At 41.5% G+C, this 72089-nt stretch overlaps 1 long non-coding RNA gene across 1 annotated transcript; it reads left to right on the top strand.

The window, feature by feature from the left end:
- Nucleotides 1–30858: 30858 nt before the first annotated feature.
- On the top strand, nt 30859–55226 carry LOC147625801 (uncharacterized). The gene is made up of 3 exons (XR_015268731.1): nt 30859–31014; nt 31713–32003; nt 54941–55226. It is a non-coding gene; the product is annotated as an uncharacterized LOC147625801 (long non-coding RNA).
- The last annotated feature ends 16863 nt before the right edge of the window (nt 55227–72089 follow it).

The following is a 72089-nucleotide window of genomic DNA, read 5'->3' as shown; positions in this document are numbered from 1 at the left end:
GGACTCTTATCTTGTGATTTCATTAAGTAATGGCATTTACTTAGGCACTTATTTTTTCATTAAGTAATGGCATTTACTTAGGCACTTATTTTTTCATAAACCAATCAAGTAAGTGTACCATTGATTAGCGTTGGTGCTAAACAAGGATTAGTGAGAAGACCTCATAGTAGAACAGGATAAGGGGCTATATTAACATTCTTATTTTCTTGGAACTGGCATTAAGAGAACATTCTTATTAACTTGGAACTGGCATTAAGAGAACATTCTTATTAACTTGGAACTGGCATTAAGAGCACATGGATTGAGGAAAAAATCATTTTAGCAAAGTGATTACATTTGAGTGACAAGTTACACGAATTCCAATTAATGCATAGCCATGCATGATGGTAAGTAGGATAATTATGCCATGTAGTTTATGCCATACATTGGTTTAAGTAGGACAACATGGCATGCATGGTTGGGTTAGCGTCGTGCAATGATGGGTAGCTTGTAACATGTGACAAAAGAATACCCCATGGTGGGAAAGCAAAGTTGCAATCAATTATCATGCCACTAGTTACATAGTTTAACTCTTGATCACAAGAGAAAGCTAATGCACTTTGCAGAATATTTGCTCTTTTTTGCATTGCTAGCTTCTCAAGGCCGTACATTGATATTCTCATATCTAAGTATCTCATTAGAGGTTGACATCCTCTATAAAAATGGAATTAACCCTAGCTTTGAAGAAGCTGGTAAATAAGAAATTGCTGCAATTACACAAGGTAGCCTTCCCGTCTTTTCTATTCATGGAGAAGACGATGTGTTCTGCAATAGCATGATAAATTCGGATATGTTTTTGGAAGAGATCACAGTAGTGATTGTTACTTGAATATGAGGTATTTGAGCATGCTACTGTGTGAGGAGCACATGGATCCTCAAATGCAAGACTTTATTAAAACCATGTTCTTGCATCCCCAAGTGTGTAATCTCACTATATTTACTCTGCATGGTAGATATCATGTTCTTTACTTGTAGAGTAAATTAAAGACATTGTGTCACATTCTTTTCCAAAGGTGACTCTGCCTCTGTTTAAGTTTGGTCCCCTTGACGAATAGGTTGAGGACATCAACAAGGTATCGAAATATTATCTCTCATTTGACGAGTGTAGGCAAGGGTCATGAGTATATCACACAACTTATCTTTTTAGTGGTCATGGGCTTTTGTTTCCTCCATAAATTGTAATTATTGAGTCACTGTGCATACTCAAGAGGGAGGGCTTTGCCATGTGGCAATTCCCCGAGCTCCCCCTCCCCCTGAAGCATGAGGGGGGAATGGCTATGTGCAAGTTGTTTATTTGGTTTTGTTTTTTTGTTGTGTTATGATATCTTTTGATAATAATTAATTGGCATTTTTCAGATGTCTTTATGGTCGGTGAGAAAGAGAAAGAGAAAGAGAAAGAGAAAGAGTTCATTTTCTCAAGGTAATATTACAAAAAAGTTGCCCTATTGGAAAGATCAATTAGCTTTGTTTGACAAGAAATCGCTTTAGAAATTGCAAAACAATTTGCGGGCTAACAAGTGGTCTTCACCGTGTCATGCCCGTTTATGGACTGCCCACTAGAGTAGTACAGTGGTGTTCCTGCCCATCAAATAGTTGTTCCTTTTGGGTGCCCATCTTCCTTTTCATACCTCTAAGGGCCCCCAACAATGGAGAGCACAATAACACCTTACGTAATGAAAGAAGATTCATCCCAAGACAACTCATACCCAAACAAAATGTAAGCCTCAACCAAAGCTTCAGTTGAGCAGCCCCTAAGAGCCCCTAAGAGCCCCTAAGAGCCTGTTTTTCCAAAACCTCACCCTTCACCTCCCGTTTCTGAAACCGGATTTTGATTGTTGGTCTAGTCCCCACTGGGTTCTCAATAAAGGCCACAAAGATGTAACTTGCTTGCTTGACCTTCTTATACCATCTATTTGTTCTAGGTCCATATCTGGTTGGGTTAGTCGTCACCCTCTACCTTCTTATACCATCTATTTGTTCTAGGTCCATATCTGGTTGGGTTAGTCATCACCCTCTACTTTCTAAGACCCTGCAAATCATTACACCAAATCATTAGGCATAGCCCAGTATGTCTGCAAGTGACCCCATAGGAAGAAGGATCAGATGATAATAGACTACAAGGCTGAATCAACTGAAACAATTCAGGCCCACTCAATTTATTAACCAAGCATATAGACCAGCACATACATATACATTTATGCATCAATCCACTAACATCAACTTGTCCACCATTAGTTGTCTATCTGCCAATCAGCCAGTCCCCCCACTGACCTTGCACCCCTAAACAGCTCTGGGCCCATTTCCAGCTTAACCCAGGCTCCTCTAATAGCAGGGCAATCCCAAAATGTATGCCTCCCATCTTCCAAGGTAAGCCTACATATAGGGCAGCATCCACTTGTGAAGTTCATGTGAACCAATTTAGAGCCAATGGGCAAAGCTCCCTGTGCACTCTTGCCACACGTGTCGGAGCTGGGGACTTGCCAGGCACCGTATGCGAGCCACTAAAAACATTAGCATTTTTGCTGCTAAGACAAATTTGTGAAACATCTGTTGCTAAGACAAATCGGTAAAAGATAAGGCAAATTATTGAACGATGCTTAACCCGAATCACGCAGCACGATCACGCATTGGCAAGCAGATGACCGAGTTCATATTTGCGTGGCCTTGCAAACAAGAGACGAGCACAGCAAACAGGAAAATTTGGAAAATTAAGCCAGACTTAATGTAATTAAACACTTTTTCTAGCATTTGGGTGGAGATTAGGGCTTTAGAGGGCAACGATGGCAAGAGCATTGGCTACTACCTCAGATGGTACGGACAAACACTGGCTCATCACAAGCCCCCATTCCTGATGAAGAACAAAGGTGAAGCTCTTACAGACAAAGGTGAAGCTCTTACAGAGACAAAGGTGAAGCTCTTACCTGATGAGAAGCTCTTACAGAGACAAAGGTGAAGCTCTTACCTGATGAGAACAAAGGTGAAGCTCTTACATACAACGAGCTACAAGCTAGATTTGAACAAGTGTACATCAAACCCTAGTTCACACTTCACCGTGTCGTCACGCTCGTTTATGGACCGCCCACTAGAGTAGTACAGTGGTGTTCATGCCCATCAAATAGTTGTTCCTTTTGGGCGCCCATCTTCCTTTTCATACCTCTAAGGGCCCCCAACAACGGAGAGCGCAATAACACCTTACGGAATGAAAGAAGATTCATCCCAAGACAACTCATACCCATGAACAATGCAAGCCTCGACCAAAGCTTCACTTGAGCAGCCCCTAAGAGCCCGTTTTTCCAGAACCTCACCCTTCACCTCTCCTTTCTGAAACCAGATTTTGACAGTTGGTCTAGTCCCCACTGGGTTCTCAATAAAGGCCACAAAGATGTAACTTGCTTGCATACCATCTCTTTTCTAGGTCCATGTTTGGCTGGCTTAGTCTTCATCCTTTACTTTCTGAGACCTTGGAAATCATTAAACCAGATCATTAGGCACAACCCAGTATGTTTGCAAGGGACCCCAAAGGGAGAAGGATTAGGCAACGAGTCAGCATCTTGTGGTCTTCTCACCTTAAAGAGGACTCCATGGCAACCGCTTCGTCATCCCGAACCGAGGCCATTGTCTCTTACCTTTTCTATTTTGAAGTAGACCTTGAGCTCCTCACTGTAACAGTCCCCTCCTTGGAGGCCTCCACTCTAGTTTTGCAAGATTGTGGGTAGTTGCTCGTCGGCACCATGTGGATAGCTCAGGGATCTTTTGCAAGCTATCCTCATTGGCGAACCTAGAAGATTATTGATATCCATCCTCCTTTGCAGCATGGATACTAGCATGTTAAGTTTGATTCACTTGTAGCATCGAATAGAGTCATGCAACAACTGAGCTGAGCTATATATAGCCCATACCTTCTTTATGAGTTGGCAACATGGCTTTGACCCAACACATGTTAAGTTTGATTCACTTGTAGCATCGAATACAGTCATGCAACAACTGAGCTATATATAGCCCATACCTTCTTTATGAGTTGGCAACATGGCTTTGACCCAACACATGCAACCCTCTATAATTGGCATCTCATGCTTTCTCAAGAGATCTTTCCTAACCTCAGGAAGGATCTTGGTAATAGGTGGTGTTATTGTGCAAGAGTGATGGAACCCCCTCCGCCACCTACCACCTCGATTCTAGCTCAGACATGAGGGATTCTCTCTAAAGACAGTTCCACATGCCATAACACTTATGTGCCTCTATGGAGCTCCTATTTTGTAAAAAGTTAAGTACTCTCTCTCTAGAGATAGTTCCACATGCCATATCGCTTTGCGAAGAGTTGAGTACTCTAGTCTTCACTAAGTAGTGCTTCATTTGCCTCATCTCAGCATGGAACACCTTGCTAGAACTTGTCGCGCCACCGTAGAGCAGTCCAAGAAAGCTATTAGCATAGCCTTGCCAACATGGGGAACACACATGCTCCTACACACGTAGCCATGGAGTACACATGTACACATGAGCATGGAGTAGGAGGCATGGATCAAGAACAAGATAAAAGATACAACATAAACATACAAGCATAACAACATAACATCATAGTGTGTTCCATATCCATGTATCACATATTGTGTGTCCAAGAATCATGTACATACCATAGTCATAGTCATGTCCAAGAATCATGTGTAAGAATCATGTACATACCATAGTCATAAGCATGTGCAATTTGCATACAAGAGGGGCTTTATATAGCCATCCAACCATGTGACTATCAGGCTACCCATGTGACTATTGGGTTGCCCATGTAACTATTGGGCTCCCATAACCTCCACAAGATCCTAACTCCTCACTAGCCTTCTTGTAACCACTTCTTGATATGACATCTTGTAACAACCGAATCCCACAACTCATTAGCCTAAGCTAATGCTACTAATGCTAGGGGGTGTTCACACCCATCAACACCTCTCTTCCCCTTTGTTTAGTTGGGAGTGTACTATCTCCAATCAATGCCAAGTACATCACGAAAATCTGTGAATAAGTGGTTGCTAGAGGTATAATGCCATTTCAAGTTATACAATATATTATGTGGAACCACAAAAACTGATGGTAGACCAAGGAGATGGTGGGAAGATGATTCCCACCAATCTAATGAAGAGTCCACAAGTATATGTTGATGAAGAATCTCATCCATGGGCACTCAAGTGTGCTACCGTCTGTGTCGATGTAACCACCTACTTTTGCTCCATGTGTCCCGGAAGTAAGCTTTATCTTCGGAAGTCCACAAAGTGAGTCCTCCCTTGGGTCCTGAAATAACAACATCCAACAAGTAACTTGTTAAAATCCTAAAATCTCTCTAGATAATTGTCATGCAGCATAAACATGCATAAACCAAGCATAAACTCATCCACTCAACCACCCCCGAGCCCAAGGGATGCACACATGAATTACAATGAAGTACTTCATACCTTAACCTTGATGTCCCATACCATCAAGAGATATGACTTCATTCTAGTAGCATATAGCTCTAGTGTGAAATGGTAGGTGTGAGTAGATACAATCCTCTACACAAGAGAACATAACATAACCTCCCTTGAGTGTGCCCCATGCCCCTATTATATAGGAGGGCCCTCAAGTGGCTCTTGACTCTCCATTTCGCGTGTGTGACCCTTGGATGCCAGACACTAACCTCAACCCTTATGGTTAGCCCTAACCCATGCTCCCCCCCACTAGAGCTTGTTCCTATGCTCCCATGCTCACAAGCCTAATGTGGGTTAGCCTCCTAGTATATGCACATATAATGTGCATATAACATGCTTCCCTCTCTCAAAACATTGCACTCTTGCAATGAAACGAAGGAAATCTGCACATTTTTAGTTCATACGCAACCGTGCTAATCTGACGTATAACTCAAAATGGACCACAATATCTAGGAGAATATTTTGAGCATTTTCTTATTGACAAAGTTTGAGAGTATTTAGGAACTTTTAAATAAGCCAATGCTCCTGGTTCAAAAGAGCAAGGTGAGCATCCTCTATCAATATAAAACCGTGCCCTATCTTGAGCACTCCTGATAGAATCCCGAGCTTCGATCAGCATTTCCTGCATATTACACAAGAAATCCCTCGATGCATCAAGCTCAATGTCCTTAGGACCAACATCAATAGGTGCCATGGGTTGATACCCATACATAAGCATGAACGGACTAAAACTAGTAACTGTATATTTAGAACTGTTATAGGTAAATTCCATCATTGGAAGATACTTTTCCCAACAACTTCAAGTGAATTCAAAAAATGAGATTGTCTTTAAATGTTGGGGTCAACATGCCAAGTGATATAAGCAAGACAACAATCCTGAGCCCAAATTATCCAATAAGATAATATATACGAGGAATCACTAGCGTCCCATACCACCATGATACCACCCATACATTCCTTACCAATTTAGAATACCCTAGTATGCCATCTAGGAAATATGAATAAAATCCTACATAAAAGGAATGAGATGGCCTTATCCCAGACCTTCACATACTAAACCTTGTCTCTATATACCCGAGACCACATCAAGGAATAACTCTTTCCGAGTACATCATTGGAAAACTATTTGAATTATTGGCGCCTTTCTAATGATAACTACCCCCAATAAACACAATAAAGTTAGGAGGATAGAAAAATAACAATTCACCTAGATACATAAGCAACTAGGTATCTAAGTTGGAATATGTACAAGAGTACAAAGAACATACTTCAAAATTACGTGCAAAAATGAAGGCAAATGCTACCTTCAAAGCACATGATATTATCCAAAAGATCAAAATATCCTTATAAAACCATGGATAAAGCATAGAAGCACCTCGAATCCATGAAAACCATAGTTGATCATAAAAATCAATGCATGCCATGTAATGGTCATTAATTATGCCAAAAGAAGCATTAAAATTGGTGGCCAACTCATCATATATGAACATGGTGTTATTCAAGCAAAACTCCAAAGTAAGAAAGTGAAACATATGTGTGTAGCACTCATTAAAAACCCCTAGACACAAGTGATCTAGGCAGAATCTCATGAGTCCAAATAAAACTTGGAAACCATCCCAATAAATCTACCAAAACAACTAGATCAACTAACCCATGATAGAATTTATCTTAGGCTTAGGAAATTAAGCATAGACCACACTTACACAAGTGTAAAATAAATTATCATGGAAAAGTGTCAAAGGCGGGACACTCTTGGAACACAGATTCTAGCCATCATTGAAGAAAGTAAGGAACATGTCCAATAAGAATGGCTAAACAATGGTAAAAAATCATGAAAACATCATTTAGAATTAATCCAAATAGAAATAACTACTAATACGAGAGGTACAATTGCATTAATAATATGCGAATAACCCGCATCTATCTAATGTCAGCACGTAAAAACGTACTTCAACACTAAATAACCCTCGAAAATATTAAATTCTCAAGAAAAAAAGATTTATCATGATTTTTTTATTTTTTCCTAATTTTCTAGGCCTCAAAATATACTAATTTTGAATTCCATCAAACCTATCTTATGGCATTCCAACCTATATTTTTTCCAGAAAATCTTTAGCAATTAGGTTTGCTAAAATGCCATTGATATTTAAAAAAATACCAATTTCTAGGATTTTTAAAAATAATTTCTAGAATATTTCTAATTTCTCCTAAGAATCCCATCGTTCACGAAATTTCCAATTTCGCCCTACCAATTCTCAAATCCAATTAAAATTTATAATTTTAATGGATTTCCTAATTTTCTCGATAAGAAATACATTTTTAAAGGAATTTAAATGGTCACGAGTGCCCAAATGGACACACCACATGCCAATCACCAATCCCACATTTTCCAAAAATTTAAAATAACCTTTGTCTAATTTTCCACTAATTTTCAAGAATTTTAAAAAAATAATTTACCCCGAATGCATTACAATACGAACAAAAATTTCGAAATCCCAATGGTCATCCTCGAACAACCCCCCTGGCACGCGTTGCATTTTTGTGAGAGAGAGAGGACCTTCTCCTCTCTCCTCCCCTTCTTCTCCAATCCATGTTTCTCTCTCTCCACCCCCCCTTAACAGAGAGGAGGATTAAGATTTAATTAACATTGTAATCATAATTAAAACTTAATTATGATTAAGACGAATCAAAATATGCCTTTTAAGAGATGTTCACACATGCGGGAGAGAAAAATAGAAGAAATTTTCAGTTTTGAGAGGAGAAAAGAATCCCACGCACACAGGAGAAAACTCAATGCATCAATTGGTTGCCCCAAAGTGCATTTCAGCATAAATTTGGCAAAAAATTGATAGCATCTTCGCAAACCCGCCAAAATGCATTAAAAATATATTTTTTTCCATAAAAATGCTCTAAACTTTTCTAAATAATTAGGAAAAATTTCCCAAAATTATAGAAATTTAGGAAATTCATCCTACCAAAAATATCGATAATAAAATATGCGGTATTTTGGTAAAATTTCCATAAATGCTTATTTTAAACCCTTTTTTTGAAAAAATAGTATTGAACTCATGAAATTTTCCCGCAACGTCGATTCATCCATTGAATAGAAGAAACACATGTTCCAACCACCATATCGATGATCCACGTGCGTAATCACCAAAATGAACCAACAAAATAACATTTTTATTTAGTAAATATTAAAATTTACTTTAAAAATACTAAAAATTAGAATAAGAAAGAAAAAACAACAACAATTAACTAGTGATTACTTTGATACCACTGTTAAAACCCTAAGATCTCTCTAGATAATTGTCATGCATAAACCAGGCATAAACTCATCCACCCAACCACCCCCGAGCCCAAGGAATGCACACATGAATTACAATGAAGTATCTCATACCTTAGCCTTGATGTCCCATACCATCAAGAGATATGACTTCATTCCATCAGCATATAGCTCTAGTGTGAAATGGTAGGTGAGTAGATACAATCCTCTACATAAGAGAACATAACATAACCTCCTTTGAGTGTTCCCCATGTCCCTATTATGTGTGACCCTTGGATGCCTGACCCTAACCTCAACCCTTATGGTTAGCCCTAACCCATGCTCCACTAGAGCTTGTTCCCATGCTCACAAGCCTAATGTGGGTTAGCCTCCTAGTATATGTACATATAATGTGCACGTAACATAACTGCATTCTAGAAATCATTACATCATTTTCTTATGCTTTTGATATTTTCATTTTGGTTTTTGTTTGTTCCTTTTCCTTACAAGCAACTCAGTAGGGACCTCAATGAACATTTTATCTAGACCTCACGCCTTCTCACTGGGTCTTACAGGTGTCTCGGTAGGTATCTCATTGAGCTTTGCCCACCAGCTTTCATGCCTCATTATCCAAGACTTATAGGCGACTCGGTAGGGATCTTCAGTTGGGCTTCCTTCGGACCTCATGCCTTCTCCACGGGTCTTATAGGCATCTTGGTAGCATTAGGAAAAATTTGGACTCACAAACTGACCCTCTCTAAGGGCTTTCTCTCTCTTCTATGAATCTATGAAAAGTGTAAAAACAATGTTATAATATTGCTCCTCTCTCTTCTCTTTTTGAATCTTGTACATCTCAAAATATTAGGTTTATAATAGATTCACTTATTATTTTATTGTGACTGTCCAAGAACTGTACCAGACTTGCTCAGAACTCGAGTCTCTCAAAAATATTTTTTTTATTTGAGCTGGTTTTGAATATCTCAAAAGATATGACATTCTCAAATGCCCATATTCATTTATGGACTGAAGAAACAATCATTTCGTGATTCTAGAAGGATTTTATCTTAAAAATAGAATATCTTGATTTGTACTTTGTATTCATAATTTCTTTTTACAAGTATGTAGATCCGTGCTTTATCTACATTCTGGTGCTTTTTTATGTTTTTTTATAGAGATTTGAAGAGAATAGACATTTTTTAAGTTTTTAAGAATGTGTTTAGATTTATTATTTTAGAGAATAGTACATTACAAATTTACCTTTTTTTGTGATAGAGATTCTTCTTCTCTTTAGGTCATTTCTTCTTTCCATAGCTCATTTCTTCTTCTACTTTCAAATTTGCATCTCCAAACAGCTTGTATTTCCCTCCATCTCCAAATAGTTTGTATTTCCCTCCTGTTCTATTGTTCACTACAAAGCTAGAGAATGAACAATGATTTGATTTTTTGGTGCCATTTTCTTGGAGCCAACAAACCATTTCCCTCTTCATTAATCTTGCTATCAAGGAAAGAAGCAACAAAGAGACAACATAGAGCCAATACAGAGAAGCAACAGAGAATAAAAATGGAGGTTAGTAATGTTTTGATGTTGGTTATGTTCAATTGAGTTCTATAAGTTATGTTTTCCTGTTAGTTATGTGCATTAATATTCGTAAATAATAAAGTTAATAGTAAGATATATTTTACAGTTGGTTTATATTGATAATATGTGCATTACTGTTGGGGTTAATAATAATAATATGTGTTAAAGTTGGTGTTAAGTTACACAATTTTATGTTAGTTTTCTTGTAGACATTGATTGTACTCAATGGAGATAGTGGTGTATCTAAGTGTTTCCGTGAGGTTATCAAAGGCCAGAAGTTAGAATGTTCTAACTCTCATGAATAGAGCACTGGATCCTAACATCTTGCCTGGTCATCCTGATTACTTTAATGTACAGTCTGAGAATGAAATTTGGTAGCTTACTGCATTTGAAGTAACAAAGGAAGATCATGAGATTTTGAAGATTTTCTTTAACTTGACAGAGATACCTAATACAGTGCAACGTCAAAATCATGGTGAAAGTTTGCACGTGGAAGATTATGGTGAGTATCAAGTGGAATGGTACCTTACTGGAGATCTCAAAACTTTGAAGTGCATGTTTGGTGTGTCAAATGCAGCAAATGCAAAGTTTCCTTGCATATATTGTATGCGGTCTAGAAAGAAAGGAAAGACTGGGAAGAAACAATGGGAAGAAATAGGCAAAGAAGGGTGTCCTACACATGATCAATTTGTTTGCCATGGGGGCTAAATGGTAAGAGTAGATCCTAAGTGGGATACTATTCTTGACATCCCCTTGACAAGAGTACACTTTTGCACTTTGCATGCACTAGTGAGGATTATAGACAAATTGGTTTATGAATATGTGTGTTTTGCTTATAAAATGCAGCCAGCTTTTGATGCCCAAAGGGTGGAAGAAGTATTATCTGGGATGGGTTTACATTGAGGCCAGGTAGAAATACAGAAGGATGAAAAAAAGTCCAGAACAAGTGGCAATGTACCATGCAAGCCTTGCTTTGGCGGCTCAAGCAAGGAAATTCCTCTCTGCACCACGAAATGAAAATGGAGAACTACTAGTACAACAAGCAGAGAAATATGAAGCATGGAAAAAGTTACATATGGCCGTTCCTGATTGAAGAAATGGAGGAAAGACTAGAGTAGCAAAAGCAAATGTGTGGATTGCTCTTGACAAATTGACAGTGCTTTTGCAGAAGATGACATTTGGACTAGATGATTCCAAGGAGTTTAAGGAGGTGATTGGTATATTCTATGCATCAGTCGTTGAAGTGTGGACTTCAAGTAGTATAACACATTACATGGTAAGTGTGACATTATAATGGTTTTAGAGACTAACTATGATTACGTTGTTTATTGATGTAGCATATATTGCATGCTCATGGTCCTTAATTTGCAAATGAAGGAAGTTTAGTGATATGGTCTACATAGGGCATGGAGTGATCTCATTGGCAAAAGCACGATGTGCTTTCCAAAAGACATCTGCTCATGGAGGTGGAATCTATGATGTCAATCCAATGAAACAATTACTTCTATTGTGGTATAGAAAGATAGTAATAAGGTTAGAGGAGAAGAAACCTATGTCCAATGGATTACAGGCAATACACAGAGTCATATGTGAGGTTAGAAAGGCACGATTTGAGAATTCATTAGGTAGAGAGAAACATGATGAATGGTTGAGAACTCAAGAAAGAGAGGGAAGCAAGTGGAAAACCCGAGAGTCAAGTGTTTCAAATGAGCAAATGCAAGTTGAAACTCTGTAATTTTTTTTGATGCAAGTATTACTCTACTAAACCAAAATGGCTTTCACATAGAGCTTGTAAACCAATGTGATATATCACCCATAATCTCACTAACTATAACCATAATATTAAATGATTTTATGTGAGAGTATATGCATACTTGTGTGTGAACAGTTGTGTTATTTTTAAAGTTGACTAACTATTACTTATAAGTGCTTATAAGTGTTAAGACATTTACATTTTATAGTCTTCTAGCTTTCAAGGCATGGCACGCACCAAGAAAAGTGCTAAGAGGAACCCTACTAAGACTCGCCCAACACAGCCCCAGGTCAATATACCAACGGAGACTAATAGTGAGCGCACTCAATCTGACAATCCAGGAGGCACTACTAAAGGTACAATGCATCCACATCTGCCACGTCACAAGAAGCATAGATGGAGACCAAGCACTGCTGCTCTTCGAGAAATAAGGAAGTATCAGAAAAGTACAAACTTAATCATACCGAGGGTACATTTGCAAGACTGATGAGAGAGATATTGCAAGATCTCCCAGCGAATGTCTCGTAATAGGTTCTATGCAAGACTTAGTTCTACAGTCAACAATGTGCAGCAATGGTCACCCCAAGCTTTGCTAGCTCTTCAAGAAGTAGCTGAGGCATATTCGGTGGACCTCATGCATGATGGTCAGTTGGCAGCTATTCATGTGAAGCACATTACTCTTATGGACAAGGATTTAAGACTTGTACACGAAGGATTCGTAAATAATGGCGATGCCTTCAGTTTGAACATGGATAATATGATTTGAGTAAATCATATGATGTGTTGTAAACTTGTGTTTCAATGTACTTGTAATCTATGAGAATTGTTTTTAATACAAGTACAGTTTGATATTTCTTTCTCAAAATCTTGGGTGTTATTATATTTTTGTCTCGTATAGTTTTTCAAGTTTATCAAAAGCATTATTTTTTTGTTCACATGCCTCATATGGATTTAGGATTTTTCACACATGCATGAAAGACTATAAGTGTATAAAATTTCAATGAATTTTAAAATTTTAAAAATTTATCTTTACTAAAAAATATAATAAAAATTACACTAAAAATTAGATTACTTTGAACATGGAACGAAGTTCTAGAAACCCTAGGGAACCAATGAGATGTTGCATCAGAGGGGCTCTTATAAATAAGGAAATTACTAAATATAATAAAAATTACTTAAAATTTTAAGAGTTATTTATTTTCATTCTATAAAAATATAAATATAAGTTATATTTTCAGTTTTTGAAGTTATAAATATAAGTTTAGAGTCTTTCGTTTTCATTCTATTCTTGTTTTATCTTCTTTAGAACATGGCTCGCACCAAGCAGACTGCTATGAGGGTTGATCCCGTGAAAAAGGTCAGGCCCCCAGCACTACCACACATCGCAAACGTCGGTGGAGACCTGGCACCGTCACTCTTTGAGAAATAAGAAAGGATCAGAAGACGACATACCTTCTGATCCCAAGGAGACCTTTTCATCGTCTCGTTAAGGAGATCATGGATGATTTGAACGTGAGCTGGATATCTCGATGGCATCGTCGGGTCGACAATAGTGAGACTCCTACACGATGGACAGCAGTAGCTTTGGAAGCTCTTTAAGAGACTGTTGAAGCTTTTTTGGTGGACATGTATGGTGACACAGTGTATGCAGTAGTCCATGCCAAGAGAGTCACCATCACTGATAAAGATATGTAGCTAGTTCTATGCATGCGAAAGTGGAGGGAAGATTATGGTGATGAGCCGCATATTTAGGGAGATCTTGTAATCTCATGTATATGCCACAATGTAATCTCATGTGATCAAATTAATGATTAAATATTATTTGTTGATCGCACGAATACAAAAAAACTTCAAAAATATGATAATTTTGAATTCCACCAAACCTATCTTATGGGCATTCAAAACCTATATTTTTCTAAAAAATTTTTAGCAATTAGATTTGCTAAAATACCATTGATATTTTAAAAAATACCAATTTCTAGGATTTCTAAAAATAATTTCTAGAATATCTCTAATTTCTCCTAAAAATCCCATCGTTCACGAAATTTCTAATTCCGCCCGATAATTCTCAAATCCACTGAAATTTTATAATTTTAATGGATTTTCTAATTTTCTGGGTAAAAAATAGATTTTTAAAGGAATTTAAATGGTCACGGGCGCCCAAATGGACACACCACATGCCAAACACCAATTTTGAAAGATAATTTCCAAAACACCAATTATCAGAGAATTTTTTTCTAGGTGGAAAGATAGGGAAATAGAGGATTCAACTTGGGAGTCGGTTGAGAGTCTTTAGTGTGCAGATTTCTTTCTTTTCATTGCAAGAGTGAAATGTTTTGAGAGAGGGGAAGTATGTTATATGCACATTATGTGTGCATATACTAGGAGGCTAACCCACATTAGGCTTGTGAGCATGGGAGGATAGGAACAAGCTCTAGTGGAGCATGGGTTAGGACTACCTTAAGGGTTGAGGTTAGGGTAGGCATCCAAGAAACTGTTACATCATAATATAGAAGCAAGTACAAAAAGCTTAAACTATGTGCCTCTTAGCATAGTCAGTGTAGGAGCTTTAAGGCGAAGGAATTACAACAAAATTTCCATCAAGCTCGAGTTGGATAGCATGAAGATCAATCTTCCCAGTAGCAAGGCCTAGGCCAACAAGTGAATGAATCTTCCCTCCATGCTGAGCTTCGAACAAATATAGAAGCTTGGAGTGGTTCACAAGCACCACCTTCTCCAAGCTTGATTTCACAGGCATGGACTTGAATGTAACACCCTTTGTTAAAGCCTTGATCTAGAGAGACTTGTCCATCAGGGGAGCATACTTTGTGAAAGACAATGATGTCTTGGAAGATCTTGCCAATATACTTCTTCAAAGCTACATCCTGGACTCTTTCTCTGCCACCCCTTGTTCCATAAGCTCTTGATGCAAACTCATCGACATAGACAATTTCATGAAGAAAATATTTGCATACAAAAATAAAATATCAAAAATTATTCCAAAATACAATTGCATGGAAAAAAATATTTTCAAATGAGTTAAAATTGTCTTTACGAGGCCTCAGGGGCCTGGGGACCCCACACATGTAATCTGGCATGCATCAAGGCCCTCCAGGCATGCCAGCCGAAGGCTGGCAAATGATGGCCCTGATTTTGTATCCAGGCATGCCAGCCAAAGGCTGGCGAGAGGATGGCCCTGATTCTGCAAAATCAGGGCCATCCTCGCCAGCCTTCGGCTGGCATGCCTAGAGGGCCCCGATGCATGCCAGATTACGTGTGGGGTCCGTGCAGAATTAGGGCCATCCTCACCAGCCTTTAGCTGGCATGCCTGGAGGGCCCCGATGCATGCCAGATTACATGTGTGGGGTCCCCAGGCCCTTGAGGCCCCACACCAAAATTTTCACGAAGATTTAATTTTTTTAACGTACCTTATCAACCTCATCATTCTGTTTTCGGACCGGTGCATCTAAGTCTGCCCAGTGATCACTCTATCACCATATAGAGGGCCCGAGAGGTCAATGCGTGGTCGAGGTCCAAAGAGCTCCTCTTGCAAAACCTCTCGAATTCTACATTTGAGATATCATAGTCAGGATCAGCTTTTGCAGCACTTCTTTGGGTGTGGATGATTACAGAGACATCATCCATGCTTATGCCATCGTATCGGCCAATCTCAGTTACTTGTGGAGGGACATCCACAGTGTCAAAGTCAATGAGGTCTTCATCAACATCCTAGACAAGGTGGCAGTACAGCTCTTTCTCCCTCAAATCCAAGACCTCAAAGACATCTTGCATGAGCAAGTACTCAACACCATCTATAGTGATGGTAGTTAATGATGCAAGTTTCGCATTCTTAATAGGATGGGCTGCCTCTCCTGTTGGATAGTCAACAAGTCAAAAGACAAGCTACATGCCTCCTCCTCTTGATTGTCCACGATTGTCTCCTCTGGCTCCTTCTCTTCATAGTAAGTGATAAGAGGCACCACTGGCTCCTCATCATTCTCCTCTTAAAATCAGAGCATAACATACAAATAGCAAAGGCAATATCCCGCTCGATGAGATCGATCGGGTCTGCCTCCTCAAAAGTGAGGGGCACATAGGTAGATCGAAAGGGGAGGGAACATGTGCAAGTGCTCTTTGCACAACCTTTCTATGGTTGTCATCACCACTCTTCATGGAGAAGAGGAACTCTAGGGGTATCCATCGAGTAGTGGAGTCAGGGATAAAAAATGTCATATCATCACATCTCGCGCAAAAATATGCAAGCACTGAGCTATCGGGCTCTAGAGTCCTAAATATATTCTCTAGCTCAACACTATAACAAAACCTAGGGTAAATCTGGTCCCACATCTAACCATTAAACGGGTTTCACTCATCCACTGTGCGAACACATCTCATGATGAGAAGCCATGGGATGAAGGCGTAAAGGGAGCAACAAGCAAGGTGGATAGAAAGTGAGAGATAGAGAATGCAATAGAAGTGAATGAAAATAACCCCTACTTATACTTATAAATATAAATTTATATATTATTTCATTAAAACTTTAATAAAGTAATATATATTTTATTAAGATTTTAATGGAGTAATATTTATTTCATTAAAACTCCAAGAGCTCCAACACATCCTGCATGAGGAGATACTCCACTCTCTTCAATGGTGATGGCACTCAATGAAGCTAGTGCTGGGTCAAGACTTTGAGTTTCATGAGGCTGGATGGATGTTATTTATACTAATGTTTATTATTGTACTTAAAATATCTATAAACTTATATTTATTTTAATACCTTATGTTTATACTTTAGTAAATAAGGGACACTTCAATAAAATATAATAAATAATAAATCATACTTCTATTTCTTGTTACATATTATTATTATTATTATTATATTATATTATTTATAAAGTTACTTATATTATTATTCACACTTAAATATATACTTAAAGTTATATTTATTTTTATACTTATATCCATAGACTTAAAATTAATAACACTTCATTAAAATATAAGAAATCATAAATCATATTTATATTTCTAAGATAATTAATTATATTATTATTTACACTTAAATATATATTTATACTTATATTTACAATTGTACTTACTTATACTTATCTTTATTTTCTTACATATTAATGGGTTCGAAACACAGTAGACTAAAAAAAAACCACTACAATTTATGAAAATGAAATAAAATTAAATTTACAACACTTTTCGAGAAACAATTTTTAATATTCACTTGGAAAAATAAGAATTACATGGACTCTACAATTTCAAGGATGTGTGGATGTTATGGCTCACCCTAAATCCAAAAAGAGATTACCTGGTAAACCACAACTGTCGTGAGAGGATCTTTCCAATGGCCGAGCTCGTAACCCTTGAGGTCTACAAGCTCTACAACTCCTTGAGAAGCAATTCCACCGCATCTCCCGCGCGAGCGTTGTCACACCATCGCATTGCACTACACGTCCTCGTCCCTCCTCTCACCTCACTTCACTCACACACACTCACTAGCATGCAATAGGGAGAGAGATTAGCAAGAGGATTAGCAAGAGCAAGACTCAATTGCATAATGGGAGAGTCTATTGTATTATGAGAGAAATTCACTTATATACATGGCCATAAGTGTTCACACTCACTTAAACTATGGCCGGTCGGGCACTTTAGGCTTATAAGAGGCCTAATGCTATTACAATGACTACTCTCATTATATATCCATGAAGTACATCACTTAGGACGTCATCCTAGCTTGCTACCACATGCTCTTGAAGCGGGGATCGCCATAAATACTCTGTCACACCATTACAGGCGTCCGTCCAAGTTGTAGCTTTGGACACCATTGCTTTATATCTTGAATGTACGACCCTTTGGTGTATCTACCATGACTCCTTGATGTAAGATAATGGCGGTAGCTCTTGTTAATCCTAGAATTGGATTAACATTCTCCCCTTCCTGATGGCGATCGCATCCGCGTGATCATGTTGAAGACCTTTGTGTGGGGAGAATGAACAAGCTTGTCGATGGATTTGATGTTGAATGACGTTCAATGGTCTTTGTTCCTCCGGAGGAAATAAGAAAAGCTAGTTAATGAATGAAGAGGTTAGTTACGTATTGGAAATTCCTAACGGGGTGGAGGGGTTTCATGAATGATTGCATTTTTATATTTGTGTGAGCCCTTTTTTTTGCCCACTTTGTTTTTGGCAATCATCGGCAAGGTTACATGTGATTTTTGTTAGTGGGGACACTAAGAGATGTTAATAATGGGAGAGAAGAGAGAGAAGGATCCAGAGGAACGTAGGCTTAATCATTAGAATGATATGGTGATTCTCAGTTCCTCATTTGATTCATTGAAGCGACATTCATCATCTGAAGTAATTGGCTTGTGATGATGTCCCTTTGTGTGGCAGGATTCTTGTCAAATGTTGTTGATTAGGACCTGATCCTGTCTTCTTCTGCCCATGTGCTTTTTATGTTTTTATGTATATTTAAGTTCTCTTAGAAGTAGTTTTTATGAAGTACAAGAATTGTCATATAGACTCTTATTGAACTGCTCTATGTTGAAGTAGCCACTTGTTGGTGAGGATTGAAAGAATTACGTCGACTTGCGAGGGGAATATAGAGATCTTCACTATGGATTGAAAATCATTGAGTTGTGAAGATTGTGGCATCGTTTGGAGAGGTTTGTAATTTGAAGGAAAATTCCAGGCGATGGGTTGTACATTGACCAGGCTTTCGCTCACCATGGCCCCCCCTCCAGAGATGTACATGGAAGAAGTTGATTGGTGAGGCTTTGGTGCAAATGTTCTCCAGTGCATGAGTGGATTCATACTTATGGATAGCTGCTACATTAATTTAGCCAAAAGAATAGTAAGCGATAAGCTTAACAAATATATAGTGGCTATTGTGTGATATGGCTTAATCCATGATGAGGCTTAAATGTGAAAGTGCAGGTTCTTAAGCTGTGAGATAGAACTCCTTGAATTGTAATTCTGTGAGATGGAATTCCGTGAATTTGCAGATTTTGACCCTCTTTTTTTTTAATGGGTCATCTAGGTCATGATTTGCACAAGCAACAGCTTCTTATGCGCTCATTTCTTACTTCTAGAGGGGTGACAAGAGCATTGTTATTTTGTTCTTGTGCTCCTAAGTCTCCATATTTGATCTTGAATTTGTTGCTAAAATGATGTCGAGGCAGTATGAAGGCTGTTGATTGTTTGCTTGAACAGACAAGCTCTCATGTTGGTGCTGAATGCACGAGAGTGGTGCAGGGATTTGCTTACTGTTGCTCAGGATCCATTCTTGTCAAACTATAGGTGAAGTTGTTGGGGTTGAAGTCGGTGGTGAGGTTTTCTTCACATTGTTCGATTGTGGCAACCATATGATGGAATTACCATCATGGTATCCTTGTTGTTGAAGTACATGCACAGGCACCCATCTTTGATGAACATTGTAATTTGGTTGCCGATGTGCTTGGTGTTGAGGCTTTCTTCTTTGTGCAAGCTTAGGGGACTTTGTGATACACTTGGGGACCCAAGCTTTGGTATTTCTTTGGTAGTACCCTTGTGCTTGCAGCAATGTTTTTGGTACCCACACTTGTTGCATTGGTGTTCTTTGAGGAACTCGCATAGGCTCTTGTGGATGGTGTTGTGGAGTACTCTTCTTCCTCCTTGGCTTTCCAGTGCTTCATTGAGGAAGAGTTTTTGACTGTCGAGGCACCCAAATTTGATTGGCACCTTCATAGTAGCCTTGAGCTACAAGTAGCTTCTCCACCCACATTTTGATACTATTAAGATATCGTGATTGTGGGAGTCTTGGTGGAGTTTTCTTTAGGGTTGATGTGGAAGGTTTGGGGCCCTCCGTGACTTGGGTTGGCGCTGAGCCTACAGGTTTGAGACTCATTGGCATTGTTGATGATGAGGTTAGAGTCTCTTGTGGAGTGGATGTCGATGAGGAGGCCTTTGAGCATGTTGTTGTCTCCTTTGTTGAGGTTTGTTGATGAAGATGCATAGGAGCCGGGGCCTTTCCTTTGAGTTCCCTGTTAGAGTTAGATGGTTGGGCTCTGGAAACTTCATCAGGAATAGCTGCCGTTTGTGAGGTTTTGGCATCAAACTTCATAGGTGAGGATGGGGTTGGAGTAGAGGCTTTATCCGAGTTAGTCGTTGGTGCAGATGGTAGGTTATTGTGTAGAGGGGCTTTTGTGGAAGAGGCTGTATCCTTTTGCGTTCAGCATCATAGATATCCATTAAAGTTGGATCCTCTTCCTCGTAGTATGGTATTGTCAACTTTTTGTCGTTGATCGACATGATGACTCTATCGCTAGCAAAGCACAGTGGTGCTTGGGCAGCAATAGTCCATTTATGTCCCAATATCAAATCTGCTTCCAACACATACTCAACCACAAAAAACTTGCAAGTGAGGGGGTTAGTTTCAATATACATTGTATGTTCAAAGTACCCCAACATGGCATGTTCAGGTCTTGTGTAAAGGTAATCCTTTTAGGATGTGCCGTGAGTGTTGGTTGACCTAATAAATCCCATAGCTCGAGGGTAATGAGATTGTGTTCTCGTGTTGGATAAAACTGTGCTTGATCTATGGTGATTTCATTTGCAATTTCCAATCCAACCAGAATCCTAGGGATCTTTTCAATAAGATATCTTGGAAGTTCCAACTCTTGCAAGGTTTCTTCCTCCTGTATAGCAATTGTACATTGCATGCAGGAGTGTTCAAGGCGATTGTTTGCATGGATTCATCTAGTGAATACAACAATTTACTTATCCAAGGTCTGCCAATGATGACATCATACTCAAGGGAGTCTAGGGTGACATGAAAGGTAAATTCCATATCGCCAATCGATTGTTCGAGTAGTTTATCTAAAGTAGCCTGGAACTTCAATGTTTTGTTCATTGGTTCCTTTTGCAAGACTATTGCTTGTCGGGGTGAGTTTAGGTTGTCCCAATGACACCCAAGTGTTTATGTCATGATGTTATGACTTGCTCAAGGGCTAATCAATGCGTGTTTGCGCGTTGAACATCATTGTCTATAGGGAAATCCAACCATACTATGATAGAATCTTCCAAAGTAACCATGGGTGTTTCGGTTATTGTTTCAGCTTCAGATCATGTGTATGTTTCATATTCCCATTCACCTTCATCCTCTGTTTGGGTCTGTTTTTTCAAGAGTACCCAATGCGTGTACAATGGCACACTTGGCTCTTTGAATGAGAGCTGTTTGGAAACTTTTGTGAATCCTAACATTCCTGTTTTATGTAGTTCATTATGTCCTTGTATAACTCAGGTTGAGCCATTAAAGGTGCAAGTGTTGATATGATGGTGGCTTTATCATCATGAGAGAAGAGCATTCCTCCGAATGAGGTTTTGAGAGATTGTTTTAATCTTGTAAGGGAATTATCAAATTCCTCACGTGCTTTCTCAAGCCTATAGTTCGTACAGTCTTTCAAATGACTCTTCTGTAGAGAGTATGTCTTCCTCTTGAAAGGGAAAAGGCGGTACTCCTCTAAGTGGTAGTGCCTCTATCCGCAAACCATGTAGGTCAAACCATGATCTCATCTGAGCATACCAATAATGAGTGTCTCCATCCTCTGCCAGCTGTATGGATGAGGTCAATGCCAATCGGGAGTACCTTTGCTGAGGGAGCTCCCATAGCCGCTGTAAAAAGGTAACTGCTTGGAATAGGGCCTCGATTACTACTGGTGGGGCACCCAGCTCAGTAGCCCGAACAATCTTATGTGGTACTGATGATTTGCTCCGAATCATGCGGGTAATCATCATAATCAGTGGTCTCTCCATTTGCCTCCATCCCTCATCTGTCCCTCTCTAAGATCTGTGATGTATACTGAGTCCCCAAATTGGAGCTCCGTACAGGAGGGTTGGTGTGACAAGCGTATCAAATAGCCATAATTTGGTGCGTGGCTCTTGAAACTGTATGTGTGCACACTACCTCTCAAGTGCCCCCGAGGCTACATGCCCTCGAGCTAATCTAGCTGCTACTGCCTCCTTCAGGGAGAAACGCGATCCTGTGAAAGTAACTCCCAAGTAGACATATGACCTGACGTACTCTACCGGCTCCCCTTGGAAAGTGAACTGAGGCTTTGATCTCGTCACCCATGCCTATGTGGTGTTAAACACCATAACCTTGGTTTTCCCAAGGTTCACTGTCAGATCTCTATCCGCACGGAAAGCTTGTAATGCATCCAGGTGTCTCTGTAATCCCTCCAAAGAGTCTGAGATTAGAACAATATCATCAGCATATAACAAGATGGGTATCAACACCCCTGCCAGGCATGCCCCTGGGCCTCCCAATCTGTCTACATAATCAGAGACCGCATTAATGTATAGTCCAAAGAGGGTGGGCGATAGCGGGCATCCCTGCTTCACCCCTATCGTGCTAGTTGGTCACCCTATCAGATAGCCCGCCTGGAGCTCAGACTCTGCCTGTCTCATCACAGACTCATACAAAGCATATATTCCCCACTACATATCCTCGGGTATCTCAATGTCATGCAATTTGTGCATAAGCCTAGCACATGGTACGGTATCGAAGGCTTTGCGGAAGTCCACAAAGCAGCACTATATCCTTCTCTTCTATGCCTTGCCCTCTTCAATAAGTGCCCGAAGTGTCAGTATGTGATCCAAGGTAGTAAATCCTCTCCTGAAGCCATCCTGTCCATGTGCTCGATGACCATGCCTCTCTGCCCATCGGCTCAGCTCCGACTCTAATATAGAGCCATATAATTTGGCCAAGTAATAACCAATCATGATCGTCCTGTAGTTGCCTCTGGTACCATGGGGTCCCCACTCTTAAAGAGTGGTACAATGATATGATTTATCCAGCTTGTCGGGAAACCCTCACAAATGGCACGATTAAACACATGTACGATGAGCGGAGCCAAAGTGTCTCCTACATATGAGAAATGCTCTCCAACTAGCCCATCATGATATTGTGCCTTTCCATTCCGTAACTTGTCTATCGCATCTAGCACCATTCGCATAGTAAAAAAGGTGCTGCTAGCCGGTCTAGCTCGCAGTGGAGGGGGGTGGGGGGTTGTCCTGGTGCATCATATAGCTCTCTAGCATAAGTATGCCATGCCTCAGGTGCACTAATTGGAGTACCAGGCTGTCTCTTCTGAAACATCTTCCATGCCGTCTTGCTGTCCTTCCCCAGGAAGAGTTGGTAGATCTCCTCCTCTAGCTTAGCCAGATAGGCTCGTTTCTTCCTCCACACAAGGCGCCGAAAGATCATCCTAGCCTGTCTATGCATGTGAGACCCAATGGCAATCTCACGCTGTAGCTGTGCTTGTGTCTCACGACACTCATCATCATACCAACTGTTCTGTGGGGCAGTGCTGCGGGGGTGGGTGGAAGGGATAATAGTGCAGGGAAACGCATATGAGGCATATGCATGTAGTACACCTGCCACAATCCTCTCGTGATCTCATCCATGCGGGTCTAAAGCGAACAAGCCATCAGATACTGCATCTCGATAGATCCCAACTATCTCACGTGTAAACTGATATCTTGGGTACCTAGGTAGATGAGTGGCTAGCCCATCTCTCGGGGATCTACCTACTAGTGTGAAACTCAGGTATGCATGATCGGCTGCTATGCCTATGGGCCTATTGGAAATCGTGAAACCCCGCACATCAGGTATCAATGAAGGAGATCCCATCAAGTAGTCCACTGTGCTTGCTCCCCCTTTAGAGTTCCAGTGTGTGAGAGCATCTGATCCTTGCCATCTCGATAAGCCATTGTATATGACCAACGCATGTGCACTCCCGAGTGTGAGAAAATTCCTGCCATAATTTGTAATCTCCCCCTCATCCTGTGCAGAGCTCTGCAACCCTACATCCTCTGCCGTGATCTCTCAGTACATAGCCTCTTGAGTATGATACAACTCTGTCTGCTCTGTGCTTGTACGTGCATTAAAGTCTCCCAATAGTAATATGTCTCCCATGCTGGCAAGCCTCATGATATCATCATATAGTGGTCATATAGTGGTATATAGGGCGACTCTCCTGATGGTGCAAACCTGAAGTGGGCTGGGGGAAAGTAGCATACCGCCACATATAGCTCGCGGAGCTCCTCACTGCATATTCGGACCCACATGTACCTCGCATCTGCATCTCTATGTACCACATGTATTTTGTCACGAAGCTCCTCCCTGTAAAGTATTGCCACTCCTCCAGATCCTCTGGTACCTCCCACTGTGCGTGTGGCTGAGGGCAAAAAATTGATTCCCATCTATAACCCTGGACGTCAGGTAGCGTCTTGTTTGTGCACTGATGGGTCTCCGTATATACATAGCAATATCACTGTGTCTGAAAGTATCCTCAAAGTATCCTGCATCTGCTCTAAGGGCTCCGTTTTGCAATTCCACACCGTGAATCGCAAGGTCTCATAGGAGGCCACGCACCGTCAAGCGGGCCTCCTCTCCGTAATGATGACTCAGCCATCTCTGTATACCGCCCATTTTCCCTCTTTCCTTGCCTCAAGCACATGCGGCATGTGTTCCTTCCGGTGTGCTATCTGTGCCGGTGTAAGGTCCTCATCAAAATAAATCTTTTCCCCCTTAAGGGTCATCCTTTTAGAGAGGAAGGCCTTCTTCTTCTCCAAGTCACCAAACTTGATGATCAATATCTTCGCCCTGGTTTTATCTCTGCCTACTCGCCATGCGCCAGTAATGGGTACATCAATGGCTCCAATTTTTGTTGCAAGAGCTTTTGCATCCTCTTGGGGATTTCCCTTATCTTCCCAACCAACTACACGTACATGTAAGGCACGTGCCCGTCTCTTGGCTTCCTCTTTTCCAATGTAGCATTCATCACCTCTACTTTATTGACTGGTGTATCCTTTTGTTTTTTTACTACTTCAATCCATGGGTTGACTTCCTCAATTTGTTTCTTTGTGGCACTGGCAATTTCAGCCCATGAATGCATTTCCTTCTCACCTGCACCCACTTTTGCCTTACATGATTCTAAAGTGTTTTGCATTTCTGTGATGTCTTTTTCACGGTCAGCCATACATGTCTTCAAAGTGCCTTCGTACGATGCAACTGTTGTGCCAATCTCTCGGAGCATGTCATCCTTCCATTTCTGCATCTCTTTTTCATTTCCGTGTGCATCAAGGCTTGGGCTAATTCCATCTCAACTCGTACTTGGGCTTGCATTTCTCCCTTCAATTGGACATATATCTCTTCCTTCAGTGTTTCGTATATCACTTTCCTTTGGGCATGCATCCACTCGGTCCATTCCTTTCCAAGTTGCTGTCGCATGGTGTTCATCTATGTCCTTATGTGAAGCTGTCGCTCCTCATAAAGGGCCTCATCTCGTCAGGGCCATCGTCGTAATCCTTCGTGAGCCAGGGGACATGATTCCTTCCCTCAGTCTTCTGCGGTAGGCATTTGGTGCCTTCGTGGGGGTGTGAAAGGTTGTCTCACCATCCTGTTCCCCCTCTAGGGGTTGAGACATGTTTTCCCCTACCAGTTGCTGCCTTGGGGGCCTAAGTAAGGGTGGGTGGGGAAAGGGGGCAGAACTGAAAACTGGCAATGCACCTTATGCACCTTATTGTACCTTCTTCCCGACTGTACCTCGTGCAAACTGGCAATGCACCTTACTGTACCTTCTGCTGCCCAACTGTACCTCCTGCAAACTGGCAATGCACCTTACTGTATTTGATGGTAACCAAATTTTAGGTCCAAATAATTGGTGTAGCAAGCCATTTATATAAGGTAACAGTTTATCTATTCAATCCTCTATGCATAGACAATAGGTTTCAACTTTCTTACCAATGCACTCCAAGGAAAACACTCAACTTTAATGAAGCACTTCTTAAGTAAAGTATTAAGTTGAACTTATATATATAAGCTTTTACATGATACACAACCCCATGTATAAGTTCTATGCCATGATCTAGTGACTGCGTCGCCTAAGAGTCGCCAAACTGCATCGCCACAGTCATCGTTTGCCCTGAAAGTTGTCATCCGACTTTGGGGGGTAGACCCAACCATCACCAACTGTCACTGGTTGGAGTATCCAGACGACAGAATTTACACACATACGCTTTCTTCATTGTTTGATTGAAGGCCTTGGTATCGCCGCGTTGCGGAGAGCAGAATTTTCAAAGGTGACATTTCAAAGTTTTTTAAACCTTTTGTCCATGAGTTTTTCTGCTTTTTATTATCCTTTGATGCTTTTACTAAAGCAATGAAAAGATTAACATTCTCTATGACCATCAAAAGATTTCGGTTTTGCATGGTCACCATAAAAGTTGTGCTTTTTGTTATATTCTTACATGGTTTCTCATTTATTTGAAATGAAAATTTACCTTTTGATGTTATGTTTTGTAACATGCCCATCTTCAATAATAATATATATCCATTTGATAGATGAATTTATGGTTTTTTTATGATGTAAAAATCATCAATTTTAATAAATGAGCTATTTTCGCTTGGAATCTTAAAAAATTCTGAGTCTAAATTTGTAATCTGTGTGCGATTTTACTCTAATATAGGATTTTACACCACTCAAAACTGACACCGGATCAAGTCTCTACCTAAATTTTTAGTTATTTTCAATTAAAATACGGTAAACTTCAGACCTTAATAAATGCATGACTTCAGACGTTAATAAATGCATGACTAGGTGTCCGATTGTTGGTGAACAGTCTGCACTCCCACCACCAAGGAAACACCTCAAACATTTTCATCGAAAAAAATTTCACAGTCGTCGGACGAACCAGCATGCATATCGAGGTCGATGCCCCAAATTAGGGGTTCTCGCCCCAAAAAGATGGCGTTCACATACCCGAGCAACCGTACAACAGCCATGTAAGGACCAAAGGCTAAATGCCCCAACGTACGGTCCACATTGGCTAACACGTGGATACCTATGTGATCACTGACCTGGAAGGTACATGCGTACCTCATTTTTTGCCCATGTACATGCACCATCTCTTTCCCCATACTCATGCAGCCACCACAGACCGGTGTACTTTCACCATACACACTCCCTCTGTACCTTGCTTTGCTCTCCATTTCCTTGAACCCATACTCCGTACTACTAGCCCCTATATAAACCCCCACAGTACCCCCATGGTTGATACCCCGACACAGGCAGCCCCCAGTCTACTGCCCAGCTGCACTATAAATTCAAAAATTCTTTCCTTTTTCATCATTTTGCATCGTGTGTTCCATCGCAGAGCGCCTTGAGCTCCCGCTCGTGCATCACCTTCCCCGGTTCTTCCAACCCTAATTGACATTCACCGATTAAGGTGGGAGCTTGGACCATTTCTCATTTTCTTTTCTTTTTCTTTTTTCCTTCTTTATTTTTTCTATGCTCAATCAATATCATGCTTTTTAACATCATGTGCATTAGTATCATCGGAATTCTGTGTTTTTTCTAAAAATTCCCTTGCGGTATCATCACTTGCACACATTGAATCTTTTGATAAACTAAAACATCAAAATGTTAATGTCACAAAAACCTATAGTTTCACGAAACTGTAGTTTCACGGAACAACAAAAACCTGCAACTTCACACTTCCCTGTAATTTCACGGAACTTGTAGTTCTCATGCAATCTATAATTCTCATGGGATTCAGCCTCACAGAATTCCCTTTCACGAGACTAACTCTCACAGGATTTCGTCTCACAGAACTCCCTTTCACAAGACTCAAACTTGAGAAGCATTCAATTGAATGGCTCTTTAATGCAATTGGAACTCTCTAATGAATTTTAGTGATATATCTTATAAAGTTTCCATTTATGCTTAAATTAAAATGTTTTTTTAAGCATATCTCTCTCTCCCCCAAAGAATGGTCATTCCTATGACCTATTTTATATTCAAATAATGCTTCTCATGAAGCAATTCTCAAATCTAAAAGTAACTTCTATGTTTGTCAAATTAGAGGCCAAAGAAGTGGCTTTTTAATGCTTTTATGCTACTTAATTTATGAAAAACTTAGGAATCAAGTCCATAATTGGATATTGATCCTAATGATAGTCATTCTATCATATTGTATTATTAAAACTTTATGCTTTCAAGATTATTGAAAATTATCAATAATAGCAACGGAGCTATGGTAAAAAATTTTAAAAAATTAACACATAAATCATTTTCATTCATAATATGAAAAGAGGACTTCCTACCATAGTCTAGGATTAATCATCCTAGATTAATTGAATAATTCTCATCATAACCATGGAAAATTTCATTTTGATGTTTATGCATAAATAGTTAATTCACGTAACCACATCTCACGTGACAAACTCTCACGGAACTCCTGTTCACGAGACTAACTCTCACGGGATTCCGTCTCATGTCCCTTTCACAAGACTAACTCTCACGGAACTCCCTTTCACGAGACCAACTCTCACGGAACTGCCTTTCACGAGACTAACTCTCACGGAACTGCCTTTCACGAGACTAACTCTCACGGGATTCCGTCCCACGGAACTCCCTTTCACATAACCACATCTCACATGACAAACTCTCACGGAACTCCCGTTCACGAGACTAACTCTCATGGGATTATGTCTCATGGAACTCCCTTTCATGGTTTTAACTTTCATGTAACATCTCACGAAGGGATTCCGTTTCATGTTCACGTGACAAACTCTCACGGAACTCCATCTTGGAGCTCTTGGTTTCGCTTCCAAAGACTTTGCTGAGTTCATCCCATGCCTTTTGAAATCTTTTTATCCCTGCAATGTGATGTATCACTTCATCTCCCAAACTATGAGCCATTATGCCAAGTGCTTTATGATTGTAAAATGTGTTAAGTGATGTGCTATCACTATCTTCACTAGACTCAATTAGATCCCAGAGCCCTTTTCTCATCAATGTGTACATGGTTTTCCTTTGCCAAGTGTAAAAATTATTCCCATTAGATTTATTTTTCTCTAATGTGAGTTTCTCCATCATGTACAACAAGGGGGTCTTACCGATAGTATCAGCATTGTCTATCCTTAGTTAGCATAATCTTTTCATCATCATTATGTTGTTAATTCAATGAGGACTTTATTATAGCTGTCAAATATGACACCTTACCTCAAATTTTGAGATGTGACATCTTGCACTACTACGTGGGTATGTAGTTTATACAACAAGATGATGGTATAATCATTAAGTAGTCAAAGTACATTAAAGCAATTCTCAAGAGGTTTAACATGGAAAGTTGCAAATTGATTTCTATACCAATGAAACCTAGTGTAAAACTTGGTCTATAAGATGTCAGTGAATGACATAACCACTTATGATCAAGAAAGTTATTGGGAGATGCCTAATCTATTTGTGCAACTCACGACCAGATATCCATGCATTACCCAAGCACTAAGCATTGGCAAGTAGTTAAATGTATCTTCAGATACTTGCAAGGTACTCAAGATCTTGGATTATTCTATACGCCAAGGGGGGTGATTTAGAACTGTAGGCCTTCGATGATTTCGATTGGGCAAGCGATTACAATTACACGATAGTCCGCATCTGGAAACTACTTTCTTTGCAATTCATGTATCTCTTGGCTAAGCAAGAAACAACCATCTATGACAACATCGTCCTATGAAGGTAAATACACAATAGTGTTCACTCTTTGACAGTTGAATATGTATGCTTGAGAAGATTGATGGAGAATCTTTGTGTCCCTTCAGACACTCCTCCTCCTATTATCACTGATAGTCAAAGTGCAATGGTAGTTGCAAAGAATCCTGTCTTGTATGCTAGGACCAAGCACATTAAAGTACACTACCACTATGTCAGAGAGAGACTCCATGTAGGAGAGATCAATTTCACACATGATAATGCGGCATATATTTTCACTAAAGTCTTATTACGTGAAAAGTTTGCAACCTTTTGCAAAGCTTTAGGTCTCTTCTCTTTTAGATACTAATCTGCAATCTCTATAAACCTCACATTTGTACTACATGGGGGTTTGTTAAATATTTGGTAGGACTACAATGTGAGGTCACGTGCTTATGCCATAGGCACTTTTGTCCCACTTGGTTTTTCCCATGGCCATCCAGGTATGAACAAGCACCTTAGGGTTAGCTAGTATATAAGTAACCTCATTCTCAGTTTAGGGTTATTGTTCGTTTTATAATTCATTGTACCTTGAGCTCTTGCTCCCTCACATTTGTACTATAGGGAGGTTTGTTAGATATTTGGTAGAACTATAATGTGAGGTCATGCACTTATGCTAGGAGCACTTTTATCCCATTGGGTTTTTCCCCATGGCTATCCAGGCGTGAACGGATACCTCAGGGTTAGCTAGCATATAAGCAACCTCATTCTTAATTTAGGATTGTTGTTCAAGAAGCTAATGGAAGAAGATAACCTACAATCAAACCTATTAAAAAAAGCATCCATCTAGCATGTAAGAATCCAATAGCAAGGAAGCAAACAAGAATAGTGAAGAAGGGAAGCTCACATGAAAAATGTTGCAAGGGAATGACTATGTATTGCTTCTTATAGAAAATAACTTATATACAAATGACCTAGTCTTCACACTAGATTAGCCATCTCTATTACTAGTCTTAAGCAACTATGTACGTGGACTCCGTCGACTTTTTCTACTTAACATTAAGTGCATGATAAAATTGCTTTATATGTTCTAACACGGTCTTACCAAAGATAAATATATGGTTCGAACGAGCAAGATGGTGGTGGGTGGGTGAAACCATACTAACTAAGGGAGTGGTTGAAAAGCCTTTTTGAACCGATTATGGGTTTCTAAGTTTCAAGCAATTGCACTTGTTTATTAATCCACGGGCCGGCAACGTATGAAAAGGCTATTGGTATTTGTCAGGAAGCTTCTCTGAAAAGAACCCCTTCGTCTTCATGACGGAAGACAGCACATTTCGCTCTCTCTAGCACTGAGGGCCGTTATCCAGACACCGAATCAAAGCCCCACTTCAGATACAGGTGCTGATCTACCTCTTCGAACCATAGTTTTTGTTGCCTGTTCTCCAAACAAGCTATACTTTTCATGCATGGCGTCTTTTTTCCATGCTGGTTAGGGTTCGAAGCAAGATTGTGTCAGGAGTTGGTTTGCAAGATATTCGTGCTCACTGTGTTCAATTTGGGGTTAGGCCTGGAAGCACTAGGAGCGTTCACTAGGCTTAGGGTTCGAAGACTTTTTTGGATAAATCATTAATTCAGGATTTTAATTTAGAAATTCTGATTCAAGGGTTTGATGCTGCTATGAATCTAGGGATTTCATGAAGCAGGCATGACTTTTTTAATGCTGCTTTTCTAATGATGTCCTGTGAATGGAGGTTTTCAATTAATTCACGGGGTCTACTCATACTGTCAGGGATTTAGAATTTAATGAAGAAATCATCAATGAAGTAGGCATGATGTTTTATGATGTCATGAATTTGGGGTTTCTACGAGGAGATGATGTTTGATGGTGTCACCTTTTATGTAGAAGGCATGCCAGCCTCTCATGCTGTCTTGACTTCGAGGGAGCCATGATGTTTTTTGATGTCATGAAGTTTCTATGAAGAAGACCTATGGGTTATGCTGACCTGGTTCTAGGTTCCTATGGAAATGCATGATGTTTAATGATATTGTGAACTGAGGTTTTAACGAACAAGATTTTCTGGCCTCTCACTTGGCAGGCTTTTGTGGTGCTGTTGTTGCCATCCATTGGAGGCTTGTTTGGCAGGCAAACTGGAGCGCTTAGCAGTTTGGGTGGGGGCCAGCCTAGCCTCTGCCTTCTTTGCATCCTTGGAGCGCTGCTCATGCATCACTCTGGAGACCACCGATGCTGAGGAAGATGAGGAAGCAGACGTTAAACCCTTGATCCCCATGATTAGGGAGCCTGTGCACCAGGAGAGATGGGTGCCTGAAAGGCGTATTCAGATTGAGCAGTCCAATGTTGAACAACCTGCATTGGCATCTGGATAAAGGTACATATTTCCACAAGTTCCTCCTTTAGCATTTTGTTTCTCTTTATAATTTGTGGCATTCCATGTAAACTTTGAAATGATTGTAAGCTTGGATACTGTCTGCTCTATCTATTGCTAGTAGGCTACCTTTAAACTTGGTTGCTTGTCAAAAATCATGCTGTTTTGCACGTTAGCTGGAAGTGTGCATGTAAAGTTTGATATCCCATTATAAAGTTAGCTGTTGACCACGTCGGAATAGCCCTTAATACACAGGTTACATTCCTCCTAATAGGATTGTATAATTGTTGCAATAGCCTTGCTCCACATGGCTTTGGCCCTTAGCTGTGTGGCTAACACACTCCATTGCCTAGAAGGGTGCGTAGGTCCCAATCCTGATACACTATATCTATATTGAAAGAAGAGAAAGGTTTTCCTTTCATGTGTTGCTGACGTGAGGGGGTTTATTCGTTTGTTGTCATTAGGAATTTGAAAGTGCTTTCATTGGCTGCACCTAAAGGTTGGGAGTTACACCAAATGGATGTGAAGAATGCATTCTTGAATGGAGAGTTGCAAGAATACTATTACATCAGGGTGGTATATCCTGGCTATCCCAACGTCTTTTACTGCCCCTTGAAGCGCTCACATGCAAGAGCGTTGAGCACTTGACATGAAAGCAAACAAGTTGGGCAACATATCTCTTGCGGTGTTGGGTTTTACACGTCTGTATGCACCCACGGGAGTGCTAGTGATCAGTCTAGGACCACTGGGGCACTTTTTACTTCAGTTAGTGGAGGTTTTTTCCCCCAGTTCACTCTAGTTCAGTTTATTAGTTATTTGGTCCACCCGGCACACTTATGGCCGGCCCATGTGAACCCTTATCTTTTAGGGTCACCTTTATGTGGTGGGATTGCACCTCATTTTTTGTATAGAATCATAGGAGCTGCACGACTCACTCTCTCTCTCACTGTGTGTGTGTGTTTGCTCTACTGTGTGCTAACCCTAATCCTTTCCCGGACCTTCATTTGGTATCAGAGCCTGGAGAGTACCCGTCGTCAGTTGCTGCTGCAGCCCGCCATCAGAGAGAGCTGCCCGTACTGCTGCTGTGTCTGCCCGTACTGCCTGACAGCAGCCCGTACTGTTGCTACAGCTCTGCCCTTGACCAGAAGTCGCCGCCGCCAGCAACTCAGCAGACCAGGCCACCGCCTGTTGCTGTCTCCAGGCGCCGTACAGTCGCCGCCCTCCTGCATACTCTACGCTGCCCTCCTGCAGCTTTGCGCCGTACAACTGCTCCAGCTCCAGCTGCTACAGCTCAGCTCGACGTTCAGCCAGGCCAGCTGTCTGTCATCAGCACCTGCATATGTACCTGTAAGTGAATCTTCAGTTTGGGTTTTCCTTCTGTAGATTGTCTCTGCAGGCATTGGCAGAACATTTGGGTGCAGGTATTTGCAAAGCAGTTGGGTGCAGCATTTTTTTGGGCATTTCCAGGGTTTACTTGCTGCAAGGTTGGTCAGTTGGTGCATTGAAAGCACATTCAAAGGACACAGCTTGCAGGCAATTTTTGAGGGTTTTTGTTCTTTGCACACAGGTTGATACTCTTGTAGAGTATTTTTTTTCTGCTTGGAAGTCTGCCAGCAGAGTTTGTACACATTTGGGCATTTGCAGGCATTTGTTCTGCATACAATGGCTGCTCCAGGGAATGATGTGTTCACTTTTGTGTCCAAAGAGGACAAGCTTGATGGGACAAACTATTCCTTGTGGAGTTTCATGCTGAAGAATGTGTTGGTCGCCAAGAATCTTTGGGATTATGTCAGTGGGGACGAGGCACGTCCAGTTCCTATTGCCCCAGAGACTCCTCCGCAGGGGGGTGCTCGTGGGAGAGGAGTACAGGTGCAGGTAGCCCCAGTTCAAAGGACAAACGTCCAAAAGGCTTGGGATTCGAGGGATGCACAGGCACTCTCATTGATTGCTTTGTCGGTCCAACGTTCCATTATTCCTCATATCCGGTCTGCGGGTACATCGAGGATAGCGTGGACGACATTGGAACATATGTATGCAGCCAGGAATGAGGCTCGTATATCCTTCTTAAAGAAGGAATTGGAGAATGTCAAGATGCATGAAGGAGAGGAAATGAGTTCACATGTGAACAAAATACAGGATTTGCGTGAGCAACTCATCAATGTAGATGAGATTATGTCAGATGCACAGATAGTCTCAAGGACTATGGATTCTTTGCCACCATCCTACCTCTCTTTTCATACTTCTCTTTCTCTTTCCATGCGACATGCCCGGGAACCGTTGACGTTCCAAGACTTGGTTGGGTTGTTGTTGCAGGAAGAGCAAACGAGGAAGAACTTGGGGGTGGATCAGGCAGCTGCCGATAAAGCTTATGCTGCTGATCATAAAGGCAAGGGCAAGTTTCAGCCCAAGTCAAAAGGTACAGGTGGTGGTGGCTCCTCACAGGACACTAAAGGGTCTGATGGACAGCCCAAGAAGAAGGGCAAGTGTCACTATTGCAAGAAGCCAGGCCATTATATCATAGATTGCAGGAAGAGGATTGCCAAAGAGAAGGAGAAGAAGGACAAGGAGTCAGGGATGTCTGCCACAGATGCCTCTCATTCCGTAGCATCCACTGAGACTGCTTCCTATGCAGTAGACAGGGATTATTGCTTCTATACTTGCAGTTATGCACCCTCTTTACATGCTCTCAGTATGACAGATCATGCTCGTACATGGTACTTTGACAGTGGTGCTTCAAAGCATATCACATCTCGCAGAGAGTTGTTTTGTAATGTAAGCCCTGCCCCTGTTGGCAAGTCAGTTCAGTGTGCCAACAATGCATCCTACCCAGTTCGTGGCATAGGAGAGATCCAGTTGACAGCCATTGATGGCTCCATTCTTCGCCTACAGGATGCCTTATTTGTGCCAGGCATCAAGAAGAACTTGCTCTCCATTTCTTCTATGGCACAGTGTGGCTTGCATGTCAGTTTTGATGACGATAGATGTATTGTCAGAAGCAAGGGGACGGAAGGTCTACTGCTTACTGGCACATTGAGCCATGGGTTGTATCAGCTTGATACATTTCAGCCTATAGATCAGTCCGCTTATGTACTCACTGATCGTACTCCATCTATGGTAGATGCGGAGTTGTGGCATGCACGCATGGGGCATGTCAATTATGGCAGCTTATTGTTGCTTCAGAGACATTCTATGGTCAGAGATTTACCTCTATTGGAGAAACCATTGGATCACATATGCGAGGGATGTATTTTGGGCAAAATGCATCGCTTCTCTTTTCCCCGTGATCAAGCTTTGAGGGCAACACAGAAATTGCAGCTCATACACAGTGACTTGTGTGGTCCGATGCAGACCAAATCATTGGGTGGCTACTTCTACTTTGCCACATTCATTGATGATTTCACTCGGATGTGTTGGGTGTACCCTTTGACTAGAAAGTCAGAGGTCTATGATGCATTTCTGGTTTTTGTTGCACTTACAGAGACTGACTCTAGTTGTAGAGTCAAGACCCTACGGTCAGACAGAGGGGGGGAGTACATGTCTTCCCGGCTGAATTCTTACCTCGTTGGAAAAGGTATTCAGCATCAGTACACTACAAGGTACACCCCTCAGCAGAATGGGGTAGCGGAAAGAAAGAACAGGTCACTTATGGAGATGGCCCGTTGCATGCTTAAGGGCAAGAAGCTACCACATGTGTTTTGGATGGAGGCCATCATGTGTGCTTGTCATGTATTGAACAGATGCCCTACCAAGGCACTGAAGACATTGACACCTTTTGAGGCTTGGTATAATCGCAAGCCTACAGTGTCACATTTCCGTACTTTTGGGTGTGTTGCATATGCCCACGTACCGCAAGAGTTGCGAAGGAAACTAGATGACAAGGCCACTAAATGCTTGTTTGTGGGGTACAGCCGTGAAAGCAAAGGTTACCGGTTGTACGACCCCTCCTCCAAGAAGTTGTTTGTCAGCAGGGATGTGATTTTTGATGAAAAATCAGAATTATCCATTGCTGATTTTGATGCTTTTCAGGCTACAAATGATGTCTTTGAAAACCTACTGCCTATGGATTTCTATTCCACAGATGGGCAACAAGTACATGATGCTGAAATTCAGCCGGTTGGTCCACCTATGCATGCTGAAAATCAGCCAAGAGCTGAACCGAATATTCAGCACATGGTACCTCAAGAACCCGTTGCAACACAGGGGGCAAGGCCGATACCGAGATGGTATCTTCGTACCTTGCAGGACAGCCATCTTGAGGCACCTCTTGTTGGCCGCACTCGTAGAGAGACAAGGTCATTTGAGCATGCAGATGTTATTGACATTGACATGGTTATGGCAGCCAGTTTACAGGATGATGATGAGCCTGATAGTTATGAGGATGCATGTGAAAATGTGCATTGGAAAACAGCCATGCAGGCTGAGTTTGATTCTATTGAAAAGAATCACACATGGGATTTAGTTGATTTGCCCAAAGGCAAAAGAGCAATTGGTACCAAATGGGTCTTCAAGATCAAGAGACACGCAGATGGCTCTATTGACAGGTACAAAGCCCGTCTCGTAGCTAAGGGCTATGCTCAGAAAAAGGGCATTGATTATGAGGAGACTTTTGCTCCTACATCCCGTATGACAACACTTCGTTGTGTAACCGCATTGGGTGCACATCATGGTTGGGTTGTTCACCAACTCGACATTAAGACTGCATTCTTGCATGGGGACCTCGAGGAGGAAGTTTATGTACAGCAACCCCATGGTTTTGCAGCACATGGTCATGAAGGCAAAGTATGCAGGTTGAAAAAGGCCTTGTATGGTTTGAAACAAGCTCCTCGAGCTTGGTATGCAAAGATAGATGCCTTCCTACTTGACCGGGGCTTTGTGAATAGTCCATCCGAAGCCACTTTGTATGTTAAAAAAACATTGACATATCTGCTGATCATCAGTCTATATGTGGATGATCTCTTGCTTATGGGATCACATGACGATGAAATTGCAGCTTTCAAGAGGGTATTGCAACAGACATTTGACATGTCTGATTTGGGGCCTTTACATTACTATTTGGGCATCCAGTTTGTGCAGAATGATAGGGGTATTGGTATGATGCAATCTCAGTATGTGGATACACTTCTGAGAAAGTTTAAATTTCAGGATTGCAAGCCCATGAGCACTCCTATGGAAACGGGGCTGAAACTGTCCATCCATGATGACAGTGATTCTTTTGATGTTACCACCTATGCACAGGCTGTGGGCTGCCTCATATACTTGTGTAATACGAGGCCAGATATTCAGTTTGCAGTCTCTCAGCTCAGCAGATTCATGCACAGCCCACATATGTCACATTGGCAGGCTGTCAAGCGTGTATTCCGTTACTTGCAGGGCACCAAGACCTTTGGCCTATGGTATGCCACAGGGGGGTCTATGCCTCTACATGCTTACAGTGATTCAGATTGGGCAGGTGATTTTGACTCTCGCCGTTCCACGAGTGGGTTTTGTTTCTTTCTTGGCTCTTCATGCATTTCATGGTTAAGCAAGAAACAAACCACAGTTGCCAGTTCATCTTGTGAGGCAGAATACAGAGCCGCATACACTACTACAGTGGAGTGCATTTGGCTACGCAGGTTATTGACTGATATGGATGTATTAGTAGAGGAGTCTACTACCATTTACAGTGACAGTCAGAGTGCCATTGCAGTGGCCAGGAATCCTGTGTTTCATGCTCGCACGAAACACATCGAGATCCACTATCACTTTGTTCGGGAGAGACTCCATGCAGGTGATATCAGTCTGATCTTCTGTCCTACAGATCAGAATGTGGCAGATATCTTCACCAAGGCACTTTCCAGAGAAAAGTTCGAGGCTTTTCGCACTGCCTTGCACTTACAGCCTCTTGGTGCTTGATATTTACAGTGATCACATATCACTCCAGGGGGGTTTGTTGGGTTTTACACGTCTGTATGCACCCACGGGAGTGCTAGTGATCAGTCTAGGACCACTGGGGCACTTTTTACTTCAGTTAGTGGAGGTTTTTTCCCCCAGTTCACTCTAGTTCAGTTTATTAGTTATTTGGTCCACCCGGCACACTTATGGCCGGCCCATGTGAACCCTTATCTTTTAGGGTCACCTTTATGTGGTGGGATTGCACCTCATTTTTTGTATAGAATCATAGGAGCTGCACGACTCACTCTCTCTCTCACTGTGTGTGTGTGTTTGCTCTACTGTGTGCTAACCCTAATCCTTTCCCGGACCTTCATTGCGGTGGGCAGCAATGTGGGCAGCTAGCATGGTAGTTTCGTACCAAGTTTTTGGGCAGCTTAAGCATGCGGAGACCAGTCGGGCCAAGGGTTGGGCATCTTTTTAGCTTAGTTTGAACATGCCAAGCGACTTTCATGACACTTCTATAGGGCTTGCATAAGGCTGGCCAACATATGTTAATTGGACAAAGGATTTTCTTATAAATAGGACCATGGTTCCCCTTCCGAGTTTGGTAATTACACAATTAATTGAGTAATTAAGGTAGGAAGGCTTTTGCATGTGACATCGGTATCAGACCATCAGGTTAGGTTTACTCTGAGGCAAAGCAAAGCACAACAAGACCAATGTGTACAAAGTGACAGAGTCTCGTGTCTATTTGGGCCCCAAGAATAAAGTGTATGTAAAAGGGGTCAAGGGCTAGGGGATAGGGTGGCCATGTCCACGGACACTTTAAGTGGTGTGTGAAAGGGCGGTCATGTATATAAGTGAAAAAGGAGAATAATGATGTAACTATTAGAAGTCATCTCCTGTCTTTATGTAGACACTAGGGCCTTTGTTGTGGGTGTGCCCACCCTTGTAGATGTTGTCGTATTTTTTCCATTTTTTTTTCCTAGACTTGGTCATTATCTCCGCTGCGTATTTTGACATGGTATCAGAGCCCTAGGCTCTTGATAGTTCTTGGGATTTGTGTGAGCAAGAGGGGGACTGTTGTGTTGTTGATTGGTAGATTGTTTGGGACTGTTCAAGAAGAGGACGGCGGGCTGATTTGCTGGACAGCCATTTGCAGGTGTAAGTTCTTCTTTGTTCCCACCCACCCACCCCTTTTTCAGATTACATCCCCGCAATGGCAGATTTGTTAGAGATGGCTAAGAGGCATGTGAAGATCCCTACACTCCCCACGTTCCTAGTGGACCACCAGTTGAACGGGAACAACTACGGCATATGGAAGATTATGATGGAATTTGTTCTTGAGTGTTACGACCTTGCTGATTTCATCGTTGTTGGGGTTCCACAGCCGGAAGTAGAGGAAGGGAAGTTACCGTTGATTCGTAAGGACCGGGAGGCAGAGGCACAATTGTGGGATCGTGTCAACGCCAGGGTCCGTTCATTTATCTTCCTAAACTACACACCGCAGGTAATCAATCATGTGTAAAGCATATGACGCTGGCCAGAGGTATATGGCAGCATTTTGCTTCTCTTTACAACAAGGTATCGCCCATGAAGAGGATTTCCTTGGAAGTACAAATGCGGGTTATGAGCCCTGTAAAGTCGTTGACGATGCGGGAGCATATTAACAAGTTGCAGGCTCTTCAGCAGGAAGTTCTCCAGGCAGGGACGGAAATATCGTTAGAGGATATGGCCATAACGTTGCTGTCGCATTTGCTCTCTCAGTACTCAGCATTTTACTGGTCTTTGACTACCAGTGGGCTTAGCACTATTACTTGGGAGGAGCTTGTGCCCATGGTCTTGGACCAGGAGGAATGATTCTTGAACCCTTCTCAGGGAGGAGGTTCGGAGGCCTTAACTGGCCAACGGTCGAAAGGCTGTAACACGGGCAAAGGGAAGGTTTCATCGGAGAAGTCTTCTGAGAAGAAGTGCGACGTTGATCGTGAGAAACTAAAGGCAAAGAGAACTTGTAATGATTGTGGCGAGAAAGGCCACTATTGGAGGCAGTGTTCCAAGCGAAAGACTGAGAAGGGTGAAGATTCCTCAGCAGCACTCATGAAGACTCCGGCTTTTGTGCACTTGGAGGTAATGGACACCGATGTTTCATTTTCTTCAGGCAGGCAGGAGGTTGGAGGACTCGCCGCTACGGATACTCGGGAGTGGATTCTAGACAGTGGTGCTTCCAGGCACATGACTCCTTTCTGTTCAGATTTACAAGATCTCTGCGCCTTGCGTGTGGATCTGGAGATGCCTGTCTAGGCGTGGAGAATTGATATTTCATGCATCCTTTTGCGGCTTGTTTGGATGAGTGGATGTTGCTACTGCTGGAGATTTGCTTTGACACATAGTGCCCTTGCACTCTTGGTTGTGCTCCTCTTGGCCAGAAACCTTGAGGGTAGAGTATAGATAGGTCGATTCTCTAACTGCTATCTATATGGAGCACTATCTAGTTGCGGCTGGATAGACAGTGGGTGGCCACCTTGTAGAGTAGGGAAGTCTAGATTTCTTGTTTGCTTTGTTTTATGATATCATGCTGGAGAGCTAGCCATCACTTTGTACTCTGGATTGGAATTATATTCCTTGAAGGGGCTTGGCCATTTTAGGTCAGTGTGGTGTCTTGACTCTGTTGTGGATGGTTGTCACTTCTCTCTCTCTCTCTCTCTCTCTCTCTCTCTCTCTCTCTCTCAGTATTAATCAAGGTTTAAGGTTGATTATCGAGGATTAACAATATTTGGCGTGCTACACGTACGGCTGTGAAGTGACAAAGACGACATTAAGCACGATCCTCACTGAATCTTGCAATGGCACAAAAGAGGATGTGGACGAGTATGAAGAATGCTTTGAAGATGCCAATGAAATTGAAGATGTAGAGAATGAAAGTGAATTTGCTTTTGATCTCGGTGGATCAAAGAAGAGGGAAGTTGACTATGATGATGGATTACCATTGGCTATGTGTGCCCGTGATGACAAGGACAATATGGCCTCTTTGTGCAATACTTCTAGTGATACCTATGCGGGTCCTTGTTAATCCTATGGTGATGTGCTGATTATCTTGTTGGTCATCAACATTAGTTGTGCTCCTTGTTCTCACTCTCTTACTCTTTGCAATGGATCGGCTCTTGCTCTTGCTCATTCCACTAGGGACGAAGATTTGGTACCAGAGCCTCTAGCTGTTGTTACTGTAGACCCAGCTCTGTAGAACTCTGCCGCGTCGATTCAGAGCCAACAACTGTCGTCTCAGAGTTGTGAGCCGTTGAATCAGAGCCATAGCCCACCTCTGCTAGCTTGTGCCACTGTCAAATCCCCATAGGATCTCCTCGTAGAACGCTCCTGGTACAAGTCTCGAAACTTGCAACCAAACCAAACAAACATAACGGGGGTGTAGGCTTGACTCACCTCCCAACCTTGACAGCCGTGGGCAAGCCCACAAATCTTGGTTGCCCCCATCGAGCCACGAGCTGAGCTAACTAGTTGGATGTACCGACCAATCTCTACCTCGTGACGTCCCATACCGCCAAGAAGCTACCCTTGCGGGCCTCGAGACTGCTGCCGGCCTTGGTTGCATGAAGCAGGTGCACGTCTGCACTAGATCGAGGCTCCTGACCATAGAGCTCTCACAAAGACACGCGAGACTCTATATGACTAATGACTAACCTTGGCCACCCTTTTATAGGCTCTTGGCCGGTCATCGGGCGTCCACACTTCGGCGCCCGTCCGTCCATACTTGGGTGCCTGCCCATTAGTCTATCCCTAACTCAGCTGGCCAATCAGCCCGCCTAGCTCCAAGCTTCCCCAACCTCGAAGCTAGTCTTGTGTGCGTGTAGCACACAGTAGATACACACTGTGCACATGACACTCTCCCCTTCCTCTAAGAACTCACTTCTAAGCTCACTAAAAAGCCAAGGTAATCTCTCTGAAGAGTAGTCAATGTCTCCCATGTAGCGTCCTCCTCAACACGATCCTTCCACTTGATCTTGTATTCCGTGATAAGCGTATTACGCGATCTTCTTTCACGAAATCCAAGAATCTTTTCAGGTTCGTGTGGAACAAATGTCATGTCCTCGACATCTATGATTTCTTGAGGAGTAACTAACTGGTCTGTCCCACCCAGTACTTCCTTAAGTCTACTGACATGAAATACAGGATGAACTTTCACATGAGAAGGCAAATCCAATTCATATGCGATTGAACCAATCCACCGTGTAATACGAAATGGTCCACAGTATCTAGGGGATAATTTCGGAGATCGACCTGTCCATAAAGTCTCGGAATCTTTCGGAACTCGCAAATACACCATTGTTCCTTCAGAGAACTCTCATGAATGTATCAAATTTATGATACCATTCCCTTGGTGCCTGTTTGAGCCCATAAAGACTCTTTTTCAGCTTGCATACAAGCTTCTCCTTTCCATTCACTGCATAACCCTCTAGCTGTTGCATATATATCTCCTCATGGAGATCACCGTGAAGAAAAGCAGTCTTCACATCCATTTGAATCAAATCCAGATCATCATGAGCAACCAAAGCTAATACAGCTCTAAGTGTGGTCATTTTGACCACTGGAGAGAAGATCTCATCAAAGTCCACACCATATTCCTGCTTGAAGCCCTTAGCCACTAACCTGGCTTTGTATCTTGGCTTTGCATCAGGAAAAATTACATGCTGCATCATGCTAAAGTCCTGAGAATCCCACTGTAACAGGTGATCCAGGTTGAAAACCATACATAAGTATGAAAGGACTAAAACCTGTACTCGTATGCTTAGTACTGTTATATGCAAATTCTAACATAGGAAGATAATCCTCCCATGAACTCTGCCTTTTGGATACATGTGCTCGAAGCATATCCTCCAAAATCTGAGTAACTCTGTTAGTCTGGCCATCAGATTGAGGATGATCTCAGAAACTCAAATTCAAAGTTGTTTCCAACTTCTCAAAAACAGGTTTTCAAAAATCACTCGTAAACTTAGAGTCCCTATCACTGACTATGTCCTACGGTAACCTGTACAGTCTAAACAATTGCTCGATAAACCTCCTTGCTAATTGTGTAGCTGTAATGGTCTTCCGAGTCGGTAAAAATCTAGCCATTTTTGTCAAGCGATCTACTACAACCCAAATAGAATCGTGGCCTGTGTTCTTGGCAATCCGGTAATAAAATCCATGGAAATACTTTTTCATTTATTACGTGGAAATTGCAAAGGATGCAACAACCCAGCCTATCTAAAGCGTTCAGCTTTATTTACTTGCTAAACTTGACACTTGAGAACATAATCTTCTACATACCCTTTCATCTTTGGCCAATAAAAAGTGTGTTTCACTAACGATAATGTCCTGTGTATCCCAGGGTGTCCAGCAGGAGGGGCGTCGTGACACTCCTTAAGGATCTTGGACGTAATGTCCGGGATGTGTGGTACACAAATTTTGTCATTACGGAATAGTAAACCATTCCGAATCATCCATTGATCTCTTGTAGCTTGAATGGTAGGCTGCTCAGCCATCGAGTCTTGGTCAATCAATGAGCTCCCGTCTTGGATCTTCTGCCAAAATGGACCAAAATAACTATCAGTCTTGCAAAGCTCTCTCAATGATTGAAATAAATCAGTAGAAATCTCGGTGAACGACAAAGTATTCACCTCTCTAATTCGACTAAGCGTATATGCGACACTATTCATGGACCCTTTTCTATAACGAATCTCAAAATCAAAATGATGCATTAATTCAGCCCATTGAGCTTTCCTTCCTCTCAAATGATTGGCATCACACACATACTTGATTGACTGATGATCAATCAATACCACAAACTTGGAGCCATATAAATAATGTCTCCAAACCTTGAGAGCGTGAATCACAACATAAAGCTCCTTCTCAAGGGTTGGCCAACGAGATTGAGTGTCGTCTAGCTTTTTACTTTCAAAAGCAACGGGTCTACCATCTTGAAATAGAGTAGCCCCGATGGCATAGTCACTGGCATCAGTTTCAAGAACATAAGGCCGACTAGGATCGGGTAATGCTAAGATAGGTGCTTCCTTGACTTTATCTTTCAAAAGTTTGAAGGCTATATCCAGATCGTTATTCCAAGTGATAGACTGATTTGACTTACATCCACGACCTTTCAACAAGTCGGTCATCGGTAGTGTGAGCTGAGAGTACTTCCGTACATGTTTCCGAAGAAAAACAACAAAACTGAGAAAAGAACGAAGTTGTTTCATTGTTCGCGGTATAGGCCAGGCCAGAACCTTCTGAACTCGGTCATAGTCAATGCTCAATCCATCTCTAGTGATCTTGTGTCCCAAGTAAATGATGTTTGTCATGAAAAACTCACATTTACTTAATTTAGCATATAGTCGATTCTGTCTTAAATAGTTAAGACAATCGTGAGGTGTCTAACGTGATCCTCAAGAGTACGACTATATATCAAAATATCATCCAGGAACACAACCACAAATTTTTCCAAATGTTCACGAAAAAGATCGTTCATTATTTGCTGGAAAGTGGCTGGAGCATTGGTTAACCCAAAAGGTAATACGAGAAACTCGTAATGGCTATACCTAGTCCGAAAGGCGGTTCTTTCAACATGCCTTTCATGAATACGTATCTGGTGATAGCCAGTACGTAAATCTATCTTCGTGAAATATTTCGCTCCGGCTAACTAGTCAATCAGGTCATCTGATCTAAGGAGAGGATAACGGTTCTTAATTGTCAGCTTGTTCAATCTCTTGTAATCTATAAACATTCTCTAGGTGTTGTCCTTCTTTCTCCTAAGCAACACAGGTGCACCCCAAGGTGATTTACTTGGACAGATCTGGCCCATCCTCAAATAATCTTCGAGTTGTTTGGCCAACTCATCTTCCTCAGCTTGGCTCATCCTGTAAGGTGGAATACTAACAGAGTGAGCCCCAGGGATCAGGTCAATACGATGATCTACTGCCCTTTCAGGTGGTAAGCCCGATGGCAGTTCCTTAGGAAATACATCCGTGACGTCCCATACCGCCATGAAGCTACCCTTGCGGGCCTCGAGACTGCTGCCGGCCTTGGCTGCATGAAGCAGGTGCACATTTGCAGTAGATCCATGCTCTTGACCATAGAGCTCTCACAAAGACACGTGAGACTCTATATGACTAATGACTAACCTTGGCCACCCTTTTATAGGCTCTTGGCCGGTCATCGAGCATCCACACTTGGGCGGTCGCCCGTCCATACTTGGATGCCCGCTCGTTAGTCTATCCGTAACTCAGCTCGCCAATCAGCTTGCCTAGCTCCAAGCTTCCCCAACCTCGAAGCTAGTCTTGTGTGCGTGTAGCACACGGTAGATACACACTGTGCACATGACAGCCACCTAGCCGGGCACCAAGTGGCTTCTGAAACCAAGCTACTTCACAAGCTGCCATAGCAGCACCCCTGTACTCTGCCTCTGTACTGGCTACTTCTTACTACTCCAACTCACAGCGGCGGTGTAACTCGCGGCGGTGCCCGGGGACTAGGGCCTTTGACACACTTGTTGATACCATCAATGCATATTAAAACATTTAAATATGGCCACAGCCTTAACATATATCCACATCACTTTGCATGAAACATAAAAGCTAGACAAAACATCCACAAATGCTGAAAGTGGAGCTTACACGTGTGACACCGCATAGAGGCCCGAATGGGCCGACCCCCCCCCCCCCTTGGAGTATTTTATTACCCAAGGAGAATAATATCATGTACAAGCTTTGAGGGCCTTAGTCTCCCCACGGGAGATGCCGGATTATCCATATACAAATGCTATAACATAGCCCAACACGAGGCAACCAAGCCGGAACATAGGCTGTAGAAATGCCGAGCCAACAACATAATCCATATACCTCCGTGTGGGTACTGATTCTTCCCCAAAAACCGCGGGTCTTCATGCAATAGAGCTGGTACAGCAAGTACAACTCTCCATTCAGCCAGTACAGTAGGTACAATGTTTGGTACAGCTGGTACAGTGGTTGGTACAGTAGGTACAACAAGTACAATGGTTGGTACAGCAGGTACAATGGCTGGTACAGCAAGTACAACTCTCCATTCAGCCGGCACAGTCGGTACAATGGTTGGTACAGCCGGTACAGTGGCTGGTATAGCAAGTACAACAAGTACAATGGCTGGTACAACATGTACAGTGGTTGGTACAGCAAGTACAATGGCTGGTACAGTCAGTACAATGGCTGGTACAGCCGGTACAATAGGTGGTATAGCAAGTACAATAAGTACAAGGATTGGTACAGCTAGTACAATGGCTGGTACAGCAGGTACAAAGGCTGGTACAACAAGTACAATGGCTAGAAATCATAATAAATGATTAAATACCCTTGCCTTCAGTATTTCTTCACGATGGAAGCCTCCAAAACAGTCCCCAACAGCCGGTATTCTTCATGGGCAGCCTTCGAGAGAGAGAAAGAGAGTAGCCATCATTAGGGCAGCCTGTAACGGTGGTAGAGGCTAGTGTGCAGCAAGAGAGCCTCCATTAATGAAGAGAGAGGGCTCCAATTTATAGATTTGGGCCTCCCATGAGCTAAAATGGCAAGAGAAGGCTACAATGACAAGTGGAGAGCCACACAATAGCTGAAGTGACAAGTGTGAGGCCACTTATCTCACTTTGATCCATTTTCTAACAATTGCTTTACCTCTGAAAATATCCCAACTAGTAGACATTCTGTCATAGGCACTTTGCCAACTGTTGGTATCTGCTCAATTCTAGATGTAATGACGCGAACAGAATTTCCATTGGAGTTAGGCCAAAAATAGCAACTCTCCTAAATTTTAGGAGTGTGGTCCTTTGTATTCTAGGATAATCCCCCATTCCCAAAGCTTGTACTTTCCAAATATTCAGACATCTTGGAGTCCACCAGACCTCTTTCATATTGGGAAATGTCCAGGTTGGTGACAGGTAGTGCTAATGTGGAGCAAACTGCCGCCATTGTTGGCTTTTGGGGTGGCTCTAGTGGAACGAGAATCACCTCTGTTGGCGGCTCAGCCCGTTGGCCAGATTCAAGTCCAAAAAGACATGTGGTATGTAGCCGACAGGTTCATTATTCTATTCTTATGCTGGCCGACAACACCACCACCTCTTCCATCAGATATCCTCCTGCCAAAACAGCATAACATGCTCCTAAATTCTGGTTCTAACTGATCTTTTTCTAGCTGCCCCTTCTGGACTAGCTTTAGGACATGTCCATGGGCAAAACTTGCACATGACAAGAGTCTAGGCTCTAGAGAGTAGCTTCCTTTTGGCATTTGATTTTACACTTTTTTGTAATGACTTGGTCTTGAGGTTTGACTCATTGATGAGTGATGGTTTTAGCTTATTTTGTGATTATGGCAAGTTCTAAATGGTTTGATTTCTCATGCAACTTTAAAAAGTTTTAAACTGTAATCATAAACGTAGAGTGTACACTATAGACTCCAGATTTTGCTTCTTTAGCACTCAACTTAGTGACTTTTCCCATACCCCCCTCTGAGGATAACCTAGGATGACATGGCATTTCCGTGTCCCCCCACCTCGAAATTTCCGTTTCCATTTCTGTCTTCGTTTTTATTTCCTCTTTTCTCGTAACTATGATATATATATATATATATATATATATATATATATATATATATATATATATATATATATATATATATATATATATACATACATACATACACACACACACACACACACATATATACACACACACACACACACACACACACACACACACATATATACATACACACACATATATATATATATATATACATGTATATATATATATATGTGTGTGTGTGTGTGTGTGAATATATATATATATATATATATATATATATACATATATCATAGTTGCAAAAAAACGCGTTTCAAACTTTAGGCTACTCGTTTGAAACGTGCAAACGTTTCAAACGTTTGAAACGCGTTTTTTTGCTGGGCCAGTTTTTTTTTATGATAGAAAACGTACGATGCAGTATCTCCTGGCATTTCAGTTTTGAAAGTGACGCTTGAAAGAGACGTTTCCAGCCTTTGAAGTCTTCCAGGTTTGCTTGCACCCCTACCTACGCACCAGTCCTTCTCCCCCGGCCCCTACGCACCGTAGGTAACAGGTTTGTACTAACCCTAAATCCTGATTTTTTCTGATTTTGGACCAAATTTCAGATTTGAAATTTGGGCATTTTTTGCCAGGTTGCCTACATTGGTGCGTGCACACCTTGCCTACGCACCAAGCCTACTCCTCCGGCCCCTACGCACCCTGCTTCTCAGGTTTTTAATAACCCTAAATGCTGATTTTTTCTGATTTTGGACCAAATTTCAGATTTGAAATTTGGGCATTTCTTGCCAGGTTGCCCAAATTTCTTCATTCATTCATCATGCCTCGGGCTAAGGATGCCATGTGGAACCACGTAACTCCTGTGAGCAGATATGGGGGTTCAGGCACAGAAAGGTGGAAATGCAATTTTTGTGCCAAAGTGTCAGGTGGGTCTATTATTAGGGTAAAGGCCCATTTTACAGGAGTAAGAGGGGAAGGCATTGGCCCTTGCAGTCAAGTACCAAGAGAGGTTGTAGCGTCTCTTCAGCAATGGAAGAGAGAACATGAAGCAGCAAAGGGAATTCAGCCTATTGATGATGATGTACAGGATACAGATTCTGTAGGTGATGTGTCCAAAAGAGCTAGGACAGAGGATGATTTGCAGAGTCAAGCAGGTGGGTCTAGCTCCATTCCTGTAGCCCACAGATCTTCATTGCCCACCGTGCCTTCTCTAAAGAGGGCAGGCATTAAAGCAGGCATACAAAAGCAAGCTGTCAAGGAGGCCACACGTGAATTGACAAAGTTGTTTATACAATGCGCTTTGTCATTTCACGTCGTGCGTACTCCTCGTTGGAAGAAGGCCATTAAAGCTATCAGCCGCATTGGGTATGAGTGGGAGGGTCCATCTTATGAGTCCCTTCGCAAAACCCACTTAAGGAAGGAGAAGAAGGCAGTGGAGCTTGAGATGGAGCCTTTGAAGGCAACCTGGCAGAAATATGGATGCACATTGCTTTGTGATGGCTGGACAGACATGAGAAAGAGAAATGTATATAACATTTTGGTGTCCTGTTGTAAGGGCACAATGTTTTTGCGTGCCATTGATGCCTCGGTTCCAGGTACAGTTGTTACTGGAGCATTCATATGGAGACATTTGCGTGAGGCAGTGCTAGAGATTGGCCCAGAGAACATAGTGCAGGTAGTTACAGATAATGGGTCAAATTGTGTATCTATGGGCAGGATGTTAGAGGATGAGTTTCCAAAGATAGTGTGGACTCCATGTGCATCACACAGCTTGGACCTCTTGATAGAGGATGTGGCCAAAATTGGGTGGATTGCCGACCTCTTTAGTACTTCTCGGAGCATGGTGAAGTTTGTCACCAAGAGGCCAAAGGTTTTAGCTATGTTTCGTGCACACAGTGATTTGGAGTTGTTGAAGCCCTCAAACACCAGGTTTGCTTACATGCTCATTGTGGTTGAGAGGCTTGTGCGGGTCCGTACAGGTTTACTCCGCACTGTTGTCTCTCAGGAGTGGATGGCATGGGATGATAGAGAGCATCCCAAGGCAGTAGCATTTGTGCGCGCGGTAATGCGAGACACTTGGTGGGCTGAGGCCCTTGCACTTGTCACGGCCACTCAGCCTATATATAGTGTGCTTCGCATTACGGACATGGAGGGCAGCACCCTTGGACTCTTATATGAGTTCATGGACCGCATTGGAGAGGCCCTAGATCGATGCACTATACTATCAGCTGAGAGGTATGTATCATTGTATGTCATTGTTGTTCTTTTAGTTGCCAGTGGCCACATTATACATTGATATTAATTCCATGCTTCCAAGTGTCGTTGAACAGGATCCAGGACATCAGGGAGGTGTGGAACCGTAGATGGGATTGGTTTCATAGGCCAATCCATGCGGTTGCCCATATACTACACCCACTATGGCGGAATGAGGAGCAGTTCAACAATGAGGAGCTAGAAGAGGGATGGCAGTCTTACATCCAGACCTGGACTGGAGGTGATGTTCAGCTCCTCAGGAAGTTAGAGGATGAGCTCCTAGTATTTCGGAATGGGAGTCATGCCTTTGGGAGAGCCACTGCAGTTTTGAGAGAGACTCAGCTTCAGCCAGTCTCTTGGTGGGAGAAATATGGCATCGGTACTCCAGTTCTGGTAAGTGCCCACTGACAAGTTACAACTTACATGTAATAAGTTTGCACTTTGAAGTAACAACTTAGTACTTACAACTTATATAAGTTGTTTCTTCTTATTATTTATAAAGTTTTCTGTTATCTTTTGACAGAAACGCCTTGCATTACGAGTCCTCTCACAGGATTGCAGCTCTGGTCCATGTGAGAGAAACTGGAGCACATGGGCCCTCTTCCATACAAAGAAGAGGAACAAATTGTCCACTGCTCAATTAGAACGGTTGGTGTATTGTCATTGCAACCTCCGTTTAATTGAGCAGCAAGGCAATCCCATTGAGCCGCGCCAAGTGAATGTCGACAAGATCGACATAGAGAAAGTGAAGGACGTACCAGAGATCCCTGCTGAGGAGCGCGACATCTATGCCATGCTATATGAGGAGATGATGGCACCAGCTACTATGACACGATCACGGGCACCGACATCAGCAGATCATGCATCTACGAGTGCTGAGGCTGAGGCTGAGGCTTCATCTTCTTACGACACAGACTCACATTCCTCAGAGGAGGATGATGCTGAGTAGTTACTAGTTACTACTAGTGACTCTTGACTCTTGACACTTGAGTCTAGAGTTGAGAGTCCAGACTCCAGACATTGGAGACCATTTGTTTTTTCAGAGTTTTTGTATTTGGTCTTTCGGTACAGACATCTGTATTTCAGATTTCAGATTTATCATTTGACACTATTCACTAGTGCTTAGTATGTTGCTTAGTATGTTGTAAGTTGTAACTTGTAACTTCAAACTGGTTATGCTATTAATAATTATATGGGTTTTTGCCATCTATGATCTAATTCCTGATTCCTGAAGACTGCCATGTATCATGTATGATGTATCATGATTCATGTTACATGTATGATCATTGTATGATGTAAATTGTAATCATGTATGATGTATTAAGAATCAGGATTCAGTATGAAATTTGAATCATGGATTCATCATTCATGATGTATCATGATTCATGTATATGAAAGTTGAATGTAGATTTTAGCATTAAACTGTACCAAACATAAATTTATGGACACCCCCCTAAAAAAAACCTGGAAAAAACACCTGAAAAAAAATTTGAAAAAAACTTTTAAAAAACTTTTGGAAATTTGTTTGAAACGTTTTTGAAACGTTTCAAACACGTTTCAAAAACGCGTTTCAAAAAACGTGTGGCAACTATGACATATATGTATATGTATATATATACATATATGTATATGTATATATATACATATATGTATATGTATATATATGTATATATATGTATATATATATATATATGTGTGTGTATATATATATATATATGTGTGTGTGTGTGTGAACATATATATATATATATATATATATACATATATATACATATATATATATATATGTATATATATACATATACATATATACACACATATATATATATATATGTGTGTGTGTTTGTGTGTGTGTGTGTGTGTGTGTGTGTGTGTGTGTAGGGATTTGCTTAAATTGGCTTGTCTTCTTATGCATTCACGAGGACGTGAATTGAACAAGAGGAAATGTTGTTATGTCTCGAAAGGCCTCGGGAGTCGGCGTATGCTATCCTAGGATTAGGGTGAGGGTTAACCTAGGATTAAGATCAAGGCTTAGCTGGTGTGTGGGGACCTGCAGGGTTCACACGTCGGCTAAGGGCGCTAGCAAAAAGAGGTCTAGATTGGCTAAAAGTGTATAATTCATAGCCTGTATAATTCATAGCCTAGGACTAATAATTGCTTAAACCTTATAAATAAAGCAGGAAAGCTAATAAACGAAGCAAGGGCCAATAATAGCTGGGTTATTATATACAAGTGACCTTGGGGTCACTGATTACATAGAAGAGGTCAAGTAGTCACGCGGTTTCTTGGGGCTACCAAGGAAGGGTGTAGGATCTCATGGCCATGGAGCTCCAAGGTGGGTGGTTCGGCCTAGTGGTATGGGACATCGGGTTGGTGCGTCCACAACTCCCATTAGAGGTGGCTGTCCCTTTCATGGTCAAGGGTTCACTTTTTGTCCATGTTCCACTTTCTAGGCACTTGTGTTTTTACACTTTGTTGAGTACAATCCTGTGTGTAATTAAAGCTTGCACATTAAACATGCTTTTGCACTTGTTTAGATTAGAGGAGGATTGATGCACATAGGCACTCTTCCCCATTGTCATGTGCATGAAATGCCATGGACATTCTCAGAGCTAATCCAGAAGGGGCAGCCAAGAAAAAGAGCATTAGAACCAGAAGACGGAGCACAGAGTGCTGTTTAGTAGGTTAGACTTGGAGGACTTGAAGGGCTTAGTCGGCCGCAAGACAATGGAGTCGGCTGTACAAGAGCAAAGGCAGCTGCAAGCGCTGCATTACTGGAGAAAACCAAGCCCAGTTGGCTGGCCGACCAACAGTCGGCTAGTGTTTCATTTGTCCAATGACCTATAAAAGGGCAAGTGTGCTATTCATTGTAATCATTCATTCCTTTAAGGAATGGGTCCAAGTTAGAGTAACTTTTTGTACTATATGAAATATACTGAATTTCCAGCATCTCTCTCTCTCTACTCTCCCTTCTGTCTGCGTTTTTGCATCAGCATGTTCTAGATGGTGTACAAGTCCAAGGTACAGGAAAGTACACGGATACGAAGCCCAAGGCAAAGAACACAGGAATGGGAAGAGCTCCCAGGAGGTTTGTTGGTGGTGCTCCACAAAGCCTGGCAGTCCTGTGAGCCAGATAGGTTCTCGGGCAACGGTCCCAAGGGAGAATTATCTTCCAAGGGGTGATGTGAGAGTGCCAGACTCATTTCTCAGGTGTGAAGACCAAGACAATGTTCAGAGTCAGGGCAAGAATGGATTGGGGACTGGAGGGAACAGATGCATAGATCTTATTCAGAGTCAGAGTGGTTTTGGAGACCGGGTCGGGTTTTCAGTGAAAAGGGTTGCCAGAGTTGGATGGATGACAGAGGGACTTCGGGAATAGAATGGGATGATGACAGTCATCCAAGAACATGTTGGAATCCCGTCATCAAGTTTAGTAGAGGGGATGTCATGTGCATGAAATGCCATGGACATTCTCAAAGCTAATCCAGAAGGGGCAGCCAAGAAAAAGAGCATTAGAACCAGAAGACGGAGCACAGAGTGCTGTTTAGTAGGTTGGACTTGGAGCAAGGCTTGGAGGACTTGGAGGGCTCAGTCGGCTGCAAGACAGTGGAGTCGGCTGTACAAGAGCAAAGGCGGCTGCAAGCGCTGCATTAATGGAGAAAACCAAGCCTAGTCGGTGCTAGTCGGCCAGCGCTTCATTTGTCCAATGACCTATAAAAGGGCAAGTGTGCTATTCATTGTAATCATTCATTCCTTTAAGGAATGGGTCCAAGTTAGGGACTATTTTGGGTGATGTTCACCTTTTTAGCAAGGCAGCCTAGGGCTGTAGACTAGAGTACCTTTTTGTACTATATGAAATATACTGAATTTCCAGCATCTCTCTCTCTCTCTCTCTCTCTCTCTACTCTCCCTTCTGTCTGCGTTTATTCTAGATGGTGTACTGGTCCAAGGTACAGGAAAGTACACGGATACGAAGCCCAAGGCAAAGAACACACGAACAAGAAGAGCTCTTGGTGGTGTTCTACAAAGCCAGAGGGGATGGCAGTCCTGTGAGTCAGATAGGTTCTTGGGCAACAGTCCCAAGGGAGGATTCTTCTCCAAGGGGTGATGTGAGAGTGCCAGACTCATTTCTCAGGTGTGAAGACCAAGACAATGTTCAGAGTCAGGGCAAGAATGGATTGGGGACTGGAGGGAACAGATGCATAGATCTTTTTCAGAGTCAGAGTGGTTTTGGAGACCGGGTCGGGTTTTCAGTGAAAAGGGTTGCCAGAGTTGGATGGATGACAGAGGGACTTCGGGAATAGAATGGGATGATGACAGTTATCCAAGAACAGGTTGGAATCCCGTCATTAAGTTTAGTAGAGGGGGATGTCATGTGCATAAAATGCCATGGACATTCTCAAAGCTAATCCAGAAGGGGCAGCCAAGAAAAAGAGCATTAGAACCAGAAGACGGAGCACAAGAGTGTTGTTTAGTAGGTTGGACTTGGAGCAAGGCTTGGAGGATTTGGAGGGCTCAGTCGGCTGCAAGACAGTGGAGTCGGCTGTACAAGAGCAAAGGCGGCTGCAAGCGCTGCATTCATGGAGAAAACCAAGCCCAGTCGGCTAGCAGTCGGCCAGCATTTCATTTGTCCAATGACCTATAAAAGGGCAAGTGTGCTATTCATTGTAATCATTCATTCCTTTAAGGAATAGGTCCAAGTTAGGGACTATTTTGGGTGATGTTCACCTTTTTAGCAAGGCAGCCTAGGGCTGAATTTCCAGCATATCTCTCTGTCTACTCTCCCTTCTGTCTGTGTGTTTGCATCAGCATGTTGTAGATGGTGTTTAGGGCTGAAAGAAGACTCCCAGAGCTTCCGCGTGTTACACCCATTGTTTCAACTTTCTCTGACATTTGTGTATGGTCCAATGAGCTGGGTTTTATTTGAAAGTTCCTTCGATCGCCAAGTCTTTCACACGGAAGCCATAATGTCAAAGTAATTGAGGACTACTCCTCGTTGTTACAACACAAGCTAGTGACATTCCTAGGATCCAGCAATGCTTTGCAACTCGCGAACACTTTTGATAGTTTTAAAATTTGATTACAGGATTTGTCTGTTAATTTTTGTATAGTGCACAGCTTAAATGGTCAACCTTGCCAATGAGGCAGGTTTTCTCAGGATGGTAACATTTTTGCATTTTTTGTTTCAATAGTACCCAGCTTAAATGGTCATCCTTTCTTATGATGCAGGCTTCCTCGGGATGTGTGAAAATGGTGTTGTGCTGAAATATGTCAAAGTTTCACGTGGAGATACTGTGAACTTAACAGCTTAAAAGAGAGGAGAGTCACTGGATTTTGTGCTTTGGAAGCTTGTGAAATATCATGGGCCTTAAATCTATGTGCTTTGTCCAGACCTGTTTTAACTCTGTGAACCATTTAGTGTGGTAATAAGTGCTGCTTGACACGTTCATGAGTCATCTTAAATCAATGTTGTATTGAAGGCCCGTTAACATGATGTGATATATTGTTTGCTTTATCTTTGTTTTGTGTGGTGCTGATGGGGGTGTTTCATATTTAGTTTGGTATGCCTCCCTTTAGTTATTTCATATATATATTTGGGAGCATTCCTTGTGACAACCACCACATAGATGGCTTGCACATTCACGAACAAGCATTTGTGTGCTTGCTCTTCCATGTGTGCCTTGATTGTGCCCTAATAAATCTTGCTAGCTTATGCCGATTGTGGTGACTGTTTGTCTTACCTTTACAAGTTATGATTTACATGAACTATTCGGTTTGATCCATCATTCTGGTGCTCAGAATGGAAGAATCAATGCAGATATAGGAGCCTACATACTGCGGGCATAACCAAAAAGAGGAGAAATCACTTGCTTTAAAAGTAGCTTATCTTGACTAGAGTCGACCTCCTTAAAAATTATGTGTAGTTCTTTGAGGCACCCTCTTTTTTGCTGGATAGGTATGTAACTTCTTTCTAATGTGCATCCTTATAACATCCCTGCTTTTTATTCTATACGAGTTTCACATTTCAGATTGTTTCACGCACGTTCTTCTCATGTATGCATTTTTCAACGCTTTCATTTTCCATGTCACTTTTGATGTGGTGCTTTTCCTTGGCACTTGTAACCTTGCAGATTCTTCCATTACTACTTATTTCTCTCTTGTGCCATTTTGTAAAATGTAAAGGACATGGTATTTTTTGTAAAATGTAAAGGACATGCTAAAGGCTCTGCACTTGTAAATCATTTGATTGGGTGAAAACATGAGGTGCTTCAAGAGATGAATAAATTCAACGGGAGTGGCTATATTAGATGAACAAGCTCAATTGATGTGACCATATTAGATGGTCCCCCTTAGTAAGTTTCGGACTGAGAGACCAAGCTTGGATACAATTGCCAGCATGAGGACTGTTGGGTCACCTAGATTAGGTAGACCTCTTGGGCTTTGGGGGCTTACAAACTCACGCCCATTCCCTTCCCCCAAGTGACCCCTCTTTACATCAGCACCTTGAAAACTTAACGATGCCGTAACCTTTGATTTGCTTCATTATGATTGTGAAGAGATCTTGGTTTCTAAAAATTCGGGGGGACAAAATCTCTTCCTTAGATAAGCTTTGAGATTATTCCAGGACTGGGTGTTCCTATCTAGCTGGTTGGTATTGCAATGGTTTCTCCATGCCACCCCTGGCTGTTTCCACTATCTTCAGCCTTGGGAGAGTCATTTTTCTCCTCTTGTTGTATCCGATGACATCAAAGAATTTTTCCATGGCCTCGATCCACTTTTCCACAGCCTCACCCAAGTTCTCCCCTTCACCCTTGAAGGGACCTCGTTGAGTTCTGTGAAGGGCCTTGCGAACATTGGGGTCAAGCTATTTCTCATTTGAGAGAGGATCTGGCTGTCGGCCACGGTTCGCGCGCCTCATGATTTTTTCAAAAATGATATATTATTAAATTTTTATTTGATTTCGTCAATGAGATCCTAAGACTTAAGAGGTTTGGAAATTGATTGCTTAAACAAGTATATTTTTACATATTTTTTGCATTTCTTCAAGAATAATCTCTCCTTTTACAAGTTCCACCATTCATGATCACCACCATTCATGATGAAGTGGACAAAGCTACTCTAGGTAAGAGATTATGAACTTGCTCCCATCGTTCCCTCAACATCCTTCATAGAATCCCACTTCTAGTTGTTGAGAGAATGGTTTCTTTTTACTTGGAATATCATCTCTGATCAAACTTAGTTTTATAGTCTACAGTGCATTCAAACTTCTCCAATATTTATACTTTTTTTTGAGTTGCATACATTATTGGAATTTGGCTTCATGACCCTCGATAGATTTTTGAAAACAGTGTGTTGAACTATTAACTTGGTTAGTGCATTGTTTTCATACAACATCAAACAATTACAGCCCTAAAAATTTGTGTTTTGCGTGGATCTCTTGGGCTCTCAATCAATTGAGCAAGCTATGGTGCCAATCAACACCACGATCATATTCTTCATTCACATCATTGAACCATCACAACCTTGAGAGCTCCTTAGTTCTCCGTGTTGGGGTTTGCATCCTTGCTAGTGGGCATCTGTTCTAACTTGATGATCTTTCGCTCCTTTGCTTTCATGGTGGGATTCATGCTCATGTTCCTCATCTTGCCAAAAATGCTTGTAGTTCACATCAATGGCCTTGGTTCTTTGCCAACAAATCGAGGTTTTGGTGCCCTATTGATATGGGTTCAATTGTGAAGAAATGTGAGCTTTGAGCCTTTGTGTAGAGAAGCTAGGGTAGAAGAGAGTATACAAGAGGGGGAAGGTGGTCAATTAGTCAAAATTGAATGGGTCCAAACCTTAGGTGACATGTCGTCCCAATTCGTTTTTAATGATACGGGTTAAGGTGGCCTCCTCCTTGGAGAACATATTTTGTTAGATAAGGTGGGACAAGGCTTGGGGCTTGGCACTTGCACACTGTATCTTGGGCACCTAGATTTTTAAATTAACGTGAACTTGCAAAAGATTATAAACACTAAAAAGCCTTATAAACAATAAAATAATATTTTTTTGGTAGTACACCTTTTCACATGCCACGAAACATGTCAGAAGAAATGCACCCTCATGGGGTGGGTGTCCCTTGCCTATGGACTTAGCACATTATACTAGGCATTCACACAAAAAAGTTGCATAGAAACAATGTCAAGCATGCAAACATGTGTGCACACACTTTGTCATGTCCAAACTTCTCGTTTATAGAGTATGCACATGTGTTCCTAAGCATGGAGATGACCAATGGAAACACACACCTAGGATTTTCGATCACTCAAAATCACATCCTGGTCATGTTAGGGGCAACATGTTATGGGTGGCACGAAGAATGCATGGCCTCTTGTAAGGTAGCATGAAGATGGGGAATGACTACTTGGGTAGCCAAATGGTGACATTTCCCCCAGCTTCTAAATAGCTCGACCTAAATAGCTCAACAAATAAAAAGCCTCAAGGTATGCTTGGAAGAGCTTTGGGTAGTCAATGAAGTACTTCTTGTCCACCCACAATGGGCAAATAGTTCTTAAATTTTCCAAGGTATCTCATGGAAAGTTTGCCACTTGGTAATTTTCTCTCCTTGTGAAAAACAAGTTGCTCAGGCTGAAGGATCTTCTCTAGCTTGCTCACCTCTATCAGATCTTCTCTAGCTCACCCACCTGTATCGGATCTTCTGTGATAGGCTCTTCAAGGTTTGGCCCCATAAACTTTTGTAATAAACTCACATGGAAGGCATTATGAATATGCCAATGGAAATGCCAACCGGAAAGCAATTTCATTGATATGCTTGATCTCTTTAAAAGGCCTATTAATAACTGATCTCTTCATTGATATGCTTGATCTCTTTAAAAGGCCTATTAACTGGGAGAAAGATTAAAGTATGCTTTCTGCTTGCTTGACCTCTTCTGTAGCCTTGCTTTCTCAAATTTCAGCAATACCCATTCTCTTGAATGTCCAATTGACTTCTATGCTTATCTGCAACCTTTTTATGCTTATCCCCCCTTGAGCGGGCTATGGTTGTCTGCACATGTGTAAAGGTCATATTTAAGTCCCATACATATACATGATCCACAAAAATCTCATCCTTTGGGTGGAGGATGGGTGGCAAGATCACTCTTCCACAAATAATCTTGGGGCTTTTCCTGTGGTGGATGCATGCAAGTGTTGTTGTAAGCAAACTCTACAAGCAATAGATACTTCTCCCAAACTGTTTTTTGGTTTACAACATAGCGTTTGTGGAGGCCTAACATGGCTGAATTTGTAGCCTCACTTTGGCCATCCCTTTGCACAGATGATAGGCTGAAGAAATATCCAACTTTCTGTCCATATTATCAAAGAGAGCCCTCCAAAAAGAGAGCCCTCCAACTTTCTGTCCATATTATCAAAGAGAGCCCTCCAAAAGAGGCTTGCAGTCCTAGGATATGTGTCTCCCACAATAAACTTCAACAAACCATGATGCTTGAAAACTTGTGCAAGAAAGATTTTAACCATGTGATCAACTTTAATGGTCTTCTTGACCAGTAAGATATGCACACTACTAAACCTGTCCACAATTGTTCAAATAGCATCATTACCCTGCGGGGTTCATGGCAACTCCATAATGAAATCCATTGCTATACTTTCCCATGGTTGTTTGGGAGGGTGACAATGACTTTAGTAATACTAGAGCCTTTACGTGTCAATTTCACTTTTTGTGGCAAGTGATGCATGCATGTACATATGCCTCAATATCTTTTTGCATGCTTGGCCAACAGAAGTACTATTCAATCATGTATGTAATATCCCTCTATGTCCTGCATAAGGTGGAGCATGACACTCTTCCATAACCTTTTTGTGCATGCCTTGACAATAGAAAGGAAATTATCTTTCATAAGATAGCCCTCTTTGATTATGTAAGAGACATGTGCATGATCAACCATCAAATTGACCCACAAATGGTCAAAATTAACATATCTAGCTAATACAATCACTCTCCCCATGTGAGGCAACTGAAACTATAGGCACATATGGCTTCTTTGACAATGCATCTCCGACCACATTCTTCTTTCCTAGAGTGTGTACAATCTGAAAAATGAAACATAGAAAGGAAGTTTACTATTTCTCATAGAGCTTAGTTTGCATAAGAAAGTACTATAACCTTCGATTAGAAGCAAAATCAATCCCAAGAAGATAATGTTCCCATATTGTTAAGGCATGAATTGCAGCAAAGAACTCTTTCTCATCATAAATGCTCGAAGAAAGCTCAACATCATGCAAATGATGGCTCTCATAAGCGACGACATTCCTGATTTAGGACATCCTAAAATGCAATTTCCACTTGCATCACACTCCACACTAAAAGGCACACTAAAAGGCTTTTACAAGTCTAGAATGATCAACATAGGACCACATATGATTGTCCTTAAAGTTGAAGGAATGCATCCCTCTCAACACTTAACCATTTGAACAATGCTTTCTTCTTCGTCAACTCATGTAACGGCGAGGTAATCCAAGCAGAATCCCTTATGAATTGCTGACAGTATGAGCAAAATCTTTGGACTTGATGCACAAAAGTTAATTCTAGCCAATTGCAATGGCATCAATCTTAGTGGGGTCCATTTTATGCCATCTCTGGAAACAATGTGTTCCAAATAATGTATTTCTTAGAGGAAGAACTCACTCTTTTTGGCATTTATGAAAAGCTTATGTTCATAAAGCTCTTCAAAAACTATGGCCAAATGATGTTTATGTTCTTCGCTCTTAGATGTTATGGCTCACCCAAACTACCTTCGAAACACATCCAACAAGAAGATTACCTGGTGAACCGCAATTGTCGTAAGGATCTTTCCATTGGCCGAGTTCGTAACCCTTAAGGTCTCCAAGCTCTACAACTCCTTGAGAAGCAATTCCACTGCGCCTCCCGCAAGTGTTGTCACACCACCGCGTTGCACTACGTATACTCGTCCCTCCTCTCACCTCACTTCACTCACACAGTCACTAGCATGGATTAGAGAGAGATTAGCAAGAGCAAGACTCTATTGCACAATGGGAGAGTCCTTTGTATTATGAGAGAGATTCACAGTCACTTAAAATGTGGCCGACCAGGCACTTTAGGCTCATAAGAGGCCTAATGCTATTACAAAAACTACTCTCATAATATATGCAAGAATTACCCACTTGGGACTTCATCCTAACTTACTTCCACACGGTCTTGAAGCAAAATTGCCATAAGTATTCCATTAGGACCGTTACGGGCGCCCGTCCAAGTTGTAGATTTTGACACCATTGTTTCATATCTTGAATATATGACCTTTTGGTGTATCTACCTTTACTCCTTGATATAAGATAATGACAGTAGCTCTTGTTAACCCCACGAATGGGTCAGCATTCCCCCCTTCTTGATGTGATCACGTTGAAGACCTTTGTGTGGGGAGAATTGACAAGTTTTGTTGATGGCTTTTGATGTTGAGGGACGTTTCATGGTCCTCGTTCCTCCAGAAGGAATAAGAAAGGGTAGTTAGTAAATGAAATGGTTAGAGATTAGTAGAAATTCCTAATGGGGTTGGGGTGGGGAGGTTTTGGCGAGTGATTGCATTTTTATATTTTTGTGAGCATGTTTTTATGTGGGTTATATTTTTTGCTCACTTTGTTTTTGTGTTAGTTGGGAAACTAAAAGATGTTAATGATGTGGGAGAAGAGAAGGAAGGATCCGGAGGAATGTAGACAAAATCATCAGAACGAGATTATGATTCTCAATTTCTTATCTGGTTCATTGAAGTGACATTCATCATTTGAAGAAATTGGCCTTGGATGATGTCCCTTTTTGTGGCAGGATTCTTGTCAATTATCGTTGAGTAGGACCTATTCTTGCATGTTTCTTCCCATGCGCTTTTTATGCTTTTATGTGTATTTAAGTACTCTATGAAGCAGATAATCATGAAGTATATTAAAGGAGTCAAATGGACTCTTATTGAGTTGCTGCTTGTTGAAGTAGCTAGTGGTTGGTGAGGCGCATGAAAGAATTACGTCGACTTGCGAGGCTAATATAGATATCCTCACTAGGATTAGATATCAATGTGTTGTGAAGACTTGTGTTTGTAGAGGTTTTCAATTTGAAGAAAAATTCCAAGCGATGGGTTGTACCATTGACTAGGCTTTTGTCCACCATGGCTCCCCCATCCAAAGATGTACCTAGAAAGTTGTCAATGCTGAGGCTCTCATGCAAATGTTCTCCAGTGCATGAGTATGGATATGTACGCATGCAGCAGCTACTACATTAACTCAGGCAAAAGAATAGTAAGCTATAAGCTTAACAAAAATGTATTAGCTATTGAAGATCGTTGGGAGTTTCTTGTGACATTCTACCATTTGTAGGTAGGCCATTTGTGTAACTCTCTTGTCTTTTTGTCCTTTTCTTTTTCTCTGTTCTTTTTGTTACCACCTTGCGAGCGACACGTTCTTTGTGGGTACTCTCCTTTTTGAGAGAATAGGTTCTTATGTCTGTCGCGTAGCTTCTGCACCACTCATGCTTCTCATCCAAAGGGGTGAAAAGAGCATTGCGAGTTTGTCTTTGATGCGCTCATAAGTCTTTGTTTCAGACATGGGGATTGATTCTTGAATTTATCGCTCAATTGTTGTCGAGGTGGTAGGTACAACTTTTAGTTGGTTGCCATTGGTGTTGATTGAACACGCAAGCTCTTATGTATATGTTGTATGCACGAGAGGGATTGAGTAGCTTGCTTGGTGTTACTTGGGCCTACATTCTTGTTGAACTTTAGGTGCAGCTGCTGCTGCTGGTGGGGTTGAAGGTGCTCATGAAGTGTTCTTGTGGTTGTTCGATCTTGGCAACCATATGATGGGATTACCATCATAATACCCTTGTTGTTCAAGCACGTTCACAAGCACCCATCTTTGATGAACATTAGGAGTTAATGGTTGATGCCTTTTAGGCTTCTTTCTTTGAGCATGCTTGGGGCACTTCCTGATGCGCCTAGGAATCCAAGCATTGGTATTACCTTGGTAGTACCCTTGCGCTTGCAGTAATCTTTTTGGTACCCACACTTGTTGAGTTGCCGGAGTTCTTTGAGGAACTCGCTTAGCCTTTTGTAGACGATGTTGTGGAGTACTTTTATTCTTCCTTGGCCTTTGATTGTTGCGTTGAGGAAGGGGCTTTGATGATCGAGGCACCCAAATTGGATTGGCACTCTCGTATATTAACCTTGAGCTACAAGTAGCTGCTTCTCCACCAACATTTTGATACCATTAACATACCTTGATTTTGGTTGTCATGGTGGAGTTTTCTTTTTTGGTTGAAGTGAAAGGTTTGGGGCTCTCCTTCCCATTGGTTGACACTAAGGGTGCATGTTTGAGAAAGGTTTGGGAATCTCCTTCCCATTGGTTGACACTAAGGCGGCTGACGATGTTAAGGCTTATGAGCCTGCACAGCAGCAGCCCGCTCTTTTGGCGAGGTTGGTTGATGAAGAGGCGTTGGCTCCCGGGGCCTTGGATGATGTCCCTTTTTGTGGCAGGATTCTTGTCAAATGTTGTTGAGTAGAACCTGTTCTTGCATGCTTCTTCCCATGTTCTTTTTATGCTTTTATGTATATTTAAGTACTCTATAAAGTAGATAATCATGAAGTACATTAAATGAGTCAAATGGACTCTTATCGGGCTGCTGCTTGTTGAAGTAGCCACTGGTTGGTGAGGCATGAAATAATTACATCGACTTGTGAGGCTAATATAGATATCCTCACTATGGACTTTTTTGGTGAGGATGGATTGAAGGGGTAGATTCTTTGTCGGAGTTGGTCAGTGCGCAGATGGTAGGTCAGTGTAAAGGGACTGCCAAGGAAGAGACTTGTAACTTTTTGCGTCTAGCATCATAGAAATCCATCAGGGTTGGATCCTCTTCCTTGCAGTATGATATTGTCAACTTTGTGTCATTGACCATCATGAGATGACCCTATCGCTAGCAAAACATAGGGGTGTTTTGCTAGCGATAGGGGTGTCATTGACCATCATGAGATGACCCTATTGCTAGCAAAACATAGGGCTGTTTGGGCAGTAATAGTCCATTTATGCCCCAAGATCAAATCTGCTTCGAACACATACTCAACCACAAAAATCTTACAAGTAAGGGGGTTAGATTCAATATACATTGTTTGTTCAAAGTACCCCAAACATGGCATGTTCAAGTCTTGTGTGAATGGAATTCTTTTAGGATGAGCCGTGAGTGTTGGTTGACCTAACAAATCTCATAACTCGAGGGTCATGAGATTGTGCTTTCATTGTGGATAAAGCTGTGCTGGATTGTGGTGATTTTATTGGAAAGTTTCAATCCAACCATAACTCTTGGGATATTCTGAGTAAGATATGTTGGAAGTTCCAGCTCCTCCAAGGTCTCCTCCTCGAATAACAATTTCACAATGCCTACAAGAGTGTTCAAGGTGACTGTTTGCATGGATTTGCAATTGAATACCACAAGTCACATACCCAAGGTCTCCTCCTCCCATAAGAGCAATTTCACAATGCCTGAAGGAGTGTTCAAGGTGACTATGGATTTGTCAATTGAATACCATGAGTCACGTACCCAAGTATCACACCCAAGATAACATCATACTCAAGGGGATCTAGGATAACATGGAATCTAAATTCCACATTTCCACAAATTGTTTGAGTAGCATATGTAAAGCAACTTGGAACTTCAATGTTTTGTCCATTAGCACCTCTTGCAAGACCATTGTCTTTAGGGATGATTTTAGGTTATCCTAATGACACCCAAGTGTCTATTGTCATGATGTTATGACTAGATCAAGGGCTAATCAATGCGCGATGCTATTAATAAACCTCAAAAGCCATAGCTTGAAACTTTACAAAATAAATAAGAAGAAGATAAATATACCAAACTATGCATGACAAAGAGAGTGGGTTCAATCTCCCTCCATGCATGAGTGAGCACGCTTCCTCAGGCGTGTATTTATTTATTGACAAAAAGAAAGTGCTCAAAAATAGCTTGATACATTCCACTTTGGGCCATTAATATCAAAAAGTAATTTGGTCTCCAATCTTGGCAATTTACATTCAAATTGTAGTAAATTATTTAAATAAAACTATGGGTGGGTGACCATCGATGCACACCAAAATCCGACGGCCGCGCACCGGCCAAAATCCATCGCACCCATGCTAGTTTGTGCACTGATGTGCTCACCAAAAACACAAGAGACATTAAATCTTGTGTATCTGCTCAACACGATGCGACCACTACTCTAGGCTCTCGCGTGTAGTCACGACTGTGTGGCAAATGAGCGTACCATAAAAATATCATATAAAATATCAAATAATTCCACAATTCTCATTTCCATAACATACCACGGGGTTAAAAAGCAACTGTCCTCAGTTGTGTGAAATAAACAAAAGCAAGGGTGGCCAACCTCATGCTAACGTGCTGCCTCATCAGTCGACAAATCGACATTAAATCAACATGCTGCCTTAGTCGACGAATCCACTAAAGTAACGTGCTACCTCAGTCGGTGAATCAGCATTAAATAAATGTGTTGCCTCAGTCGGCAAATCGGCACTAAATGAATGTGCTGCCTCAATTGGCGAATCGGCACACCAAAACATGTGGAAGAACTATGACACTGTCTCAGTCGACGAATCGGTGTCCATAAAAGAATCAATGTGAATGTGGGTGGTATGCCAGAATCAAGTGTCGGTGGGTAGTGCGAGGTAAGCGATGTTTTAGGAATCCATTGTGATTCCTCAATAGAATGACTCTTATACTTCACCAGATAATGATGATACACATAATGCCACTACAGGTGGTTGTTTGGTCATGGTCAATAATACTTTCAGGTATAGTACTAGAACTTCAGAGTCATCCTCGAGGAGAGAAGGGTCATCAATAATAGGGTTAACAGGAGTGGGGACTTTAAAGAGTCTGAGTAAACTAATGTGGAATGAGTTATGTATCTTCCAATGAGTGGGAATGCCCAAGCGGAATGCATTTTTCATTAATTTGTTGGATAATTGTGAACGATCCATAAAATCTAGGAGCCAACTTGATCTTAGGATACTTGGCAATATTCTTTAAGCATCTTTTCTCTATGCGTAGCCAAACTAGATCATTTTCTTTGAATTTCATTGGTTGTCGTTTCTTGTTGGCTTGAGCGGTGTATTTCAATTGTGCTCGCTTAATAGATTCAGTGACTTCAGCTAGAATAGTAGCATGGTCATGAGCTAAAGTGTCAACAGTAGTAGCTAGAACATCACTATTTATGGTAGAGATAGGAATGGGAAGTTTCTTGCCATAGAAAATTTCAAAGGGAGCTCCACCAATGGGGGGTATTGTTGTATGCAAATTGAAGTAGAGACAAATGTTGATCCCAATTAGAGGGTAGGTCAATAGTGTAAGATCTAAGAAGATCCATAATAGTGCTGTTGTGGTAGCTTCACTCTGGCCATTGCTTTCTGGATGGAAAGTGGATGTAAAGTCCATTTTAGAACCTAAGTTCTTGAATTAAGCAACCCAAAAATGATTGCAAAAGCTGCTATCTTGGTCAGAAAAAATAACTTTGGGAAAGCCATAGTGAGGAAAGATAGTCTTAATGAATAGCTTAGCAGCTTGAGGGATAGACATGGTCTTCTTGCAAGGTACAGAGTATGCTTGCTTGTTAAATCTATCACAACTATGGTCCATATCATGTCATTATGAGAGGACGTAGTCGGCAAGCCAGTAATAAAGTCCATTGAAATCTCTTGCCATGGACCTTTGGAATAGGTAGGGGCATCAAAAGATCAAAAGATTTACCATGATGGCGTTTAATTCTTTGACAAACAATACATTCACACACAAATTTTACAATGTCATGTTTCATGTCTGTTAACCCCGTCCTAGGGTTAACAAGAGCTACTACCATTATCTTACATCAAGGAGTCAAGGTAGATACACCAAAAGGTCATACATTTAAGATATAAAGCAATGGTGTCCAAATCTACAACTTGGAAAGGCACCCGTAATGGTTTGACAGAATACTTATGGCGATTCCCGCTTCAAGAGCCTGTGGTAGCAATTTAGGATAAAGTCCCAAGTGATGTACTTCATGGATATATTATGAGAGCAGTCATTGTAATAGAATTAGGCCTCTTATGGGCCTAAAGTGCCTAGCTGGCAACAATTTAAGTGAGTGTGAACACTTATGGCCATGTATATAAGTGAATTTCTCTCATAATACAATATACTCTCTCATTGTGCAATAGAGTCTTGCTCTTGCTGATCCTCTTGCTAATATCTCTCTCTAATGTATGCTAGTGAGTGTATGTGAGTGAAGTGAGATGAGAAAAGAAATGAGTACCCGTAGTGCAATGCGGTGGTGTGCTTCTCAAGGAGTTGTAGAGCTTGGAGACCTCAAGGGTTACGAGCTCGGCCATTGGAAAGATCCTCACGATAGTTGTTCACCAGGTAATCTTTTATTGGATGTGTTTCAAGGGGGTTAGGGTGAGCCATAACATTTTTGGCACCGTTCTCGAGGATTCTTTTACCTTGGCTACATCATCAGTGCTAGAGGGTAGGATATACAATGTTTTAGAGGATATTTTCGAAGCTTGCTCATGTTGGTGTCGATGTCATAGCCTCTTGGTTACCATGATCTTGACTCCATTTTTTTTCTTCTTGTCGTCGATAACATCTTCTTCTTCTTATCGACTCTTTGGTCTTTGTTGCTTGTGCACACCTGCGCTTGCATACTCATTTGGTTGCAGTGTTTTTACAAGGGAATTTACTCTTCATTTTCACAATCACTAGCGCGCTCATTTGGTTGCTTTTACAATCTTTTTCACACTTGAGAAAATTTTGCCTGCTTATATTAGCGATACATACAATGGTTGCAATTTTTTTTTGGCTTATATTAGCGATACATACAATGGTTGCAATTTTTTTTTGAATTTTTTTTATCAAGGATGATTTTGTTGGTAATGACCTTGATGTTGATAAAATAATCGATGCCACTATACTCGAAGTCTTTGTTGCGGAAGCATTTTTGTAAATGGATAAGGAGTGCTCTTCTTTTGACTACCTTTTAATGACCATGTGACTAGGCCTAAAAAGATAATTTTCTCCTTAATAATAATAATAAACTACCCTCATCTTTGGTTTATGGCGTTGCTCTTGCCATGTTGACGAAATTGGAGCTGCTCTCCTATGATCTGCCCGCTGTGCTGCTTACCTTCTTCTCTCTCTCTCTCTCTCTCTCTGTGTGCTGGCTTTCTCGGATAACAATGAATGCTGCTACTTGCTCACCTTTTTCTTGAGCTGGCCTGCAGGGCTACGCCCGTTGGCTGCCTAGTTGCATATGCACTTCCTGATCTTTTTGTAGACTGCTGCCGATTGCTATGCTCGCTTCTTCTTTGCTGTGGGCGATGGTCGATGTTGCGCTCTGTCTCCTCTGCTCCACTGTCTGCTGAGCCGTTGGAGTGATATTTATTCTCTTGCTCACGTTCTTTACCACGCTACCAGCTTCCTCTGTGTGAAGCTCATGTTAGCTTGCGCTTGCTGTTGCTACACCACTTGCCATTGTGATAGTGGAGCTACTAGTATTGAGTGATGCCTTGCTTGATTCTTGTTGTTTTGCAAGGAAGTAATTTTTTGAGTTATTGTGCCCACAAATAGAGTCAGTTTTTGGAAGATATGTTCTCTCTCTCAAAATGCTCCCCACTATGATGAGAAGGGAAGAGCGACCCTATCAAAAAGAAAACGCCCAAAGAAACCCTAATATTAATAAGACCACTAATTACTTACTAATAAAATCTCTAATTTCTTTCTAGCTAGACCTAAGCTCTCAAATTTCTTTCTAGCTAGACCTAAGCTCTCATACCATGTTGAAAGTATAGATGGATCGAGCTCTCTTAAAGAAAAAGACATCTATCTAATTCTATCGAATCTTACTCTAATAGCAATATAATTAACATGACTAATTTAAGATGGATGATACCTAAGTAAACTCATGTGATGAATGAGTATGTGTAATAGACTCAAGCACAATTAGGTTACAAGATTAAGACTTGTACTCATAAAGAGGCTTGAGATGTGTGTAAGTGATATGATTCATTGCTTGAGATGGTCCCCTTTTATATGAAGAGGTACACCCTACATCAATGTGGGATAAATCCCTTTGCTCCTGTGGCTTCATGCTAGGATTTGTACTTTTTTGGCTTACTCAACCCACTCCCTACCTCTTCCTTGTGCTCTTTGGCATCACATTTCTCAACAAAACGTTACTAAGATCTTCTTGAAAGAGATTCAAATTACATGGGTTACTTAGAAGAATTATAAGTGATAAAGATGCTAAATTTACATCTCAAGTCTGGACGGCATTCTTCAAAGTTGTGGGTGCCTCTCTGGATCTTAGTAATGCTTATCATCCATAAACTAATGGCCAGACAAAGTGTAGACCAAGTGATCGAGGATATCCTTTGAGCATTATATCTGTGGTGGATGAGAACCCAAGAGACAGATGAGCTATTTGCATTTGGTGGAGAATCTCCCATCATTGAAAGCATTGGGATAGGTCCATTTAAGGCACTATATGGACAAGATTGGCTAACATCATTGAAATTGGCCCGACCCACCCACTGATATAGTGCAATTGTGAAAGCAAATTCTAGATGAGATGTAGCATCAAATTCAATCTATAAACAAGGGAATCAAAGCTATTCAAAATAGGAGAAAGCAATATGCTGATCTAAAGAGATCTAACACGGAGTTCAATGAAGATGACATGGTATTCCTTCACATACAACCCAAGAGAATTTCTCTCTCCTTGGCAAGATATAAGAAGTTGTCATATTGCAAACCATATGTGATTACACAGAGGGTTGGAGATCAAGCTTATGAACTTTTACTTCCCTCGTATCTGAGAATCCACAATGTCTTCCATGTTAGCCTGCTGAAGAGTTATGTTCTAGATCCTAGTCATATTTTGGATGATGAACAAGTTGCTTTTCCATCTTAAGGAAGAGTAGAGTTGGAACCAAAAGTAATTTCAGACGTCAAAGAGAAGCTTGCTAGAAGAAGGATCTTAAAAGAGTATCTAGTCAACTGGAAATTTTTTCCAACTGAAGATGCCACTTGGAAAAAAGAGGAAGAATCGAGAAAGGATTATCCCTAGTTTGCAAGATGACATCTTGTTTCTTTAAGTGGGAGTGTAGCCAGTTAAGTTCTTTTGCATAGAGTGGCGACAGATCCACTTTTTAGAGAACACAGACACTCTGACCTTTACTTTCCTCTAGGAATGGTGAGCCGGTCTGTTTCCCAATTCTGGCAGATCTTCCCATGGTGCAACCACGATCAGCTAAGCAACATCAAATATGCTACAAAGTTTTCCTTCATCCGTAGTATCATAAAGGATACCAAAAATTTACATTCAACCACACTGATTTCTTAGTTATAGATGATGCCTACAAGCATAACTCTTCGCTGATTTTCTATCTTGAAAGTGAAGAGCGTGCTAGCTGCATCTTTGTGATGCCTAATCTGTAGCACATTGACTCCGGATCCTCTGTATATAAGGTCGACACTGTCTAAACTTTAAATGTCATTGTGACCTCTCTAGGATTCCTTCATCATAGTTCGAAACTGGTTCTACGTATCCAAATTGTACTGCATAATTCTTCAATTGTCCGTCCCTTGCTTCTAAATTTCTAAGGCAAAATATCTACCACTCTTGGCCGGGCACTACTCTTGGATTCCACTATCTTTAACTGAGCTAAATTTTTAGTTTACTTATTCCTTATAAACTTCAATGATGTTCTTTCCTTCTTTCTTCTGAATTTCAACAGTATTCTTTCCCTCTTTCTTCTAAACTTCAACAGTGCTCTTTCCTTATTTCTTATGAACTTCAACAATGTGTTTTGTTGTGTCAAACAGTTCCTTTATAGCTTTGTCGGCTCTGCGGCCTAATTTTGGTGCTTTTGGCGCTTTCTAGTCCTACATTGCACCTATGTTGCTTGATCCTAATGCATCTGACCCCCCTTTTTAGCTATGGACTCCACCTATGCTACTTGATCTTAATGCATCTGGTACTTTATGGCTCTAGGCTGCTCCTTAGATCATTTCTGGTTCTTTCTGACTAATCCTTTCTGGTTATATTGACTCCAGGAAGGTTTCTTTTGAAAATAACTTCAACCACAAATCAGCTAAGATAGAAAACAAAGTGAGATTCTTGAAGTGATTGCCCGAGTCAGCTCTATCACCACATTATGATGTGTAGCTTGTAGCAGTACTCCCATCTCTATGGCCTTCTTTCATGAGCCATCCACAACCTTTACATGCAGTAACTCTAAGAAGATCTATCCACAACATAGGGGCGGCCTTTAGGAGCTGCACACATGTATAATGACCCAAAAAGTTGCCCTCTTTGTAAAGCCACCCTTATAAAAACTTGTCACAAACCTTGATAAGATTTGATAGAGGGCAGCTCATACAGGAACAGATGGTCTCCCCCAATTGCATGGCGAGGTAGTTCGAGAGCTCTCTTTGTGAAGCCACCTTTATAACAAGCTGGCATGCCATGTGCATGTGCATATGGTCGTGCCATTCTAATACCAATAGAGCCATGGTTGAGAAGTATGTATTGGTTCAGCCCGAAGCTAAGGAGACTCATAGATGACAGCCATGGCTATGGTGTTGGAGCCGACAATGATAGAGAGAGAGAGAGAGGAGTACATGACTCAAGAAGGATGTGATTGTTGCTTGATTAATTCGATGAAAGTACGAAGGTTACCTCAGTGACATCACTGCTTATGTCAATCACACACAAATATCTAGATATTATTGATACTCCTCTCAGGGATGGTTCACACACATACTTCCTCACTCGTAAGAGGGGGTTCACACACAAGAAAGACTTTGATTCCCAACAATCCCCTCCTCAAGGGATTACCTCATACTGTATCAAGGATAAATCTAGGCTTATGGTTTCTCATGCTAGTTTTCCTAGTCAAGGATAAATCACATGGCTCTAGTTTCGCAAGCCAGTTATGGAATCCCTTGGGTAAAAGTAAACACATGATCAGATCACACACACAATTGAATAGGACACAACACATATTTTAAACTTTAAAAAACTCAATCATCAAACACAATAGTTGGCCTCCTGAGTTGAACTTTAAAAAACCCAATCATCAACGCAATAGTGGCCTCTTGAGTGAAAGGCTATGTCTCCTTAATGATGTTGGCATATTTATTTTTGTGAAAGCAATACTTTTCATTGTGATTGTTTTTCCCACAATGTTTGCACAGCTTCTTTGAATAACAATCCTTCTCTACATGATTGTTCCTATCACAAAGAGAACACTTTGTACCTTTGAAGTTCTTCTT

The sequence above is a fragment of the Cibotium barometz genome, chromosome 23 (assembly GCF_041138505.1).
Source record: "Cibotium barometz isolate CiBa-2024 chromosome 23, ASM4113850v1, whole genome shotgun sequence".
In the NCBI taxonomy this organism is placed as follows: domain Eukaryota; kingdom Viridiplantae; phylum Streptophyta; class Polypodiopsida; order Cyatheales; family Cibotiaceae; genus Cibotium; species Cibotium barometz.
The sequence above is the reverse complement of the archived record's forward strand: the minus strand, read 5'-3'. Positions and strand labels throughout refer to the sequence as shown.